General features: G+C 38.4%; 1 protein-coding gene across 3 annotated transcripts; it reads left to right on the top strand.

Annotated features, from left to right (window-relative positions):
- Positions 1 to 5,730: 5,730 nt before the first annotated feature.
- Positions 5,731 to 46,159, top strand: TRIM36 (tripartite motif containing 36). Of its 3 annotated transcripts, none has more exons than XM_045565760.1 (10): positions 5,731 to 6,034; positions 17,771 to 18,005; positions 27,195 to 27,520; positions 30,036 to 30,182; positions 33,650 to 33,745; positions 36,626 to 36,879; positions 37,119 to 37,243; positions 39,849 to 40,139; positions 42,686 to 42,983; positions 45,652 to 46,159. In XM_045565760.1, exons 1-10 carry the CDS (start codon positions 5,972 to 5,974, stop codon positions 46,004 to 46,006), a joined length of 2,190 nt encoding a protein of 729 aa, XP_045421716.1. In that variant the 5' UTR covers positions 5,731 to 5,971; the 3' UTR covers positions 46,007 to 46,159. The 3 variants fall into 3 exon arrangements, with proteins under 3 accessions (XP_045421716.1, XP_045421717.1, XP_045421715.1); XM_045565759.1 differs by lacking the exon at positions 5,731 to 6,034 and adding an exon at positions 15,339 to 15,684; XM_045565761.1 differs by lacking the exons at positions 17,771 to 18,005; positions 27,195 to 27,520; positions 30,036 to 30,182; ... (4 more) ...; positions 42,686 to 42,983; positions 45,652 to 46,159 and adding an exon at positions 8,114 to 9,059 and having other exon boundaries at positions 5,731 to 6,035.
- The last annotated feature ends 14,789 nt before the right edge of the window (positions 46,160 to 60,948 follow it).

The following is a 60,948-nucleotide window of genomic DNA, read 5'->3' as shown; positions in this document are numbered from 1 at the left end:
AACCTCAAACTCCTGGGCTCAAGCAGCAATCCTGTTGCCTCAGTCTCCTGAGTAGCTGGGACTACAGGCACCGGCCACCACGCCAGGCTAATTTTTCTATTTTTTGTAGAGACAGGGTCTCTCTTGCTCAGGCTGGTCTTGAACTCCTGGCCTCAGGTGATCCTCCCACCTCAGCCTCCCAAAGTGCTAGGATTACAGGTGTGAGCCACCGTGTACTTGGCCCAGCTGCCTATTTTCTTTAAACAATTTTTAAGCGTACAATTCAGTGGCATTATATTCATGATGTTGCGTAATCATCACCACTATCTGTACTCAAAATTTATTCGTCATCTTCAACATAAACTCTGTACGCATTAAACAATAACTCTCTCTTACTGAGTTTCTCTAGCTCCTCTAATCTGCTTTCTGTCCCTATATAAGTGAAATTATATAATACTTGTCCTTTTGTTTCTGGCTCATTTCACTTAGCATAATGTTTATCTATATTGTAGCATATATCAAAACTTCCTAACATTTTGTGGCTGAAAAATATTCCATGATATGTATATACCATGTTTTGTTTATCCATTCATCTGCTGATGGACACTTGGGTTGTTTCCAGCTTGTGGTTACTGTGGAAAATGTAGCAAGGAACACTAACGTATAAGTATCTGTTTGAGTCCCTGTTTTCAATTCTTTTGGGTGCATACCTAGAAGTGGAATTCCTGAGTTATGCAGTAATTCCATGTTTAACTTTTTGAGGAACGACTGAACTGTTTTACACAATGGCTGCACCAATTTTCATTCCCGTCAGCCATGTAAGAGTTTTCCAGTTTCACCACATTGTCACCAATACTTTTCATTCTCTGTGTTTTGGGTTATAACCATCCTAATAGGTATGAGGGGGTATCTCATTGTTGTTTTGATTTGCATTTCCCTAATGACTAATAATGAGTATCTTTTCATGTGTTTATTCAGCTGCCTATTTTTGTAAATAAATGCTTATTGAAACATGTCCACAACAATTTGTTTACCCATTGTTGATGGCTCCTTTCATCCTCTAACAGCAGAGTTGAGTAGTGACAGAAACATATGGCTAAAAGTCTAAAATGTTCAATTAGGCCAGGTAAGGTGGCTCATGCCTATAATCCTAGCACTCTGGGAGGCCGAGGCAGGACGATTAATTGAGGTCAAAAGTTCAAGACCAGCCTGAGCAAGAAGAACGAGACACTGTCTCTACTAAAAATAGAAAAAATTAGGTGACTAAAAATAGAAAAAATGAGCCAGGCAAGGTGGCCTGTACCTGTAGACCCAGCTACTTGGGATGCTGAGGCAAAAGGATCACTTGAGCCCAGGAATTTGAGGTTGCTGTGAGCTAGGCTGAGGCCACATCACTATAGCCTGGCAACAGAGCAAGTCTGTGTCTCAAAAAAAAAAAAAAAAAAAAAAAAAGTAAAAGGTTCAATTAATATCTCATCCTTTAAGAAAAAGTTTGCTGACTCCCATGCTAGACCATAAAAAAGTCTCAATGTATTTAAAAACATTAAAGTCATTCAAAGGATGTTCTTTTTTCAAAACAGAATTGGATTAGAAATCAATACCACCAAAATGGAAAATCTACAATATTTGGAATCATTTCAAATTAAAGAACACACTTATAAATAACTCAGGGGTGAAAGAAGAAATCACAAGGGGAAATTAAAAAATATTTCTAACTGAATTAACATATCAAAACTTAGAGAATGTAGCTAACCCAATCAGTACTTCATAGTGAGAGAATGAATGCTTTTCCCCAAAATTGGGAATAAGACAAAGATGTCCACCCTTGCTGCATTCACTCAATATTGCATTAGAGGTTCTGACCAAAGCAATAAGGTAAGAAAAATAAATAAAAGGCATATAGATTGGATAAGAAAGAGTAAAATTTTCTTTCATTATAGATGATATAATAAGGAATCTACAAAAAAAATCTATTGGAATTAATAAATTTTGCACTACTGCAAGATACTATGTTATGCAAAAATCAATTATAATTCTATAGCAATGAACAATCCAAAAATGAAATACAGAAATCAATTTCATTAACAATATAGTAAAGAGAATAAAACACTTAGCAATACATTAATAAAAAGTTCAGTATCTCAACATTAAAAGCTATAGAGCATTGTTGAGAGAAATTAAAGAAAGTCTTAAATGGATATTCCATTGTTTTATAACCAGATTATGAGATGGCTGCACAGCTCCACAATTTAATCAAAATCACTAAACTGTATACCTAAATTGGTGAATTTTATAGAATGTAAATTATACCTCAATAAAACTGTTTAAAAAAATAAAGAAGAGGTTTTTAAAATTACATTTCTGGGTACAGATACTGGGATGCATTTTTGTCAGAAAGTCAAATTTTATGTTTACAGTTTTGAAATAAAAACTGTTGAAGAAAATGTAAGTTTATTAAAACTTAGATCTTGGTAGATTCCTTATTTCAGTCTCTAACTTTTAAAAAGCTAAACATTTGTCATAGATTTTAACTTCTAAACCTTCACAAATACAATTATTTGTGTGTACACCATTTTAAAAGATTGGATTGTGTATTTTGTTACTGTTATTTGTTAAAACTATTATGTATTAACATGTTGGTTACCATCAGAAGGAGAAAATAGAGTGTTATCTGTATATTCAATGATTTCACTAGTTGGCATGGCAATAGAGCAATTATATCGAAGATTTCTCTCCATTTGATGGAAGTTGGCAATTAGCATATTTTCCACAGCAAGGGACCCTTTAATATTGCTGGTCTTCTCAGTGTGAAAAATTCACACATCACATAATCCCTCTACTAAATATTTTCTTCTTGGGTGGGGAAGTTCCCTGGGAAGCAGCATCTGTCATGTTAATTCCATTCATTATTTTTAGAGAAATATTAACATTTTTCTTAACTTTGATTCCTTTGGGGGAGTGAAATTTGATATTAATCTATATGATTTTAATTTTATTTTTTTCTTAGAGAAGAAATAATGAAACAACTTTTATTTGGTACCTAATGATGGTCTGACCCTGTCTGTGTCTTTGAAGTCCATACAAAGGATATCAGGAGAAATTCTAATGTGCTCTTCATTTTGTATGCTTGTCATCTTTGAAAGGTCTGTAACGCTCCAGAGTGTTCTTCACACAATGATGACAATAAAGGGTGGTAAATACCACCCCCATTTGAGTCAATGCTCAGGACCCAACTCATGTTCTAACGTCTGGACGCTGACATGGGTGCACTCATGGGCAGTCCTCTGACACGGCAGCAGCTGACGCCAAAACCTTTGCCCCATCACTGCCTTGGTCCTAGGTAGGAATCCAGGCAACTGATAAGGACATTTTGCCGGGAGCAAGTGATCACGTGGACAGCCCTTTTGTAATAGCAACTTTTTCAGGGAGAAGAGTGGCAGCTAGTGCTGCCAGATGACAAAGGGATCCTCAGATCAGAGATCTTAGCATTAAGAACAGGAAGCATTTAGAGACCATTTAGTCACAACTAATCATTTTACAGAAGAGAAAACTGAAGCTCAGAAGCTGTACCCAAGGTACAGCAGAAAATAATAATTTCCTATCCAATCTCTCTCTCCGCTTCTCACTAACAAATCCTTGATTTTATTTAGAGTGGCAATGTTCCCAGAATAAAATAATCACCTTCCCGGCCTTCCTTGCAGCTAGGAGTGTATATAACCCATTTTTTCTCACAAAGGAGATATAAGTGGAGGTCATTGGATACGGTTTTGGGGAAAGTTTAAGGGGAAATAATTGGCTTGTATGCCTCTTTGTCTCTACCTTTCTCCCTGCTGCTTGTAATACACACATAAGATTAGTTGTCAGCTCTGACACTTTTTTTATCATGTGCCAGCATCCATTCTGAGTATTAAAAACTTTCACTTTGAGAGCAATATCTCTTTCTGGTAGTCCCTAATATCACTCATATTAGGGAGGAATCCATTCATGGATACTATATTTGAATTCTAGTTTTCCTTATGGAAGCAAAGAGCATATATGAGGTTCTACAGAACTTGAGAAGGACAAGAAGCTTCTAAGCTCCACATCCAAGAGCATTGTGATTGTGTCTTACTTTCTACGGAGCTCTAACTGTAAACATCTAGCATATTAGCTTTTGCTGTTTGTTCCGAGAGGTTATTAGCACCAGCTCACAGAGAAAAGTAACACAATGAAGATGCAAAGTTCTGGCAGACAGTTAAGGAGCAACGTTACTGCAGCATTAAGGAGAGGTGTGCAGAAAAAGGAAATGTGTACACACTTTTGGATTTCTGGGCCAGAAAGGAGAAATTAGAAAGTGACAAAAAGAGGCAAACAAAAGGCTGGGTGTGATGGCTCACGCCTGTAATCCCAGCACCTTGGGTGGCTGAGGTGGGAGGATCACTTGAAGTCAGGAGTTCGAGACCAGCCTGAGCAGGAGGGAGACCCCATCTCTACAGAAAATAGAAGAATTAGCCTGGCATGGTGGCCAGCGCCTGTAGTCCCAGCTACTTGGGAGGCTGAAGGAGGAGGATGGCTTAAGCCCAGGCGTTTCAGGTCGCAGTGAGCTATGATGATGCCACTGCTCCCTAGCCCCGGCGACAGAGAGCGACCCAGTCTCAAAAAATAAAAAGTAAAAATAAAAAGGGGCAAATGAGAAAAACCCTGTCTCCATTAAGCCTGCAAAACTCTTATGTGCCTTTAAAATAGGCCGTTTCCACACGCCATCCAACCACTGATGCTGAGCCAAGCGCAAACTCTGCCAACTTGCCTAAGGAAAGTGGTTTCACTTGCAGTAAATCTTATTCATCCCTAATCTAATTATTGCTGAAAGATTTTTTTCTTTTTTTGAGAAAAAGTCAAATCCTTATCGCTCTTCTCCTTTTCAAGAAAGATAAAAGACTGCCTGGAACATAGCAATAAGACTAGGACTGACTTTGTTCAGCCAAGTTTTCTTTTCAACAGAAGCAAAGGTTGTCAGGTATGGGCTAAGAGGCCATTTCAGCTGCGGGCTCCTCCGGAAGCTGCTGTTATGAAAAGAAGTATAAAGTATGAGGAGCATGCACTGCATGTTTAATCCAATCAATAAAACAAATAATTAGAAGAGTGGGCTTGTGGTAACTAAGGATGAGAGTGTCCAAGAACCTGGTTAGCATGAATGCTTTCTGCGTTTTATTTTTTACTTTATTTTTATTTTTTAACGGAAAGTTGAGTATCAAGAGGATATGTAGATACGATCGACCTTACACACTTGGAGTGTTTAAAACACAATCCTGGTATTTGTTCTCATCTCAGAAGCGCTGGGCTTGGTCTTTGTTACCTATTGGATTTCAGGAAGGCTGACTTGAGAAGCGGCGTTGCCATTTCCTGGGCCTTCACTTATTTTTTTTCCGGCGCCGGCAGCCAGATCCTTTGTTGTGCGTCCTCTGCATTCATCTCTCTCTGCCCTCGCACCTCCAGGCCGTGTGACGGGGATTGTTTGCAGGTCTTCGCGCGGAGAGCCCGGGACCGCCGTCCGCCCCGGCGGCCGATAAAGGGCCGCTGCCGCCGGCCAGGGGACGTCGGGCCGGGGCCGCCCACCCCGGGCGCAGGCAGCTTTGTGTGCGCGCCTGCCCGTCTCCGCAGCGCCCGACCCCCGGCGGCGGCGCGGCCGCGACCCCCGAGGAGGCGGGGCCTCCGCGCCGGCTCCGCCCGGCGAGGGTCGCACGGCCGCCGCCGCCGCCCGGGCCGGTTCCGTCACAGCGCGCAGCCCCGACCGCTTCGCCGCGGGCGCCGGACCGGGCTGCCGGGAGCGCCCCGCGGCCTTCGTCCCTCCCGAACCCGCGTCCTGCTTTCTGCCCCGCTGCCTCACTTTTCCTCGTTAACGGCACATTGGCGGGGAGCCTGGCGAAACTCAGACTGACAACAGAAGAAGAAAAGAAAGGACACATTCGATGCACCCGTCTCGGCACTCCGGAGTTTGTGAAGCGTCGTAAGGATGTCGGAGTCGGGGGAAATAAGTGAATTTGGCTACATTATGGAATTGCTAGCTAAAGGCAAGGTAGGAGATCGGGCGCGCGGCCCGCGGCCGGGGCCCCCTCCTCCGGGCGCTACCCGGCCTGGAGCTGTGGGCGTCCCGTCCCTTCCCGCGCCCCGGCGGGGCGGGGGGTAGAACCCCGGGGTGCCTGCTCTCAGCCCGGGCGTCCCACCAGCTGCAGAATGCAAAGTGGCCACCTTTTCTTTACTGCATGGCATCTCTTTAATGACCCACGGGGGCTTTCGGGCGCGTTGGAGCCGGCTGAGCCGCGGCGGGGGTTCCCAGGACGCAGGGGGTCAGGCCAGCGTGCAGAGATGGAGAGGAGGGCTGGGCGGTGGCCGGGGGGCGCTCTCCCGCGCACCCAGGGGTGGTCAAGCGTGGTGACTTCGAGTGGGTGACCTCGCCTGTCTGGGCGCGGAGCGTGGAGGGGGAGTCGGGCCGGCGGGTGGGAAGGCTTGGAGGGCGGGAGCGTGCTCAGCGCGCAGCCAGACCCGGTGGCCGGTAAAGAAGGGCAGCACTCGGTTCGCCCTGCCTTGCCGATTGCAGCCCTCCCTCCAGGTCCTTAGCCGCCGCTCCAGGCCAGGGATATTTCAAGCAGCCTTTTCTCCGTGGGGAGGGGAAGATGCTGGAGGGAGCCGTATTTCAGCCCCGCACCTGTCCCGGAGCCTCTAGGAACCCGGGATGGCGCCGTCGACGGGTCCTCGCGACCACGCCCTCAGCGGGGCAGGGTGGCGCCAGGCCTGGGCAGAGGGCCTTGCGGGCGGCTGCGCTCCGCGCTGCGTCCGCCAAACTGCTCTGAGAGGCTCCTGAGTGGTTTGCAGCCGGGACGTGTCGGCAAATACCGAGGCCGCACCGGGACTCACGGGCGGCGAGAAGGCGGGAGAGGGCGTGTGCGTTCGCCCTCTGCGCATGGAGCTTCGAGAAGAGGTGATGGCACAGAGGAGAACCCGACTCCCTGCGTGCGGTCATCTGAAAGGAGAAGGGATGGTTTTGCAGCTCCGGAGTGAGCATCTGAAACTTCAGTCGCACACCGCCTAACTCCAGCTCCGCCGCGGTACGGCATGGAGCAGTTTTAGCTGCAGGCCACACGGTCCTGCGGCTCCCAGAGCTGGGGAGCCGGTTTAAGGCACTGCCAGCCTAAAGGGTCCCAGGCAAACCATACGCCTCCCTGAATTCTCCTGTTCTGCAACCGTAGCACACGTTCATCCGAAATAAAATGTTCATTAACATTTCAAAGGTGGGGGCTATTCCTAGGCCACCCTCCCATTTAAAGCCCAGGCCAGAAGTACAAATGGAGAACCTTTGTTCTGTTCTTGCAACTGGAGCTCCATCCTGCACCTGAGGGGCCTCCCGCTCGCACGCCGGCCAGTACATCCAAGGCCCTCGTCGTCCCCAACAGCGGCCTCTTTACCAGCCCTTTGGCCTAGGGTGCATACTGCAGCCCGCTCTGCCCTCTGAAGAATGGACCCTGGGGAGAGGAGAAGTCCAGAAGAAAAGCCTGGCTCCGAGCGAAGAGGCGCACAGCCAGAGGAGGGCCAGAGCCCGGCCCTCTACAGAGCAGGACGCCCTGCAGGACCCCGGCTGCCAGGGCTAAGGGCGATGTCTAACAGGTGTACCTATTTGGGAAGTGTGAGGGCTGGGGCTGGGGGGCAGGCAGGAAAAAGAATGCCTTTTTGTTGATTACAAAACAAATGATTACTCCATGGGATGATTGCTAAGTGAGTTTTGTTCTGTGGTGCTAGGACATTCTTCAAAGTAAGCCAGAATTGTATTCATTGGCTTTTCTTTCCTTCAAAGGGAGGCAAGCCCTGGAATTCTGAGAGAATAGTTTTGGGGCAGGACCCAGGGATCAGCATTTTAACACCCCAGGTGGCTATGAGGCAGACAGGTGAGCCTCCCAGAAGCACTAAATAGGAGGTAGGGCAGAGCCATTGGTGAATCCTTAAAACTCCTTGTAATCAAGTCAGATAAACAAAACCCAAAACAACCCTCTCAGAATAGCAATATGTGCATCATAATATGCTCGCTGTGATGAAAGAACAAAAACAAAATAACTTTTTGGCTTCGTTCTGTGGATTCTCTGCCTCTCTTTACTAGTCAGACCCTCTTCATCAGGCTTCAGCAATGGACCTGAGCATGCTCAGGGGACTTCCAAAATTGGAGAGGCCAAGTGTCCCTTTGAAATCTCTGGGGTTGGAAAGCAGGCTCTCCCAGGAAGAACTTAGGACAGTTCCTCCCTCTGTCCTTTTTTGGGGGTGAAGGGGGTTGGGTTGGTCAGTAGTAGCCTCCTGACTGTTTCAGCACAAGCCTATCTGCTATCCACTCTCCTCAAGCTCCCCCCATCCCAGCTCCATTTGAAACCCCTGTTCTGTGTGTGATTATACAGGATTTGAAGACTGGATAGCAGCCATGGAATAGCAGCCCTTTGAGGTTGATTTGCTTTATTTTCCTCTGAGAAGTTAAGTTCCGCTTCATAGTTCAGGTTAGTAATGTAATGAATAATGTGAAACTGGTCTGATCCTGAGAGTTACAGCAGTGCAGAGGCCTGTAGTGGGCCTGCCCCCTCCCACTCTTTCCCTCGGAGTTGGGAACAGTGAGTTGGCCATCCTCATGATTTCTTTCGCTTTTCCCCCAGACATTGTCTTATCCTTGTGCTGGACTTCTCAAACTCCTTATGTAAGTTGATTTAAGATACATGGCTCTAGAATTTTATAAAATTAATACCCGAATATTATGCTTGTTGCAAAATATTCAAACTTCACACAAGGTTTTACAGAGTAAAAAGTGAAAGTTCGTGCCCACCTCCAATCCACTACCCTTCCCAGTGGCAGCAGTTTATGTGCCTACTTCAAATTAAATGAGCTTACTCTGTGTTCTCTGAATGTGGGAGGTGAGCCTTTCATCTTAGGGTAACCTAAAACCCACAGGACAAACTTGATCACCTTATTTTACTCTATTGTTATGGTTACTTTAATATTTAAAGTACACAGTGATCCCTGCCATCGTGATCTTTCTGCTCATCAAGTAACACCCTAGAAGTACAGTTATAATTCTCAAGAGGTTTAAAAATCAATGTAAATGTATTTCCTCATATTTTACTAATTGTGAAAATTTACCAGTTCTGAAAGCTGTCTTTTTGTTTCTTTTGCAACTCATCTCTCTGGACTAAAGTACAGTTTTCCAAATCTGTGGTCAATATATAGGACTGCTCATAGCAGTATTTTCAAACTGTTTTGGTCTCTTGAAAGATTTGCATCAATGATTTTTATTGCCATCATATACTTTTCTGAAATCATATAATGAAGATTTAATGACAAGGAACATAGAATTTAGATTTAGTATACCCCTTTATATTTTGAGTATTTAATAAATTTATTTATATATAAATAGCCAGAAAATACATCCTGTTTCCCATAATTCAATAATTACTGTTCAGGCACAACCAACGAATACAATAAATAGTTTGAGCAAATGAAAAGAGGCTTTGGAAAACTTACATTTAATTTTAATAGAGAAATAGGCGATGATACCATTACTTGGTGAATTATTATTTTAACTTCTAACATCTTTGAGGCACAAAAAATTCAAGAAGTTTTACAAACACAAAATTTACTTCAAAACAAGAATACACTTATCCTCTGAAGAATTAGGTTTAGAAAAATCCTGAAATCTAGACTAATGTAAGGTTTTAAACATCTCCTGGGACCAAAACAAAAATACCACCAAATGATCTGTTTCAGAAGGATGAATAGATAGTTGCTCACACAGCTAAACTCTAAACTGGAGTGCTAATGGTAAGGTTGTGTCCACTGGAAAGTGTTTTTAAATTTTTTTTTTTTTATATCTTGGGACTGGGTGAAATGTGTGTGCTGTAGGGGGTAGGGAAGGCAAACAGAAGATTTAGACTTTTGTAATGCCATTCTGAAAATAGCTAATTTCATAAATATAATTTTCCCCTGATTTATTTTACTACATTGTCCTAAAGATAATTTGGAAAAAAAGTATACCCAAAACTACTTTGAAAAAGAATATTTAAATCATATTTTTTATGAAATTATAAATTATATGTTTTACACTTACCTGGCAGTGCAAGAGGGATGCTGGAATGAGACGCAGCATTGAATCCTGTTTCTTTCGTGTCTAGTGGTGTGATCCTGAGCATATTTATTACTTAATCTCTGGGTAGAGGTGGGGAGGAGTTGTGGTTGTTACCTGTATCCTCTGAAGAGAATTAAACCTATTCCAGTGGCTGGGTGTGGTGGCTCATGCCTTAATCCCAGCACCTTGGGAGGCCAAGGCAGGAGGATTCATTGAAGCAAGGAGTTTGAGAGCAGCCTGGGCAACATAGTGAAGACCCTATCTCTACAAAAAATTAAAAAATTAGCCAGGAGCAGTGGCATGCACTTGTAGTCCCAGCTACTTGGGAGGCTGAGGCAAGAGGATTGCTTGAGCCCAGGAGTTCTAGGCTGCAGTAAGCTGTGATTGTGCCACTGCACTCCAGCCTGAGAGACAGTGAGACTGTCTCTAAAATAAATAAATAAATTTAATTAAAAAAAATACCTATTTCATAGGGTTATTGCAAGGATCAAATGAATATTTTATGCAAGATTCCTAATGCCGTTATTGGCACATAATAGGTCCTCAATAAATGAAAGATATTACCTCTGGCTATTAGGACAACAGGGTTGGGTCTTGAGACACCTTAAATCCAAACTGTGATCACTGTGATATAGAGGTAGGGTTGCCAGATAAAATATAGAATATAGAGTTAAATTTGAACTTCAGATAAACAACTCTTTTTAGTACAAGTATGTCCCATGCAATGTTTGAGACATGCGTATACTACAAAAATTTCATTATTTATCTGAAATTCAAATTTAACTGGGTGTGTTTGTTTTTATTTGCTAAATCTAGCAACCCTAAGAGGAGGAATAATAAGATGTGGCCAAAAAGGACCTGCTAGACAACCTCAAAATATTGGCAATTTTGTTCACCTCCGGTTGGCCAAAAAACCTATTTGCCTACAAGTTATGCAGCCACTACACTCCTGTCATTAATGGAAAAATGTCGGTCAGAGCAGCACTATGTTCCTCTCATTTCCCCAGTTTCAAACTGTTGGTGTGGTACTACTGTTTAGTAGGTAAATGCCTACTGAATCTTCTCTTTAACAAGTAAAAGCTTAAATGGTTGGGAAGATAAGACTTGCAAAGCATCAAACATTAGTGTACAAATTGAGAATATGTAGTTGTGTTAAACTGAGCGGTAAGACTAAGTGCTAAAGGAGTTGAGAGTAAGGGGAGACAATCAATGAAAACTAGACTAATGAAGGAGGTTCTAGAACTGCATCTTGAAAGATGAGCAGGATTTGGCCAGGCAGTAGAAATCTGAACTTCCTGGCTTTCTGCACTCCTCTCCCCTCCCTTTGTTCCCATAGAAACACTTTATGACTGGTAACCTTAGCATATCAGAGGCTTGGTCAATAATTGATAGACAGTGCCATTTATCGTCCCATCACCTATAACCCCCCGATAACCGGAAGTACAGACAATCTGTGTGCCAATCTACTGTAAAACCCTGTGATTTACTTTCTATCTTCCTTATTTTCCATAAGTCCAGGGGCTTTCTTGATTTTGTACCCATAGTTAGTTGCTCAATGACTAGGGGTTCCCAACAGGGGGCAAGGCTTAGGGGTATGTGGCCATATCACTTTGTTTCTACTTCTTGTTTAGGACATACTAAAAGAATCTGATCAGAACCCTATCTGATCTCAGACCAAACTGATTAAGAGCCAGTGGTGCCTCATAGCACTGACTGAAACATACACCATGATCACTGGGACCTGACCCAGCCAGGAATTTAATCTCCTGGTGGGTAATAGGAGTCAATATGGGAAGGCACCAGGTCAGCTTAGTGAGTAGTGTATGGTTTACAAAGTAACAGGTTTGTATTTTAAATAGCAAGTAACAAACATTTATTGAGCCTGTTTTACCAGAACCTGAATTTTGTCTATGTTTGGGGAAAGGGTGTTATTGACCTTTTGGGCTTCATGCAGTAGATGAATGTGAGACCTAGAAGATGGAAGAGCCCTTGTGATAGAAGAGCAATTAAATAATACCAACAAGTGCAAGATATTACGATGAAGGCAAGAGTGCTGAGTGAAGGTCCACAGACTGGGAGGGGTGTAATAGAAATGGAATAAGTTTCCTTGTGTTGAATTTTGACTCAGATTTTAAAAGAAATTATGGGAAAAGGAGGTGCTAGGATACTCCAAACTGGGGAGGGATAGGCACCAAGAAATAGCATATGCCATGCAAAACGGGGGAATAAAAAATAATTTTTTTTTGAAAACCCAGATATTTCATGTTTTTCCTGCTGAAAAGCCTTCAAAAAAGTTTCCCAGCATCTGCAGAAAAGCATAGTATTTCAGGCCTTCCATCCTTTACCAGACTTATTTTGTTATGGCAAGTTTACCAACCCTCTTATAATCCCTGCCCGCAACACACACACACGTTCAAATACACTCCCATACACATACACCCCTTCCCCTTACATTCCCACACCAAGCTGCTTGTGGTCCCAGACTATGGCTTATTCTGCCCCTTGCACGTAGAGGCACAAGGACAGGGCTACACATATGGAAAGTCATCTGTAAATGCCTAATTGATAGGCTGTTGTTGTAATCTAGGCATGCAAAGTGGAGGCTTCGGGTGGACAGGGGAATCAGCTGTGAGAATGAGAAAGAACAAAACCTGAGGAAGAAGAAACAGTATGATTTGAGGCTGACCAATGGTGGAGAGGGAAGAAGAAAGGATAAAAAACAAACAAAACCCACACAGGATTTTAACTTGAGGAACTGGGAAGCTGGGACGTATGGGTGTTGGAAGAGAGAAGTTGATGAGATGACCCACAGCATGGCAGCCAAGCCCAGAAATGACCAGAGAACTGGGAAAGTGATGCTTTAAAATGGTGGTTTTCAGATTTCCAACATATCCCTCCCCTTTTGCTTTAAAAAGTTTATGGAGTAAATAGAAAGGAATTTTTTTATATTAAAATGTTTTAGAAGTTTTAAAACATGCACATACAAAATGCAAGCAAAACAATACAATGTGAGTGAAGAGTAAGTCTTGTACACCTGACTCCACCCATTGCTTCTCCACGATAGTTATCACTTTTGTGCTCTATTCCAGAGACTTATTTTTATTTATTTGACAATATTAGCATAAATGTGAATGGCAGCCTACAGAATTCATATGGTTTTGTATTTTTTGAATACTATATTTTAGAAATCCTTTCTCATCACTACATTCATTTTAACGGCTGCATAGTATTCCATGGTATGGATATACATTATAGATGATAGATATTTAGTTACTATAAAGTCCCAATAAGATCTTTGTACACATGTTTTTGTGTACACATGGACGTATCACAGTAGGGACATTGTGAGATGTGGAATTCCTTAGTCAAAGGTATAAGTATCTAAAATTTATGATAAGATTTGCAAAATTTCCCTTCAAATAAGCTGTACCAATCTACACTGTCACAAAAAAGTTTGAAAATGCTTAGTTCCCCCACATTTTTGCCAAGTGCATTAACATAATTTTTGAACTTTGTGAATCAGGTGGAAAATGGTATCTCAGTGAAGTTTGATGTGCATAATGGAAGGCCTTTAAAATTTATTTTCATCCAAACATTGTTTATACAGGTTTTACCTTTAATTCATGTTAATGAAGCCTTCTAATCGCCTTTACTCTGTCAACTAGCATGTTTTGGACCAAAGCACTATCCTGGTGTGTGGATGTGAAATTACAGCTGGAGGGAATTATTAACCCAAAGGCCAGTGTTAAAAACAGAAATAGATGCTTTTTAATGGTTGAGAGGCTTTAGAAATCTGTATATGCACATGGAATAGGACCTGATTTAGGTACCTAAATCACGCAGGCATTTGTTATTTTCCTCATTTCCCTCCTGATTAGCACTCTTCAGAACCTGTGGGAAGGAAGCCTTCTCAGGTCTAGCTAGTGCGGCCACGGAACGGGCATATTAATCCGGATCAGAACAGCCGAGTCATTCCCTGGCAAGGCGTTCATCCTTTCTGCATCTCGTCTGTAAATTGAGGGTATTCCATTAAAGACAATTGACAGCATAGCCCCTTGCTGTTCTTTCTTCTGCACTGCTACCCTTATCTAGCTGCGGGCTTGGAGAAGAGGTTACCGCTTCTGACAGAGCTGTGGGGAAGACGGCGGAACTTGCCACAGCCGGAGACTTCTCCCAAAACAGGAAATAAAAGTTGGATGCATTTCAAACCCTAAATGGGAAGCCTCGCTAAAGGGACCCAGCAGTTTAGGGCACCTGTTCTTAAAGTCTAATCTATAAGGCTGAATTATTTAGCCAGACGGGAAGTCAGTGGCGTGATTTAACACAATCTCAGGGTAATTTGTTCTCCGTGTGCCCCAAACAGAAGACTCGCACTCGATCCTCGGTATGCGGAGTTTACGCTGCCAGTGCCCGAGGCGGCGCGCGCCCCAACTCTCGGCGCGCGGGTGCCGGAGCGGCTGGGGCCTCGGCCGGAGGTCTGCGCCGGGAAACCGCGGAGCGGCCGCGGGACCCCCGGCCAGCACCCGGGAGTGGAAGTTCTGCCCTGTGGGCTGTCCCCGCGCCACTTGGCAAGAAGGTGTCGTGTGTGAGGCACCGCGCCCCGGTGTGGAGCAGCAGGAGGCAGAATAGGAGCGCTTGGTGACCGATGAGGGAATGTGAAGTTCGTCCGGCGAATCGAGCCGGGAGGGAAGGGGGAAGAGCCGGCGGGGAGAACGTCCAACCCGGGGAAGCCCCCAGGCCCAGCCTGGTTGGGGGCGGTGGCAGGGGCGGGCGGGGTCTCGCTCTGGTCGCCTTGGAGGGCGCAGCTCTGCGGTGCTCGCTGCGACTGCACAGGGAAGGTGGCCCCGACGCGCCCTCGCCGCCACCACCGAGTTCAGAGTCAGGAAGTGAGGCTTTTCTGTGAAGCTTCGCACCAAGCACTGCAAAGGCACACGGGCCGCGCGGCGCCGGGGCCAAGGCTTCCGCGGGCTGCAGGCGGCCGCTGCGGAGCCGCCCCGCCCCGGCGCCGCCCTCGGCCTCACTTCCGCCCCTCGCAAGCTGCCAGCCCCGGCAGGGGGCCCGGATGGGAGTGAGGGGCCAGCTGCGTGGTGGAGAGGTGGCGGCGGGGGGTGCCAGGACCCAACCGCGCGCCACGCCCCGCCCGCACTGCCCCGGCGCCCGGCCGCCCCGGCGCGCCGCTACCGCCAGCCCCGCCTCCATTGTGCGGCTGCCGCTGTTGCCCGGGAGACGGCCCCGCCCCGGCCCCGCCCCCGCCGGGTCCTGGCGCGGCCGCCGGCCCCTCCGCAGTCAGCAGGAGCCGCCGCCGCAGCTGGCCGCGGGGCGGGATTCCCGGGGCCGTCGCAGGGGCAGAGCTCGAGTCTCCCGCGCCTGTGCTTTCGCCCACCGCGGCCCGCTCCTCACCGCGTCGGTCCGCTGGCCGGAGCCGGCTGACCAGCTCGCCCTCCGGCTTCGAACCGAGGCTCTACGGCCGCCGCAGGGACCCGCCCACCAGACCCCGTCCGGGGTGCCTGTCTGGACCCTGCCGTGGATGACACCTGGCAGAAGGCACCATGGAGGGGGACGGTTCAGACTCGCTGGTGAGTGCGGGGAGAGGGGCGGCCGCCTCCCACCTCGCTGGCGGCGCGCCGGGGCCCCCGGCTCTCACTCTTTCCTCCGCCCTGAACCCAGGGGAGCCTCCCCTCCCGGAGGAGGGAGGGCTTGCGGCGGCCACGCTTCCTCTTCGCCGCCTCCGCCCGGGCCGGGTTCCGCACCCGGGGGCGCCCCTGTCTGCCCGCGGCGGGTCTCCCGGGCCCGGAGGAGAGCGCGGCTCCGGGGACTGCCCACCTGAGCAACTCGGGGAATCCCGGCCGGGCTTGCTAATAGAGCTCAGGCTGTAGGACGACTTCTCTTTAGGGAGTCGGGTGCCGGCAGAGGGCCGGGGCGCGTGGGTCGCGCGTGTTGGGTCGCCCTTTGTCTGGGGACGCCGTGGGGCTGGACTCGAGTCCGGCTTGGACCCCCGCGGGCCGGCGCCTGCCGCCGCCGCCCCGGCCGGCAAAGGCTCCCCCGGCTTTGCCTGCTCGCGGGGGTGGGGAGCGCGCCAGGGCCTGGCAGCTGTCGGGGTACAAGTGTTTTTGTTTGAAGGGGTCGCATATGCAATTCTTCGAAGTTTCCCAACGAACCCCTTTGAAACCGTTTAACTGAGGGAGCCACCACATCACATTTCTCTTAATCAGATCGTTTCCCCCTCAATGAATATAAAATGAACACTAATTTTTAGGAGAATTACTTTATATCCATTGTGATTAAAAAGCCAGATTCAGGACATTGCTTTATGTACAAGAAAAATGGTAATGATTTTTAGATCTTCCCCCAGTGAGAGGTAAACCTTAAGGGAACGTATGGTTTTATGCGTAAAATGGGGTGTCAAACCTATTTTGGACATTCAGGACAGTATTTTCCTTTGAATTAGATGTCAAGCCCTTTGTGAAATGAGATAGGACGTGAATATTCTAAATTCTTGGATGTGAATTGTGAGATGTGTTTATCTTTCCAAATTTATTAACATTGTGACATGATGTGGGCCTTTATTAAATATTTGAGTGATGCAGCATGAGATGCTGCATTGAAAGACCCACTCACAATGATAAAGCCAGTTGGCTCTAATGCTGTTAAATTGTTAGGGATTATTACTAAAGCACTTTGTGTTCTTGTAGGGGGAATAAGTTAGTATACATTTTTATTTCATTACAATGATTGAATTAACTAAATTTTAATTTTCTGTGTATCTTCAGTAGTTGAAATGATTGCACAATGTTATGGGTGCTTTAAAGTTAGACTGTCATTAAAATTGCAAAGATGCTGACTATAGGATTCGTAGATTTGAAGTTTGGAATACATGAAAAAAACTACATAGGGAAAGGATGGGAAAAGTGGTATGAGGTCATCAAACTTTTTTAATTGTAATGAGTCTAAAATGTTTCTCACTTAAAATAATGAAAGCCTGCTGTATTGAGAGCACTTATAGTGGTGCCTGTGTACCCTTTTAAAAGGATCCTTTACATCCTTTTAGTATTTATAAAGTGCTTTTAAGATAACTGCTTTGATATGCAACAGGAGAACCTCAAGCATTTTAGCTGTATTACAGTTGCAGCATAAGAAAAATGGTGTAGACAATTGCTGATAATTCAGCTTGTAAGTAGATTTCAAGTAGGGTTCCATGAACACACTGGCTAACCTAGTGTTTACCAGCTCTTGTTATTTACCAGTCACAAAGTTAATTCACCAGGTAGGAATACAGTCTTATTCTTAGTGCTGTATTCAAAATTTTTATTGAAGAAATCTACTTTTAAGATTTCATGAAGTCCTAAATCAATGGATTATTCACGGTGATTTGCATCTTTATAATTTTTGATAGAATATTGTGGTCTCGTAATATTGTATGCTAATTTTTTCTCTTTACTTTTTTTTCATTATCTTGTGTCCCTTCAGTTCTGTGCTGTGAATATTGGGGGGGGGGTTATGGTGTCAAATTTCGTGGTCGAAAAGAAACTTCAGAATTAAAAAAAATCTGTTTCTTAATTCTTTTTGGAAAGGTAAACACTTGCACTTATGCAAGAGGTGTAAAAATGTTAATGTATTTACCCACTAAGAGCCTTTAACTCTGATTTTTTCCCTCAATTTAAGGTTACCATTAAGAATATCGAAAGAGAGCTCATTTGCCCAGCATGCAAGGAGCTGTTTACCCACCCATTGATTCTCCCTTGTCAACATAGTATCTGTCATAAATGTGTAAAAGAACTCTTACTGACTCTTGATGATTCATTCAATGATGTGGGATCAGACAACTCCAATCAGAGCAGTCCTCGCCTTCGGCTCCCTTCCCCTAGCATGGATAAAATTGATAGAATTAACAGACCAGGTATGTGTGGAACCTTGGTGGGAGGAGGGAGGGCTTATAGATATGTATGTGTTCAGTGGTAACTGTGTAAGGAAAATTATTTTTGTCATTTTGAGGGCTAATTTCTCCAGGTGAATAAATAGAATTTGTAATTATAAAGGGTCCTCCGCTCAAAATGTCAGAAGGAACTCTTGTTATCTTTTGATATGCTCTTAAAGTGGATATTAAATTTTTTTAGCATAACAAACTGTCAAGCAAAGATATTAAATATTTGACACCAACTTCGTGTTAAGCTTCTTATTAACTGTGTCTGTATTTTAGGGGATGTTCTGACCTTGATAAGATAAAATAATGGACTACTGAAGTACTAACTAAGAAAATATCCATATATGATAATATATAAATAAATACTGCAGAATTATGGGATGAGACTACATAGTGGCTAGTCCTAAAGAATTTGTTAGAGAAATTATTTTGTGTCATTTTATCCCACCTGAGGATTTTATGATCTTCATTCAGTTTTAATGTATAATATTTTTTGAAATAAGGATTTTGAATATCATAAATATCAGTAGAATTCTGTAGTTATGTATAGAAGATCTAATTTGATGTATAGCACATATACTATATGTTTATCCCATGGCCAATTGTTTCCTGTTGGGAATAGTGTTACCTTTTTTTCTAGACAGCCATTGCAGGATTAATGTAGATCAAAATTAATTTGAATCACTGGGGATGCTGAAATTCAGGGCCAGATCCTAGTACAGAAATTAGTGGTGAGGACCAAGGTGGGTGGAAATACCATAGTCTCATCATGTTAGGTGTATCCTTGGTATGGAGGAGAGTACGTGGGTACCAGACTTGAGAGCTTCGACTCTGCCCAATTTGGGGTTTGAGGTTTTAAGTATAATCCTCTTGACCAGTTTTTCAGTTTCTCCCTCTTAAATTGTAGGAGTGGCTTTTTAATATTGCAAAAAAACTTTTTGGAAAAGAATCTCTCAAGTTGCGTTTTAGAGAATGTTGTCTTTTAATTTACCCTGTGATATTGAATCTGCTTGGGTGATGTTTATGTCTGTGTGCTCTATCAGAGAGTGGATAAGAGTAGATTTGTTTTAAGGGTGATATGCTATTTTAAAAATATGGGTATTTTAATGTCAATCACTAATTACTTAGAAGATAATTGCACATATAGAAATGTATACAAAAAAGGAATGTCAGGCAAGCTGTGAGAGTTCAGGGAATATGAGGACAGAGAGGGTCATGCTCATTGTGAAGTCATCACTTTTATTTCTCTCTTTGCTACCAGTCTGGTACATTGAGGAAGGGGAGAAAGATACCATTGCTTGAAATGATCCTACTAGATGAAACTTGATATTCTGTTGGTAGACCTTCATTGACTAATTGGGGACCCCTGGTTGACTGACGAAGGAAAATTTACTTTTTGTGTATTAATATTTAGCATAAACAACTAAATGGAATTTTAGTGATGCACTGTATTTCTACTTATAATTTGTGCTAACATATGTATTTCATGAAATCATATTTTAGAAAAAACTAGTTATTAACTAATTAAATAAAATAGAGACAGAGTCTCACTATGTTGCCCAGGCTGGTCTCTGACTCTTGGCCTCAAGTGATCCTCCTGCCATGGCCTCCCAAAGTGCTGGGATGACAGGCATAAATGCCTGGGCTATTTACTTATTTATTTTTTGAGAGGAGGTCTCACTACATTGGCCACGGTAGTCTCAATCTCCTAAGCTTAAATGATCCTCAAGCTACTCAGCCTTCCAGGTAGCTGGAACTGTAGGCACGTGCCACCATGCCCTGCTTGAAATTCTATAATTTATTTAGGCTTTTAATCTTAAGATTTGGTTTTTATATGGTTCATAAATGAGGTACTAGATGAAATATAGTTAACTGTTTCTGTTGTCAGGAATTAACCTAGCATGATCCTGTATAGTTGCTTAATAAATGTTTGTTGAATGGATGTTGAATGACAAACCTCTGCTACCAAGAGCATGCCACAATAGCTTATATTCAGTAGTAGTGGCATTTTTTTTTTTTAAATAAGAGCTCTGTTCCACCATACATTCCACTGTCTAGATCAGAAATAGAATGACTGAGGTATTCCTCCCTCTTCTTTAGGAAGAACCCATGAAGTCAGATTATGTCCTGGGGTGTGGGGAATTTGGAGTGCTGAAGAGTTTGAAAACCTTTCTGTGAAGAACAATTAGGAGAGCAGAAGGGAAGACTGCACAATATGATGGCTGTCTTGTAGATGGAAGGAGTACACTGGGTATCTTTAGCAAAGGTTCCAGATAAATAAGTAGATGTACTAGGAAGGCAGATTTAACTTAGCATGAAAGAAAACAACACCTGCTCCCACCCCACAAGCTGTCCAAAAATGAAATGGGCTGCCTAATTCTATCAGATCTCTGCCAGAAGTGTTTAAATAGGTGTTAAATTTAGATGCTGCAGGGACCAAACAGGTGCATTAACGAAGCAGACCTCTGTTTCATTTTACTTCTTTGCTCTAGAGACAATATTTTATTTTCCCATTAACTCAACAACTATAAAACCAGCAGCCCAGGTGGCAGCAGCCAGCTGACTCTAGGCCTCCCTGTTGGAGAGGTGGGCGGGGTTGGGACTGTGGGGACTAAAATGGATGCCTTGGTAAAGGGGCAGTACCCACTGGGCACCAGTGAATTATCATGTGGGCTTGGGGATGCCAATTTGTCAGATTTATTAATTTTATACAAAAACTTGATAATGGGTTTTTATGTGAAATATGTTTTTTTACATATTGGCAATTTATTTAAAAATGTCATGTCACCTTAACATAGGGCAGGACAGTCAAAACACATCTTTGACTCTGATCCATCCAGCTTTTGGGACATCGGTGTTTGCAGTCTTTGTTTTAAACAATGGATGGGTGACCATGCCTGCGAATATTGCAGAGGGTATTTCTGCTTTGGGTGGTACATTGGGCTAGTTGTTCTGTCACCTGCCAGATCTTTTCCAGCATTGAAGTTCCATGTCTTATTGCATACCAGTTGCATTCATTCATTCAACAAGTATTTGAGTGCCCTGTGGTTACCAGATATGGCTGAATGCTGAAGGATGATAAATAAGTAGACCTGCCTTCTTTTTTTTGAGACATAGATGGCCAGGCATTATACAAAGCTTTGTAAGAGATGTAGTAATGACAGCACAGTTTTTTACCAAGACCCTATACAGTGCAAGTTAATAGAGCACCCAGAGGATGAGAATGCTCCAAGTATGGTAATCATTTCTGGAGGTTTTTATCTAGTTAGTGCAAACTTTAGGATTGTTCTCTGCATGATCACCAGTTTTAAACCAAGAGAAATATATTTTAAGCTGGTGCAAATATAATATTACTTATTCTGTGTTATTGGGCATTTGCCTATAATTTTTCTTTGGATAGATTCATGGGTAAGTAATGTTCTTTTTTTTTTAATGACAGATTTCTTTTTTTCTTTTTTTTAATAATTTAAACATACTTGAAAAGGAAACCAGAAACCCTGTTCGGAGTGATTGGTATGGGAGGAATAGAGTTCTAAATATTAGTTTTGCCACTGGCTTAATAAAGGGATTAATTAGACCTGGACTGTGCAGTGCGGTAGCCACTTAGCCACGTGTGCTCATTGAGTGCTTAAAACGTGGCTAGTCTGAACTGAGATGTGCTGTGAGTGTAAATAAAATACTCACTGGATTTCGAAGATGTAGAATACAAAAAGACTGTGAAATAGCCTTTAATAATTATTATATTGATTACATTTTGAAATGATAGTATTTTGGGTATAGTCAGTTAAATGTTATTAAAATTAATTTCACTTGTTTGTTGCTGAGTGCTGTAATCATAGCTCACCGAAGCCTTAAACTCTTGGCCTCTAGTGATCCTGCCTCAGCCTCCCAAAGGGCTGGGATTACAGGTGTGAGCCAGGGTACCCAGCCTCACTTGTTTCTTTTTTAATGTGGCTACTGGAAAATTTAAAATTACATGTATTATACTTTTAGCTCATATATTTCTTTTGGGTAATATTGCATTAGACATTTGACAGATTTTTTTTAAAAATAAAGAGAGTCCCTTGAAAGGAGAATAAGGTTTGTATGTATAACACAATAGCATATTAAATTATACAAAAATAAAATCTATATTACTGTATCCTTTGGGTCATGTATATGTAAGCTTCTTCACTATTTTGTATTCTCCTGTTGAATATAGACAATTTTAGGGATATTTATTTACAGTTTTTAGGTCAGTAAAAAGTCAAAAGGTGCTTGATTTTACTTTGTATTTCCAACAGTTACCAGAAATATGATTGTTAGAAATACAAATCTGTAGTTTTACAGATTTGGTCTCTTAAGTATAGGTCTCTTAAGTGCTGCACCAACAATGATATAGTTCTGAATTCTAATAAGATAGTTTGAATGTTTTACATTGCTGGCTTCATAAATAACATGTGTACCAGGAAAAACACATTTTTACTGTTAATTCAATAATAGTATTATGTACAGGACACAGTGACTCCTTTATCTTTTGTTACAAGTTGTGAATCTTCTCTTTGAAATTAAATTCTAAATCCAGCTTTCTGTTCATTGTTCACAGCATCACAACGGAGATCTTTGGGGTGGAGAGGTAGAAAATGTTTTATTGCTTTTGTGGCCGCAGGCAGTATAGTGTTAGATTTAAATAATATTGTGTGTATATAAGGTTCTCAAACATCAGTGGTCAAGTCTTCAAAATTGTGTAGAAAGTGAATAAATTGGGCTAAAATGACTTAAAGGTCAACAGGACTAAATTTCCAAGCAAGTTCTGATGTTTTAAAGGGGGAACACTGATTTTTAGTGCTTGCATTTTGTCAGTATACATTGCAAGATATTTTTGAAGGAAATGACATATATCCCTTTTGTTTTATTATATATGTTGTCTTAAAAATCCTTTACATTTACTTAGTGGAACAAAGTTTAATATCGCTACATTTAAGAGGTTTAAATAAGCTTGTACTTTCTTATGTATTGAAAAATTTGATTAAAGATGTTGATAATTTTTGAAGTTAATAACATAATCTTTGCTTGTTTTATGCATATGGATTCTTTTCTTTGTTAATGCTTTAAAGTATTTGGCAAAAGAGTTTTAATATTGAAGTCTTACCCACCTGTGGGTAAATAACGTGCACTTCCTTTTTAAGCTTTCTGAAGCATTTGATTCTGTATGAAATATGGGCCAAACCACGCTGGGTAGGGGGGCTCATGCCTATAATCCCAGCAGCTTGGGAAATTGAGGCAGGAGGATCGCTTGAGCCCAGGAGTCCCAGGCTGTAGTAACCTATGATGGCGTCACTGCACTCTACCATGGGTGACAGAGTGAGACCTCGTCTCTAAAAAAGAAAAAAAAGAAGAAAGATGGGCCAACCTATCTTATTAAAAATAATTTTTTTACTCCAGTTGACCTTTAAAATAACATTGACTACTTTTTTTATGGGTTGCTGGTGATACCCTCTGTTTCCTTGGAAAATAATAAACACCTGAAATTTATCCCTTTTCTGTTTTCCTCTCCTCTTCCTCCTGAGTTTCTTGATTTAAAAATCTTAAAGCCACTTTTAGAAGCCACATGTGATCCTTTCTCTTACAGGCTTTAGTAAGTCTCTGTGAATTTTAAGTGTTGAAATCTAGTAACTAGGAGGAGAGACAGGAATAGTTTGCTTTTTAAAAAGTTAATTTCTTACTAATTTTTTATGCAGAGGGTAGCTGAGAAAAATAATTTTTATAATTTGGAGAATGCTAATTTAATACTCAAAGGGTAGCTGTAAGTCATAGACATCAGGTTATGCCAAAAGAAACACTAAGGTGGTGGCGTAAGGTGTCAGCCCACTGCCAAACACCAAGAAGCCCCACACGAATGTCCAGTGTGGGGAGAGGTGGTCCGCTAACTGGTCGAGGGGCAGCGGTGGGGAAGATGCATACAGAATATGGGAGGGAGGCCGGGCGTGGTAGCTCACGCCTGTAATCCTAGCACTCTGGGAGGCCAAGGCGGGTGGATTGCTCGAGGTCAAGAGTTCGAGACCAGCCTGAGCAAGAGTGAGACCCCGTTTCTACTAAAAATAGAAAGGAATTATCTGGCCAACTAAAAAATATATATAGAAAAAAAAAATTAGCTGGGCATGATGGCGCATGCCTATAGTCCCAGCTACTCGGGAGGCTGAGGCAGTAGGATCGCTTGAGCCCAGGAGTTTGAGGTTGCTGTGAGCTGGGCTGACGCCACGGCACTCACTCTAGCCGGGCAACAAAGTGAGACTCTGTCTCAAAAAAAAACAAAACAAAACAGAATATGGGAGGGGATGCAAGTAGCAGAGGTTTGGAACCTGTTAGTTATGAATTGACACTCTCCCCTTTGTTTTGAAATATTTTATTTTCTCTTTGATATTTAAATTGTTAAACAAATGACTGAAGGTTGGCTTTTTGGGGGTTTTGCTACAAACCAATTTGAAAATTTTTTAGGAGTCTTTATTTTGAAATTGTGTCATTATTTATGCTTACTATTTAATCTATTGTTGAAGTAAAGATACGTAGGGAAAAGAATTGATTCCACAAGGTGGTAGTATTCACATAATTTGCAAATATTATTGGCCCCACAAATTCAGTTTGATGTATAAAATTGCATTGCTTGGTCTACATTACTTCCTTACCTTTCCAAGCTATCATTACTTTTCTTTTTCATTATATCATGCTATAGAGCCATACTATTCAATAGAACTTGCTAAGATAATGAAATGTTCAACCCTGCACCATACAACGTGGTAGTCACTAGTCACCAGTGGCTCTTGAGAATTTGAAATGTGGTTATTGCAACCACAGAACTGAATTTTTAGTTTTACTTAATTTTAATTAAATTTAAATGGCCACATTGGGCTAATGGCTACTGTATTAGCACAACTATAGAAAGTAGAAAGTTAAATTTAAATTTTTATTCTTAATTCTACTGTCTTGATTTTTTTTCATTAGGTTTACTTCCCAGAATACCTTTAGATTTGTCCTGCTTTCTTTATTGCCTTGAACATATATTCTATTTTTTTAATGAAAAACAATGGTAGAAGTATAAGGTAGATGAAATAAAAGTTATTTAGCATTCATAAGAAATACTCAAGAGCTTTCAAAATCTGTTTAGAAAAGTAGTCAAGATACCTATTTGAATAAATTTTATGAAAAATTACTCATCTTGATTTAATATTTGATTTATGAGGGTCAGCGTGATGTTTTACACCTTATTTTTTACTGTAAAGTAACAGAGGTCTACAGAAAAGGGATGACACACTTTTTTTTCAAATTTCTGAAGACCAAAATCTGGGTGTCACCAGTGTACATGGTAGAGCATGATTTTGTTATCATGATTTAATTTAATTTTATTCCATTACTTTATCACAACCTTCATAAAAAACAATAATAACCCATTTTTAAAACATTGAGATTAGTTATCTGTTTATTTAAATTTCCATCACCTGGTTCATGTGTGGAAGACTGCAATTAAGTGTGAATTTCCATTTGTTTAAACTTGACCACTGCACTGTATCACTTCCAGAATTGTTTGGCTTGTTTTTTTCCCCTAAATGAAACTTTCATTGGCATGTATTTTAAAAGTAGCCTTGCCGCTTATTTCATTATATGCCTGCTGTGGTGTGAAAGATGTTGGACTGTATTGCATGTTTCTAGAGTTATTATAAGAATTTATTTTAGGTAGGATTTTCAAATTTTTATGCGGCAGCTTTTTTGTATGCATTAATATTTCAAAATGTAAAGGTTAAAAATATCTTTAAATGAAGATATTGAAAATATTTTGCATGTTTGTTGCATAAATAGCTTTTGGGGCTCAATGTCATTTAGCATGCTATAAAGTCACTTCAAATAAGTAATATTGTGGGCTGATTGCTAAATTTTACCTGTAGTAGTATTATGGCAGATATCTTTTAAGATACTCTTTTGAGTGATGGTAGTCATGTGTAAATATTAATGTAGCTATTTAAAAACCTTTTCTAAATGTGATATACTATAATAAGTTTTGCCATTTATTTTTGGTATTGGATACATGGTAGTACGAAATAAGGCTGTAGGTTAAGAAGTTTGTGTTTATGTTAAAGGAGTTATTTTGTGGATAACTAAGACTGCATATTCCTGAGAATAGATTTATAAACGGGAGTAGGGAATATGATATACATACACATGTGGCAAATAGACACTCTGGATTCCTGTGAACAGCAGGTAAGGACTGTCATGCCTTGGTTTCTTGATTTGTTAAAATAAGGATAATAATACTAAACAAAAATGTGATGTATAAGGTCATTTATTGTGTGTGTGTGTGTATAGTGAAATTATATGTAGTACTTTTTGAGTAACTTTTGGCTTACTGAATTAAGTAATCTTAATGATTCTTTGTTTCAGGTCATAAGAAGATATTAAATGGTTGGTCCCTCTTAAAGTCACTAAATTCTAGGTCTATGAATGAGTTTTTCACTCTTCTGTAGATTGCACTCAGTTAACTAATGATCTTGCCTACTGAATTTTTCCACATAAAACAATACTACAGTGGGAAACCCTTTGTTTTGGTTATTAAAAATTTTGTGGTCACGTATTCCTTTGAGAATCTGATAAAAGTTATGGATTTTTAACCAGAAAATATGCATATGTATATATATAGATGGAAAATTTTGCACACGATTTCAAATGGTTCATGCATCTCCCTGGAGCATATTCATGGGCTCTAGGTTAAGGACCCTTGCTCTTTCATGTATCAACTCATTTCTTGTCAGCTAAGGCTGTTTTCGTTTAAATGTCTTTGGATATGGCATATAAAAGTAACTATAAATGTTAATTATATAATTTTAAAAGATCCTGACCACATGTAGTATTGTATTATATGTTTTACCTTTATATCTATGTTTGATTTTATATGGAATTTACTATAGAACATTTTCCTTTTCTCTTTGATAACTATTCAATAACTTGGGCTTACCTTTTGTGTACTGAAGTTTTTAAAACATTTACGGAATATAAATTGATTCAAATGGAGCCACTTTGGGTATTACATTTTTGTAATATATTTGTAGATACATATATTTCTAAAACATGACTCTTTAATTCATTCTAGTCATTTTTCTACTGATGTAACTAAACAAAGACTTACCAATTACACAGGCTGGAAGCGCAATTCATTGACCCCTAGGACAACTATTTTTCCTTGCCCTGGCTGTGAGCATGATGTGGATCTTGGAGAACGAGGAATCAGTGGCCTGTTTCGAAATTTCACTTTGGAAACTATTGTCGAAAGATACCGCCAGGCAGCTAGGGCAGCCACAGCCATCATGTGTGACCTCTGTAAACCACCGCCTCAAGAATCCACAAAAAGTTGCATGGATTGTAGTGCAAGCTACTGCAATGAATGCTTCAAAATTTATCACCCTTGGGGTACTGTAAAAGCTCAGCATGAGTATGTGGGCCCAACTACCAATTTTAGACCCAAGGTAAGTGAAGTTTACCTAAAAAATTTAGAGTATTAAGATTATGACAGAAATTATTAGGAGTTTAGAACTTAACAGAAAGAAAATAACTTTAAAAGCAGATAAAAGAATTGAAGGTCTAGTCATTGGAATTATTTAGTGGTGGGGTTCAACATCCCAAACAGTTTAGAGGGTAATATTGTGGTTCATTCTATTACAGTCTAGGTGATATAATACAATGAATGAATGTTCATAATGTTAATTCCAAGTAATAGAGGAAAGGTTGAGTTATCTCAGATATAATCTCTAAGATCGAAATGGTTAAAGTTAAAAAGCTTTTTTACTTTAGTGTGATAAATCCGTAATTGCCTAACAAATTTGACTGGGAAAAATATTTTTCTGATGTTTTTAGTTAGCTAAAATTGTATTAAGAATAAATAAGAGTAATTTTAGCCTAATAGTTTGAAGCTTGTGATCTAATGGTTATATATATTACATATATATATATAATTTGCATTTCTTAAACATTCTGTGTAATTTCTTTAATAATGCTCAAAAGAACTTTATGCATTGTTTGTCTGCTATGTGACTGAAAAGAAGAATTATTTTTGGATATCTTCACTTCTTTATGTTTTATAGAGACTAAAAACAACTATAGTTGATACTTTAAAAGTTCTTATTTCTTACAACTTAGTTAACTTGCATGGGTATTAAAAGTTATTTGCATTCTTAATCATAAAACATTTAATTTGTAATAGAAAAGTGGGAAAAAAATCTGAAAAGTTTTCTTGAAACTTTGAGCTGTTTCTTACATCATATTAAATACTGAAGGACTAGTAGATTAAAACAAAAACAATCTGTGCTTCCATGTTTTGAATAATACTTTTCTCAAGCTCTATCAGTCTGCCAATAGATTTATCAAATATCTTTTAATGCTTTATTTTTCTCATGTCATTTTAAATGCTCAAGGTCATAGATTTTAAAAATTTATGACTTTAATCTGGTGTTTTAATATTTCTTTTAAATGAGTAATTAATACTATTAATATTTTATCATGAAAGAACCTATGATTATTAAATGAATTATATTAGGCTTATGTTTTTGTGAGTTAAGGATTTCATGATTGAGTGTAAATTATAGTCTTATATTTTTATTAATATAATGAAAGATTGATAAGAGAACCAAAGAATATGAATAAGTTTTACTGAGAAAAATGTATTTTTTCTTTCAAGTAGTTAGTGTTATTCAATATAGTAAAATTCTAAAAGGATGTTCCTTATCCTATTGAATATTTGCCAATAACTTTGATTTTTTTTCATCATTTCTTGCAGAAAGCCAAACTTTGTATTATTATTATTATTTATTTATTTTTTTTTTTGAGACAGAGTCTCACTTTGTTGCCCAGGCTAGAGTGAGTGCCGTGGCGTCAGCCTAGCTCATAGCAACCTCAAACTCCTGGGCTTAAGCGATCCTACTGCCTCAGCCTCCCGAGTAGCTGGGACTACAGGCATGCGCCACCATGCCCAGCTAATTTTTTCTATATATATTTTAGTTGGCCAGATAATTTTTTTCTATTTTTAGTAGAGACGGGGTCTTGCTCTTGCTCAGGCTGGTCTTGAACTCCTGACCTCGAGCGATCCACCCGCCTCGGCCTCCCAGAGTGCTAGGATTACAGGTGTGAGCCCCTGCGCCCGGCCCCAAAACTTTGTATTATTTTAAATGTAATGGCTTTGAGATGTAGCAACTTGGAGATGCTTCAAGTCTTTTTCAGTTGTTTTTCTCCTGAACCTATATATTGGTATTAGGATTTTTTTATATTGACCTTTTTTTTTTTTTTTTGTAAATGTCTTTAAGTTATCAGATCAGTTATGGTTGCCTAAAATCTAATCTACTGGAATCATTAACAGCGTTTTGATTTTATTAACATACTAAAGAAATCCCCCCGTTCTTCTGAATGAAAGCAGTTATTTTATGTAAAATTTCAAATCTTCCTATGATATCAGTTTACTGAATAAATAAAAAGATAAATGCTTAATCAATTAGAAAAACAGTTCTAAGTTTGGTCATTGTGTTTGTAAGTAATTTGAAGAAGCAAACACATCTGGAGGCTTATATCATAAAGTATTCCAACATACTGTTAGTAACAGATTTCTTGTAAGGATGGTGAAGCCATAGCTTCTCATAAATTGTTATGGTACTTCATAAAAATATTGATCATGATCATTAGGAATTGCCTACTCAGCGTGGTCAGAGGGCCTTTCTAACTTGGTTAAACATTCATTCCACTTAAATCTGATAGGAATGAAATTTTCATTTTCGGGGAAATAACAAGTACTTATTCAATTAACAATTTCAACCCTCAAATTGAAGAAAACTAATTCTAATATAGAGAATTTTCTTGCGATGTATCAATCGTGTTTATTTCATTTTGTGTTTTATTCATTTAGTGATTTTACAAAGCAAATCTTTGTATTTGAGGACTTTATCAGATTACTTGAAACCTAGATCCTTAATCATGCTTTTATTCTTTACACAACAGATTTTAATGTGCCCAGAACATGAAACAGAGAGAATAAACATGTACTGTGAATTATGTAGGAGGCCAGTTTGCCATCTCTGTAAGTTGGGGGGTAACCATTCCAATCACCGTGTAACCACTATGAGCAGTGCCTACAAAACCTTAAAGGTAGGACTTGTTTATTTTTGCAATTGAATTTTCATTCTTTATAACTTTATTGCCTTTAAGTTTTCATTTATAAAATCATCATGTGTTATGTGGTCTCTTTTACTAAAATGAGTTACAATGTAAAGTGTTACTTAACAATCTACTAGTATTAGGTTGTTAGTATTTCTAAACGACAATTCTTTTTGGTGCTAATATGATAATGTGCAGTATATATTAACACTTACACTGTTAGTTCTGAACACTGAACTTTATCATGATCCCCAAATGAACCCAATACCTGCGATAATGCATGTGTACATAGGAATGATACACTTTGAAGGGACCATGGCTATTTTAAGACACTTGATTCTTGTTCCTTGTCTATAGAATTAGTGTTTTGCTTATCTGGTGAGACCCTTACCAGCTAAAACTGAATTACTTCCTGTCTGTTAACTTTATTCTTGACACTTTTAAGAACTTTTAAATTTGGTAATCAACATCAAAGTGGAAAGTGGTATAATGCTATTTTTTTGTTCCATTATTTTTTCCTTTAAATAATATTTTAAAAAGGAGTTGATACATCCATGAACCTATCATCCATTTTAATTTGTTTCCTTTCTAACTGTAACATATGTATATGCATATTTTGGTCTATATCTGGTTGCATATATACATACAATTTTATATTTTACATTTTGTATCTGTGTCATGCTTTGTCTTCCTTCTATCTTCTCTGAATTTGTGGAATACAGGTGTTACTGTTTCATTTTTCTTGTCTACTAATTCTCTCATTTGTGTCCTTACTATGTCAGTTTTGTTGGCTTTTTCTTTTCATTATAGTTTGTATTTCCCTGCTACTTTGTATTCCTGGCAATGTTTTGATTGGCTGCCAGGTGTTGTAAATTTTATCTTGTTGGGTGCTGTATGTTTTTGTATTCCTACAGATATTCTTGAGTTTTCTTCGAATGTGTGATTAAGTTACTTGGAAATAGTTTGTTCCTTTGGTTCTTTCTTGCTTTTAAGCTTTGTTAGGACACAGCAACATTTAATTCTAGGGCTAATTTTAGCCAGCTATTGAGATAAAAACCGTTCAATGATTCTTCCTATATGTCCCATGAATTTTGAGTGTTTTGTTTGTTTGTTTGTTTTCTTTTAAAGTCTGGTTGGTGGGTAACAGGCACTATTCCCAGCCTTGTGTGAGCTCCTGGAATTGCTCCCTTTAATCCTTTAGAGTGATTCTTTCCCTGGCCTCCTCACGCACAAGTTTATCAGCATTCTGCTGAATATGTAAGGGAGACCCTTTGTACATCTATGGAGTTAGTTCTCTTTACAGCTGTCTCTTCTTGGGTATGGTATCTTAAAAACTCTGGCCTCCCTGGACTCTTAGCTTCTTCTCCTCTTGGGAGACCCTGGGCTCCCTTTGAACCCTTCTCCAGACAGTAAGCTGGGGCAGGCAGAGGCTCATCTTGTTTCCCATCTTTTAGGGAAGGATCTCTTCCTTGTTTTGTGATGTCCAATGTCTTAAGAGCTGTTTCATATATTTTGCTAGGTTTTGTAGTTGTTTCAGGTGGGAGAGTAAATCCAGTCCTTGTCACTCTATCATGCCCACAATGTGCCTCATGTACCACCATTTGTAATTCAATTTAACACCTTTTTGTTTCAATTTCTTATTGGTTTGATCTTAGGAGCTGTCCAAAAATTTTTTTCTATTACCTGGATTAAATTTTTGACAATAATGTACACTTAAGCTATCTTTTACATGCTGTTAATTTCCCTCATTTGTGTTTCAGACTTTTAAAAATAGACCCCATAATGGAATTTTTATCTAGGTTTGTCATTAGCAAACAGATCTCCTTCCCTTTAACTCGATTTTAGATTTTAAGCTGTGGAAGGCTACGGGGGATATAGCTTATGCTGTTGTTTCATTTATGGTCACTTGAGTATTGCCAGTAGAAAAGAGGTGTCATGGGAGGATAACTTTGATTGCTGCTTGTTGAAACTGCTGAATCAGGGCCCAGGTTTCCCATCTGCCTCTCTGTGTGGTCTGGCTTCCAATACAGGTAAACTGTGTCCTAGTGTCTAGCCAGGTGTTTTGTGGAGGATGTCCTTTGAATTCTGCAAACTGCTTGCACTTTGGGTGAACTTGCCCAAATAGTTAAAAACTAGATTAGAGGAATAATCCCCCTACTGGCAGTCTTTCTGTTAAGTGAAACCCGGAAGTTTTCTTCACTGTGCAGTGAGCAGGTTTCTAGTTCAGCTACTGACTATGTGGTATTTGTACTCTGTGAGCTCTGGTTTCCCCATCTGTGCAATGCTGGGTTAAGGCACAAGATTTTGTGTCCCTTCCTACCATTAACATTTTTTTTTTGTCTCATTCTTCCTTGAATGCTCAGGAATCGTGCTCCTCTACCTAACAGGTCCTTCTTTTGTCTCTCCAGTGAGTCATCAAGGAGACTGACTGTGTCTGATTGCTGGGTGTCCTTCTGAAATAAAATGGTCCTGCCAGACACCTGTCACTTTTGTTTTTGTATATGTTCTCTTACCCTATTACATGGTCTACTTAACAAAGAGGAAGATAATATAGGAGGATACTCACTTAAGCTCCTAGAAGCTGGGTCTCTGCCCCTCTTCTTTTCTTGTATATCACTTTCATTTCAGACCATCAGCGGTGACTGAGCGCCTGAAATGCTCAGATCCTCCTGTCTGGGCTACAGCTTGGGAAATGTTTTCTTTATGTTATTCTAATTTAGACTCTGAAGATGTTTGTTAAATAACTTCTTACCCTATGGTGCTTCAGGGCTTTTGTTTTGGTAAACATACTTCAGGTATATTACAGAATATGTTTTCTGGGCAAGACTAGGGATCTCACCAAAGCCTATGATGTTATTTCTATGGAAAACTATGCTATTTCAAAATGACTGTCTTATAAATAAGTTATTCAGTAAGCTCTGGAAAATGCTTATACTTATAAATCTTTGTTTTCATTATCGTGTAATTATATTTAACGAATAGGCTGGGGTGGATCATGATGATTATTTTGGAAGGCTCTTGTTGCTGTTCCTATTGTATATGTATGTATGTGTGTGTGTGGGTGTTTGTGAGAGTAAATTATAAAATCTGATGGAAGGCAATACTATTTGAATTGTTGCCCTTCCATTTACTTAGAAGCCTTAGGAGGAAGAGTTCTGGCAATGATAGTGAAAACAACAAAAATACACTGTTTGTGTATTCAGAATTTTGACTAATCTAAGCATCATTGCCTTGTTCCTTTTTCCAGCCTGTTTCTAATCTTCTGTGTATCTTTGACCCTGTGTGCTTAAGGCCAGTAACTACCCTGGGTTAACAATGATAATCACCATAGCTGATTTTACTATCTGTGTATCATAGGCTGTAGAAGAGAATGAGTACTGTGTAATTAAAAAATTCTGCAAGGTCTTTTTTTAAACTTCTGTTTCTGTCCATTTGTGTTAATGAATATGTTTTAACAGGAAAAGCTTTCAAAGGATATTGATTACCTTATTGGTAAGGAAAGCCAGGTGAAGAGTCAGATTTCAGAACTAAACTTGTTAATGAAAGAAACAGAGGTAAGCGATAAACTGATTTTTATATTTTTTATTTATTCCATTTAGACATTCATTTATTTATTCGTAAAATCCTGAGGGTATTATATGAGCTGGAGATACAAAGTTGTATTAGATCTCACCCCTGCTTTTCTGGGACTAGGCAAACAAATGTGAAAAATAAATTATAATGGTATGTGATCGGTGCTGTGATAGGAGTGGTGATTAGATGATATTGGAATACAGAGGAAAGAATGACTAACTCTTTATGTGGTACTTAACAAGGTCTCAAAAGTAGTAATATAAGGGAAATAATAGCTTTTACAATTGTATTTTAAAAAGTTAAGAAATTGCAATATGTGGATAGGACCAGGTTTATTTAAAATTTCAGGTATTCCTGAGTATATACCCTACATATGTTCGCCAAAGAAAACATGTATTAGAAGGTTCATGACTGCATTGTTGTTTGTAATAGCCACAATGTGGAAACTATACAAATGTCCATTAACAGTGGAATATAAATAGCAATAAGAATGAATGATCTACAACTACACATGACAGTGTAGGTTAATCTTGCAATGTTGAAAGGAAAATGCCAGTTACAAAGGAGTTCATACTATGTGATGACATTTATAAAAAGTACCCCAAAACATGAAACTAGGTTATGTTGTTAGAATTGAGGAGGGGTGGGTGGATTAGCGCCTGGAAAGGTTGTAAGGGTGGCTTCTGGGAATGCTGGTAATGTTCTTTTATCTAATTTGGATTTTCTACTGGATGCTGGTCATGTGGATGTGTTTGTAAAGATTCATCGATCTTTACACTTCCATGTGCATTTTTCTGTGTGTATATTATATTTCAGTAAAAATCAGAAAAAGTAATTTAAAAATACAGCAAAAGAGGTTAGGACTGGGTTATTTTAAAATTCCAAATATTCTTCACTTTGACCCAGTTCTTTTCTCCATTTGAAACAAAGTTAAGAGCCGTTACTCCTGATCACTTTAAAAGTGGTAATTCAGTATAAAAATATCCTGGCTAATACGAGACTGTTACTTCTTGAAGAAAATTTTTTTCCAAATATGAAGTAAAATTATTGAGAAATTACATGAATTAGCACCATTACCAGTATTGCTTTTGTTTTTAATATTATTTTCCTGATCTTCACTTATCGCATTCACCATTTTAAGTCAGTCATTTTTCCATGTAACTTAAAGTGGGATTTTCTTTTTCATAGTTTTGTCTGATTAAGTGACAGACTGTCCTAGCACAAAGCAGATCATCGCCTTGATGGTAGGTTGTTTCAGGGCTTGCATTTTTGGTCATTTTAGGTTTGTCTTGACTCTGTTGGCTTTCTCTGTCCTGTTGTCCTTTACTTCTGAAATAAAGGAAGACCCAGTTCCTTGTTTTGGGGTTTGTCATCCAGTAGGTTAAAAATTGAGGAACTCAGGTATCAAGTATTCTTGTATACACTGATTCCCTGGAATCCCGGGGACATTATTGAGTTTTTGTACCTTTGGCCTAAGCTGCATTTGTAGCTTTATCAGTAAGAATCTTCTACATGAGAGAATTTGCCTCCATTCTAGACTTTTACTCAGTGATGATGGTAACACTGTCTTTTTATCTGTAATTATACTTAGCTGGAAAAGAATCTTTATGGATATGATATTTCTGAATTTAATATTACAATTTGTCATTGAAATACTATGAAAATGTCATTATCCTCTGCCCTGTCCCTTTTTTAAAAATGTGGCTGTTGGGGTTAGGAAACAGAAAGGGAATCTGGAAAAAATTTTCTTTCATTATAAATGTTGGCCTGAAGCCCTTGGAAAATGTACAGTGCATTTCTGCCATATATTGTCAACTTTTAAGAATGTTCTTGAAGACTTTTCTTTTGGCTGCTGCCTATTCTATTATGAAAAGTGCTTATGAGTGCTCTGCTGGTATCGTTTTAAAGATCAAGTTGAGCTCTGATTTTATAGGAATTCAGAATGTTTAATAAACACTACAGATAGGGTCGTTTCATAACATAGTAGAGGAATAGCTATGTGTACAGTGATAAGAATGTTTCTCTAGTACAATGAACACTGTCTGGGGCATGGACACACTTATTTATAACTTTGACTCAAATGGTACAACAGCAATTTATGTAACCAAAATGTTTGTACCCCTGTAATATTCTGAAATTTAAAAAAAAGAATGTTTCTCTAGAGCATGTGACATGTTGGTATGTACTTTCTGAAAATAATCTTTTAATTTTCATAAAAGCCTAAATGGGTTCTCTTATCCCCAGTTTTCAAAAGAGAAAAGCTAGACATAGAGAAGTTAAATAATTTGTATAAGGTCACATAGCTGAGTCAGGATTTAGTTATAATCAAATTATAACAATTTGAAGAGAAGATTTACATTTTATGTCTTAGTAAAGAATGTGATTTTTTTGAGCTTCGTGATTATTATTAAACTTATAAAAAAACTGGAATAGCATAGAAAGGGTTAAAAATTCCTAAATTTTAAATGAATTCAAAACTCTACAATTGTGCTTTTCTGTTTTTTTGTTAAATCACTTCATTTCTGCTTCAAATTCCTTCATATACAACAAACAAAAATTGTTTTCTTATTTAATTGAATGAATTGTCTATTGCCAGACTTCGGAGATGAAAAGCTTGAGGAAATAAAATATATATAAAATTACAAAGTAAGTCTAAATAGATGTTGTCAGTTGTTCTTTGCTGAATGTATGTGATGCCAAGCTATTGTTGTGAAATTTCAGTGTCAGACAAAATCATTTTTCTTTACAATATCCAGGTTTGTTTTTATTGAATTTCGATAGTTTTGTCATCACATAGGTGTAGAATTTGTGAAAATACTTTTGAATTTAGCAGATGTGATGCTTTGTTTGTTTTATAATAGTGTAATGGAGAGAGGGCTAAAGAAGACGCAATTACACATTTTGAAAAGCTCTTTGAAATTCTAGAAGAGAGAAAATCATCTGTTTTGAAAGCAATTGATGCCTCTAAGAAACTAAGAATAGACAAATTTCAGACTCAAATGGAGGAGTATCAGGGACTTTTGGAGAACAACGGGCTTGTGGGATATGCTCAAGAAGTGCTTAAGGAGACGGATCAGTCTTGCTTTGTACAGACAGCAAAACAGCTCCACCTCAGGTATTCTCTTAGACTTTTCACTTCAGAATGCCTTTAGCAATGCCCTTACATGCCTCTGTGTATTTCAACTTTAGCTCTGAGTGGTTCATAATGCTGTATTAATGTGAATATGTCTTGCTTCATTCTTAACTTAAATGTTGAGTAGAGTGTAGGTTTTCTTTTGTTAATCATATTGCAGATATTTAGTCTGATTTTCCTTTTTAAAGAATGATTTTTATGTAAAATATATATGTTTGCAGAATACAGAAAGCTACTGAATCTTTGAAGAGCTTTAGACCTGCAGCTCAGACTTCTTTTGAAGACTATGTTGTTAATACATCTAAACAAACTGAGCTCCTTGGAGAATTGTCCTTTTTCTCTAATGGTAAGTCTTACTAAAGGCAAAACCTCATTCTTTTAGTCTGAATTCGCATTGTGTAAAAGAAACACAGATTCCCTTCAGTTTGACATTATAAAGCAGCATTTTAGTGGCCCAGGACCATCACAGCATCCTGAAATCGTATCCCATTTATGATGCTGTAACTATGTTTTTGTGCACAAAAACTATTTTCTATTGGTTTGTGTGTTTTGAAACATTGCATAAATGACATCATGTTGTATGTTTCCTTTTTGTAAACTGCTTTTTAAAAAAATTAAGATAAATATTTGTTAATACATGAAATTCTGGTTTAAAGCTATATGTTAACTGTTTGTAGTATTTCATAAGTAAATAAGTCGTTTCCCTACTGAGAGGCCTTTTTTCTATTTTTTCCCTGTTTAAGCAATGCTATGTCGAACATCTTTGTCAGTGTTTTTTTGTGCATGTGTATGTGAGTTTCTCTAGGGCAGAATCCTAGAAATGGAATCTGCAGGCTGAAACTGACTCTAGGATGTTCAGGTGTTTATGTTGCTCTATTAGTGGCTGCCGTGATAAAGTACCACGGACTGGGTGGCTCAAGCAATAGAGTCTAATTTATTTTCTCACAATACTGGAGACCAGAGGTCCGAGATCAAGGTGTGATAGGGTTGGTTTCTTCTGAGGCCTCTCTCGTTGGGTGGTGGATGGCCCTCTTCTCTCTGTCTTCACAGTCTTCCCTCTGTGTGTGTATGTGTCTTAATCTCCTCTTATAATGACACCAGTCATATTGGATTAGGGTCCATTCTAATGACCTCATTTTAATTTAATTACCTCTTTAAAGACCCTGTCTTTAAATACAGTCACATTCTGAAGTACTTGGGGTTAGGACTTCAACATATGAATTTTGAGGGGATACAATTAGGCCCAAACACTTGCTTATATTGTGTCTTGCTACTTCTCAAGAAAGAGGTCTTCCTTTCCTTTTTTCCTTCTCACCTCATTCATCTCCTTAAGGTTTCTCTTCTAGTAATAGTAATGGTAAGCAATCACAATCCTTACAAAAGATATACTTGTAGTCTAATGCAATATAGGTACAGATTTATGAATTTGCAAATTCAATTAGAGGAGATTTGTCTTGTTAAAGGTAAAAACTCTGAAGGTTTACTGTGAACTCCTTTGTTTCCAAATACATACCTACATCTGATATATACTTATTTAATATGACTGTCATGTTCATTTAGATAGATATTCGTTACTGTTTAAAATGGTGATTCTATTTCATACACTGTACTCTGTTTCCAAAATTTATAGTTGAGTTGTTTTCATATACGTGTTAACATATTTATGAGTCCAAGGTCTTCCCTCCCCTGTGGATCCCAAAAGGGCCTCTGGAAAAGGTGAGGTTGAGGGTGGGTAATCTTGGGTTACAACAATGTCTAGTAGAGACCCACTGGAATGGATAGTGCAAGTAGAATAGTGGTCATTCAGCTTCCACCTGGTGGATATTCCCCCCGTTTTTTCCTACATGTACATTATTTTAGTAACCTGTTTTCAAAGAAAGAACAGAAAAGGATGTGGGGTAGAGCATATTATTCATGTTATTCTGTAACTTGTTCCTTATTTTCAAAAAAATTTGAAAATGTATTTTGTATGACCTTCCAAATCTCATTGTGGCTGCATAACATTCAGTTGTGTAACGCACCCTACCGGCTGCTCGTACATTGCTTATGTTGTAGCTGGGGATGAGGAGGAGGGGGAGACTTCTACTTTACATTTCATGTCCTCCTCTGTGATTTGGCATAAATGTGTGTGTGTGGGGTGTGTGTGTGTAACTTTTATAACTTATTGTTCTTACCATATGATCCGAGCTGTTAAGCCTAGGAATCTGTTCTATGGAAAGAATTATGCATATGCACAAAGATTTAGCTGTGGTATTTTAATAATTGTATTTTTAGTGAAAAATTAGAAACCTATTCCCCAAAATAGGCAGTTAAATGTTGATATACCTATATAGTAGCATACCATTTAGCAGAAAACACTGGTGGGATTATACAAAACGGTTATAGTGGTTATCTTTAGGTTACTTAAATTTTTTATGTGTGTTCTGTTGTGTCTGATTTTCTTACTAAAATATGTATCATGTTTATGCTAAGAAAAATTAACTTGATTTGCAACTCTACAGAGTTGTAATATGAAAGCAAATTATATAATATTCATTGAGAGTTTGTTTGATATACTCACCAAAGTTAGATTTAAAAATATTAAAATAATTGTTTATGGGAGGACATAGATAAAAAATTTCAAGTCCAGGGCTGTTACTCAGTCAGTAGGTGGAAGGCATATGGTTAAAAAATTTGACTTATGGTGTTTCCGAATTAATAATTATAATATCTAAAGCTGTAATCGAGTCAATTTTTGCATCTTATTTTTCATTCTTTTCTCCTTTCAGTTATAAATATATCTTATTTTATACTTATTCTTTTTTCTTATACATAGTATTACAAATTTAGAAAATTGTTGGACAGTATAGAAGTCATTAAGTATTATCAATACATCATTTTCATTGAGGAGAAATACAGGTTTTAAAATATCAATATTTTAACACTGTTTTCTATTTTATAATTTTTTTCAGGCATAGATGTGCCAGAGATCAATGAGGAACAGAGCAAAGTTTATAACAATGCCTTGATAAATTGGTACCATCCAGAAAAGGATAAAGCTGATAGCTATGTTCTTGAATATCGGAAGATTAGTAGAGATGATGAAATGGTGTCATGGAATGAGATAGAAGTGTATGGCACAAGTAAAGTTGTTTCAGAACTTGAAAGCAATTGCAATTATGCTTTCAGAGTGAGAGCCTACAAGGGTTCAATCTGTAGTCCTTGCAGCAGAGAATTGATTCTTCATACTCCTCCGGCTCCAGGTATTGTCAATATTGGAAATTAAAAAAGCGTAGCGTTGGAAGAGACGGTGATAAAGTAAACTAATCAGTGTCTCCATGTAGACCTACATTAAACCAGCTCTTGTTTTAAAAAGATTACAGAAAAGTAGTCCATACCCAGCTAGGATTTAGAAACGAACTAAATACTTGAATTTCACCTTGTAGGCTGAGAACAGGTTTAGATTCTAACTGACATCAGAGAAAAACATGAAAGGAAGACATTTGAGTGAGCAGGGCTGTTATGTTGGGATTAAAATAGTATAAATGCTAACTTTAAAGTTTTGAGCTGGGCATGGTGGCTCAGGCCTGTAATCCTAGCACTCTGGGAGGCTGAGGTGGGATGGCATGCACCTGTAGTCCCAGCTACTTGAGAGGAAGATCACTTGAGCCAAGCAGTTTGAGGTTGCAGTGAGCTATGATGACACCACTATACTCTAGCCCAGGTGACAGAGCGAGACTCTATCTCAAAAAAAAAAAAAAAAGGTTTTGAATAGTATAATTCTATATTTTTTGGTCAGTTATGGAAGTCTCTAAAACATGGGAGGTAGGTTGATACTTTTAAAATTTATTGGTATAATATCCTAAAATATAATTTTGATTTAACCTAGTTCTGATTTGCCTGGATTTTCTATCTAACTTGGTGATTCTCAGCACATGGGGGCGGGAGGCATGCATTAGAACCACATGGATATCTTCCTCTCCCCACACTCAGAGCTCCTCATGCCCAGCCACCCTCCCTCCCCTTCCAAGTTAGAAACCACTGATACTGCATACAGAGTGCCTAAAGATTTTTACAGAATGAGAATGACAAACTACTGACAGGTCAGTATTGATGTTCACTACATCTCCACAAGTAAGGGACATTTAGAAGCAAACTTGTGCTCAGTCTGCTTAGCAGGAAAACATTCTCCCTGTCAGTCACTGCCTCAGAGACACCTTCAATTGGTTTGTAGATCATATTGCTCCCTCCTTATTTTTAATGGCTTATGTACCCATATTTTCTGCACTCTGCCCTTCTTTCCCTTTTTGTTCAGAATAGAACTATCTGTTTTTCGTGCACATTGTGGCCTAAAAACATAATATAAATATGTGATTGGCTAAATTTTTTTTTTAATTTTAATAAAATCCAATAGAGAGCTTTAGGATGAATTTGCAAGTATTAAATAAATATTTTATGCTTAATGCTATTTCCTCTTTCTTTTCTAGTCTCTCTGACTGAAAGTAGACGAAAAAGGAACCTAGATGTGGCTGCTGTTTTCAGTAACATAGTGGAAGGGGAGGGAGAAAAGGAAATGTGAAGGGTTTTCCTTTTTTGTGAGGAGCAATATGAATAGGGTGGCCCTTTAAATTTTTTGTGCAAACTGGGAGACTTGAGATTGAAAAGAAGCACAATAATTATGCCAGAACAGTAGGCATTACCAAGAAGAGTGGTCAATTTATATGTGGGGAATAACTTTAGTTTGTTAGCAGCCATTTTTTTAAATTGTGATGTAATATAGATAAAATTTACCATTTTAACCATTTTTAAGCATGGCATTAAGCTCATTCACAGTATTATTCAATATCTCCACTCTCATCTCCGGAACTTTTTCACCATCCCAAACTGAAACTCTATCTGTATTCTATAAACAATAACTCCCATCTCCCTCCTCTGAGAACTTGGTAACTTCTACTTTCTGTTTCTATGAATTTGCCTATTTTAGGTACTTCATATAGTGGAATAATGCAATATTTGTTCTTTTGTATCTGGCTTATTTCAAGGTTCATCCATGTTATAGCATGTATCAGAATGCCTTTCTTTTTAAATGCTGAATAATATTCCATTGTATGTATATATCACATTTTCTTTATCTATTCATGTTTGGATTGTTTCCCCGTTGGCTAGTAGCCCATGTTATGCACAATGATTTCAGTTGATAGAGATTTATGAGGAGTGACGTTAACTCCATTCTGTAGATGACAAAATTAAAGTTTAGGTCAAACTCTAGTTAAGTGGTTAAAGCAAAGATTCAAACCCAGGTCTCTCTGAACCCAAAGGCTGTGCTTTTCTCTCTTTTCTTTTAACGTTGTACCATGTTTCTGATGTCTGTTGTTTACTATGTTGGTTGATAAGGAAAAGGCCTTATTAAAACAGCTAAAATTTTCCATATTTACAAAATTTGGGATAAATATTTAAGAAAAAATATATTTATGAAAATGTATGACCCCTTATTTTTAAGGATAAAAGATCAGATCTAATAGTATAAAATATCTATGATAGATTTGCTATCTCTATTCTAATTAATTTTCACATACATTTAAAATATTTTCTTCTGCTTTTGAGAGCTCTGAAGATTTTCAGGTATAGAGAATATGCTGGAAATTATTGCTGAGTTTCGGTTTGTCATAGTTGTCTGGTAGTACAATACCTCACTCATCCCATCTCTTTCCAGTAATTTCTGTTTGAAAAATCTATCAGATTTAACCTTAGATTATAGAAATGGTAATAAATAATGTTCAGACTGATTTTAATTTTAAGCTCTATTTAGTTTTCAGTTTCCTCTTTGATGAAAAATGTGGCTATAATAATGAACATCTCTTGCTGAACTTGAAGAGAGACCGGGTAGAGAGTAGAGCTGGATTTAATCTCCTCCTTGCTGCAGAACGTATCCAAGTGGGTTACTATACAAGCTTAGACTACATCATTGGAGATGTTGGAATTACAAAAGGGAAACACTTTTGGGCCTTCCGTGTGGAACCATATTCATACCTGGTAAAAGCAGGCGTTGCTTCTAGCGATAAACTACAAGAATGGCTCCGTTCTCCCCGGGATGCAGTTAGTCCAAGGTAGATTCTTTTCTTGATCTTGATAATTCTTTTAAAAGTAAATATAGTTGTTTAGCAAGGTAAGCCTGAAAATAGACATGGGTTTATTTATTACACTTGGATTATACACTTCTTAGATTCAGGTGTTTTGGCTATGTTTATGTGGTTGATTAAGAAAAGGAGTCAGAGCCAGGCACAGGGTTGCTCGCCTGTGGTCCCAGGTACTCAGGAGGCTGAGGCAGGAGGATCACCCGAGCCTAGGAGTTTGAGGCCCAGCCTATGCAACATAGCAAGACCCTCATCTCTAAAAGAGAAAAGAAAGAGGAAAAAAAAAAAAAGGAAAAGGAGTCAGGTTGTCTTGTAGTCACATACTGAATAATGAGATTTAGCAGTTAATTTTTAATGCCATAAAAATAAGTCTGTTTTGGATACCTCTTGATTGTGATATAGCTTCGCAGTTTAAAAATTTTAAAGTCTTTTACATGTTACCTAATCTATGTGATAAAAATTACCCACATATCTAATACAGTGCCTCTAGTTGCCATACTTCACAATTGATACTAAGTTGTTCTTTTGTATGGGACACAGTTTCTTTAAACTTTCCCATAAGTTCTTTACAAAAGTGGGTCACGGTAGACATGTTTCCACAGCAAAGAATTCCAGTTTCTTAAGAGATTAACTGAGGGAGATTGTACAGGTTAGTTCTTTTAGATGGAGTAAATTGAACTAGCCTAGACAAATAATTCTTGACCTCTTATGTGAACAGATGAGAAATTTACATAACATTGAAAATTTTAATAGAGAAATGGTTAACTAAACATAGCGGCATGTCCACTTGATAGAATATTGGTGTTAATGTTTAAAAAGTTTATAACAGAAATACTGTAATGAAGAAACCTGATTAAAATTGTTGAGGCAGTATGAGCCCAAATATATAAAAAGCAAGCTATACATACTGAAAAAAATGGAACAGGCATCAAAATTTTCTGTGTTTACTGTTTTATAACAGAAGGGTGAAAAAACTTTATAATTGTTTACATCATAGACCTATGTAGAAATCCTAACCAGGAAATAGAATTCTTAGGAGGGTAATGAAACATACTCTTTTCTTTTGCATTATTTTGCATTGCTCATTAATTTTACTTAGACTGGTAAATTCCTTAGATTAGTGCACATAATCTTGTCTTTGTATTTTCCTATACAGTCAACTGTCACTTAGCGACAGGGGTACATTCTGAGAAATGTGTTGTTAGGCGATTTCATTGTGTAAACATCATAGAGTGTACTGACACAAACCCATATGATATAGTCTACTACACACCTAGGCTATATGGTATAGCTTATTGCTCCTGGCTACAAAACTGTGCAGCATATTACTGTACTGAATTCTGTAGGCAGTTGTCACACAATGGTAAGTATTTGTGTATCTAGATGTAGGAAACATACAGTATAAAGGATAAAAAACGGTATATCTGTATAGGGCACTTAGCATGAATCAAGCTTGTAGGACTGGATGTTGCTCTGGGTGAGTCAGTGAGCGTGTGGTGATTGAATGTGAACATTGGACGTTACTGTACATGTACACTAGCGTAGACTCTATAAACACTGTATATTTAGGCTATACTAAATTTATGCAAAAATATTTTTTCTTCAGTAAATCAACCTTAGCTTATCATAACTTTAAAAATTTTTTTTTAAACATTTGACTCTTCTGTAATAACACTTAGCTTAAAACTCATATTGCACAGCTGTTCAAAAATATTTTCTTTACAGCCTTAATTGTAAGCTTTTTTCTATTTTTAAAATTTAAATTTTTTTTTTTTGTTTACTTTTTAAACTTTTTAAAAACCAAGACAAACACACACTGTAGCCTAGGCCTGCATAGGGGCAGGATCATCAGTATCACTGTCTTCCACCTCCATGTCTTGTCCCACTGGGAGGTCTTCATGGGGCAGTAAACACAAGGAGCTGTCGTCTCCTATGGTAAAATGTCTTTTTCTGGAATAACTCTTGAAGGACCTGCCTGAGACTGTTTTACAGTTAACTTTTTTTTAATAAGTAGAAGGAGTACACTCTAAAATAATGATAAAAAGCATAGTATAGTAAATACGTAAACCAGTGTCAGTTGTTTATTATCATAATCAAATATTAGGTACTGTACATAATTGTATGTGTAACACAGTAGATTTGTTTATACCAGCATCACCACAAACATGAATAATGCATTGCATTACAGCATAACAATGGCTAGGACATCACCAGGTGATAGGAGTTTTTCGGCTCCATTATAATTCTATGGTAACACTGTTGCATATGTGGCCTGCCATTGACTGGAATGTCATTAAGGGGCCCATGACTGTATATAATTTTGTGCTGTAAATGTCTAATCTTTGACCAGTTACTTCCCTCTCTTTTTGGTAGGCCAAAGTTATTAATAATGACTTTTAGATTCTAACTTTTATTTAGGTAAAAGTGATGTTTTATGACAGAATTTGGGGCTGAGTCTGTGGTATAAATCTAAATGGCAATGTGTTGTCTTTGTTTTTTATTTCATTGTAATAAAAAGCTTTTGATATAACATTTATTTTAACTTTAAATCAATGTATATTATCTTGTGAAAATGTTTTGAAGATACTTGAAGCCCTATAGATAAAGTACAGATACTTTGTTTTTGTGTGTTACGTTTTAGGTACGAGCAAGACAGTGGCCATGACAGCGGAAGTGAGGATACCTGTTTTGATTCTTCACAGCCCTTTACATTAGTTACCATAGGCATGAAGAAATTTTTTATACCCAAGTCACCTACTTCCTCTAATGAACCTGAAAATAGAGTTCTTCCCATGCCCACAAGTATAGGGATTTTCCTTGACTATGATAAAGGCAAAGTGAGTTTCTATGACATGGATCACATGAAATGCCTGTATGAGCGCCAGGTGGACTGCTCACATACGATGTACCCAGCATTCGCATTAATGGGCAGTGGAGGAATTCAACTTGAAGAACCCATCACAGCAAAATATCTGGAATACGAAGAGGACAAATAGTTTAAACAGCTGATGTGACTTAGGATGGAAAATTATGAGCAAAACAATGCCTTAGTGTTAACCTTCATAATTAATTATATGTCACTAAATACTCTGTCACCACGCTCGTCATTGTGTATGATTCTTCTTAAAACACAGAAAACCCAAACAGCCTTGTCTCTTCCACGTCGTCGTTCTGCCTTTTACAAATAAGGGGAGTGAAGACGTTCTTTTCTAGTTAATACTGAAATGATTAACTTTGCAACTGGATTGTCTTTCTCTTTATGCACAGGAAATCTAATTTATTTATGTCAGCTGGTGTTGTTGATAATTACATTCCTTTTTCTTCTGGGCAGGGTTGGGATACGAAGTATTTATTATGCTTCTTTTATGTTTGCTTTTTCATTTTTATATCATGTTTATGTCCTAAGGGAAGATATTTTTTAAATGCCTTATGGCTAGAAATTAGTACTAAGCAGTGTGTCTTGCATTTGTTTTTAATAGGAAAACAAAGTTCTAGATAGGTAAAAAGAAAAAGGCCATAAAAATGGTAGTATATTTAAGTGGAAAATTATGTATTTTAAAATGTAGTTATTAAAAGTATATTGCCTGGGAAATGAATACTGTTTTTTTTTTTTTTTCCAAGACCACAAACTGTATTATTAAGGACATTTTTAGGAGTTCCCTTAGCTGTAACACCATTAACCAGAATGGTTAATGGTTTCTTGCAAGAAACATGGTTTTGTTTGTATGGTTACGGTTTCTTTCAGGAAACACAAGTTTTTGCCTAACATATGAAACTTCAGTATATATAATTTTTTTTTCAGAAAAATTTATCTTCAGTTTTTCTTACTCTATGAAAATATTTGTGCTTATTTTAAAAATTATTTTTAGAAATATTAGTGAAGAGGGACTGATACTGAAATCATATTTGTTCTTTTGCCCTCTTATGTCTTGTGATTTTCATTTTTTGGCACAAATATTACATATCAGATTTTTCTGGTTTATGTTTACATGTTTGAAAAATCCATGATATATTTTTAGTAGCATTAAATATATTATAAAATATTTTATAATATATTTTTAGTTTATTTATTGTTCAGTTGTAGGGCATGTTCTATGGTTCATTGGTAGTAAGCATTTGTAATATAAGCAAGTAAAACTATAAATTATTTAGGAATAATAAAGATAATTATGTACCCTTTTAAAAGTTGAAATTTCTTTTAATTTGAAGAATTTCATTTTATCTAAATTGTATGTTTTATCTTTGAAAGCTGTTCTTTTAGGTAGGTGGTTTTTATTTAAACTGCTTATTTCTTTGAAGTTAAAATGTTCAGAAGCTATACTGTTATGCATTTTAGCAGTAATAATTTATAGAGTGCTTTTGACATGTTTTAACAGAATGAAACTCTTGGCCTGGTGGTTTTTTTTTTTTAATGGAAATCCACTATTCAGGCTGGTAGCAGTAAATTAGCTTCCTCCCCCTAACCCAAGTAGAAAATAACAGGGAGAAGTTCCATGTTTAGTTGTCTTTGTTACTTTCCCATCTACAAGTAGCACTTTATGACAGAGGCTAAACGGTTATGTGGATCGTTGTGCAATAACGCTGCTAAAGGGACATGTGCGGTTAAGTATGATGCTCTCCAGCCTGTGAAAGCACATATCATGTAGACGTTTTTAAATATAAAACTTTAACAGGAATAGGAAAGGTGTTTCAAACATTGTACAGTTGTATATAAATTGTTCAACTGAATTTCTTTCATTTTTAATAAAAATTAAAAAAGAATCTGATGTAATTATTCAAATCTGTATTCCAGGACTTTTTGGTATATGTATATGGAAAATTGAAACAAATTATGAAAAGATGTTTAGCTGCACATATTAGAACTAAAGTTTTATATTAAATTATTTTGGACATTTATTTATTAGCTTTAATTCCTATGAAAGTGATTCTTAGAAAAAGCTTGACATGAAGCTAATTTATTTCAATTGTTTGGTCAGTTTGTCTCAGATGAGTGTGGGCCTTTAGCTCACATTCATACTCTTGGGTTATGGGGCTCTGATAGTTGTCAGTTGTGGATCACAGTGAATTGTTACTAATGCTTCATGGGTCTTAAATTTTTTTTTTAATTAATAAGAGTAGATTCAAGTCTATTCCTGTGATACTGAATAGTAACTTAATTCTCATATTTACAGTTGCTTTCTTGAAGGTAGTAGGAGTCAGAACTATCTCCTTTGGGGAATTGAACACAATCTGGGCCTGTTAAATCTTCCCGTAGCCCATAATCTGAGTAGGCCCTGGAAGTGTGTCCCCTGGTCCACTGTGGGAATAAAATCAATCATATTGCTCAGAAAAGCATTGAGAACTGATACTATAGGCAAGAGTACTTTTAAGAAATTATGTTCTACCAGATAGATTTTTACTCATTTTAAAGGAGTTTTATCTGCTTGTTTACTGGAATATCCTGAGAATTGAAGTTTTTCTTGGGATTCTTTTGCTTTAAAAAATGTGAATTTAGGTTTTTTAATTTTGATTTGGAACTATTTCATTCCAAAAGTTTTTAACTCCTGCTATCTATGAGACATTTTGCTGTGTACTGGGTATAAAGTGAATAAGACAGCCTAGCTAGGTTCCTGCTTTCATGGAGTTTAACTTCTAGCAAGCAGAGATGAGGAGATGATAAAAACAGGGAAGGGGCTAGAGAGTGCTTGAGATGGGAGCTAGCATTAGATTTGGTGGCCAGGGAAGTCCCTCTAAGGAGGGTAATGTGAGTTTGACACCTGGTTGCTGAAGAGCTGGCCATGCAAAGACCTAAGTGAAGGGCATTTCAGGTAGAGGGGATAAGCAATACTTGGGATGGTGAATTGTTCAGCTTTTTAGCAGGAAATAGAATTTACCCCAGATGGTTCAAGTGAAAAGTTCATGAAAAGTATTGCTTAGAAATATGGGCAGCAGTAAAGAAAGCAACAGGCAGTGGTGAGGCACTTGAAAGACTAACAACAATCTGAAGCCATTAATGCCTCTAGAGCAAAAAGGACAAGAGGAGGAAATAGCGTTACTTAGATCTCAGTGAGAGGTAGAACTTCAAGGAAGGAGCTGAGGTTGCCATGGGAAGCAGCTATGTGGGAGATGTGGTGCCATCCTCCATTTGTCTGCGGGTGCTGTTTATTGACCAGACCCGGCGGGAAGCCTGCCAGGTAGGGCTCTCTAGAGATGCAGACAGCAGGGGTCTTCTTCCTGGGGCAGAAAAGGGAAAGAATAGAGCCAAGGGGGTGGTGTAAATGGGAAATAACTGGCACAGGTAGGAAGGAATTTAGTGTATTTGAGGGGAAAAAAGGAGGCTGTTGGTTTATGGTGCTGACTGCTCAAATAAGGATTTTCATAATGTTATGCCATGTTAGAACACATTCACATAAAGGGGTCTGCTTCGAAGACTTAGAAAGCTATGCGGCCGGGCGCGGTGGCTCACGCCTGTAATCCTAGCTCTGGGAGGCCGAGGCGGGTGGATCGCTCGAGGTCAGGAGTTCGAGACCAGCCTGAGCAAGAGTGAGACCCTGTCTCTACTAAAAATAGAAAGAAATTATCTGGCCAACTAAAAATATATATACAAAAAAAATTAGCCGGGCATGGTGGCTCATGCCTGTAGTCCCAGCTACTCCGGAGGCTGAGGCAGTAGGATCGCTTAAGCCCAGGAGTCTGAGGTTGCTGTGAGCTAGGCTGATGCCACGGCACTCACTCTAGCCCGGGCAACAAAGTGAGACTCTGTCTCAAAAAAAAAAAAAAAAAAAGAAAGCTATGCAACCTTTTCATTTCAAGTTTCGGGTATTTCTGTCCCAGTTGGCCGTTCCATGCTGAGATCATCTGTGAGACTATTGTAGTTGCTTCTTCTCTGAGTTTACATCTCTTACCTGAAATCTTTTTGGATTAGAGAAAAATAATTGTGTTATGATTAAAAAAGAGGGTCTTTAAAGTTCTGGCTAGACTTTTGCCTGCATGTATAAGTAAGATTGTAGGATATTGTCAATTTCAATATCAAGTGAAAATAAATTGAAATGTGCCCTACATGAATTACAGATTACAGTCTGGTTGGATAATTTAAAAATATTTTTAAATAAAATTCTTTTTTTCCTATCTTTTTAAAACCGGAACTCAATGGGTAGTTTATTTTTTAAATGCCACCACTGCTTGCTTTTGGAAGACCTTAAAAAGTTTCTTGAAGTTTATGTTGGCATGTGGTTCAAATGCAGTCTGAGTCTATGCTGATTGGCCAGATTATTTGACAGTTTATGCTTTCATTTTCTTCTTAATCTCCGAACTCTTGATCACCTAAGACAAGTCTTCTAAGTGCAAATCTAATATCATTTGGAATAGTATACCTGTCTTGTGATCTTAAGACAATTGGAACAACATGTTTTTTTTTGTTTCTTTCCTATATAGGTTGATAAGCACTATTAGCTGCTATAAAAATATTTTATAATCTTTTCAAAGTAATGTGTACATATCTGTATATCTCCAAAATAATAAGTGCAAGAGTTTTTAAGTCAAATAATGATAAAAGACTCAAAAAGAACCAGACTTCCAATCCTCCACCTCCACCCCCATCCAGCTCCTCAGAGTCAGGGACATTAACTCTTGTTTCTTCTTTATTTCTATATTAATGTTATTCATTTTCTACTAGGTGTTATTTATCAACATCATGGAATTTTAAATGAGGATTTTAATATCTAAATATTTCATGTCACCCAAGTAGATATATTATGACTACATTTCTTGCACAACCTTTTTTTCCCCCTTGGGGTTAATAATTGACTATTTAGTTTTCTTTGAATCTCTAAGCTGTTTTACACACTCCAAAAGCTCTGGAAAATGTTTCTAATAACGCAATTCCCACAGAGTCAAACATGTTTTTATGAGGGGACCTTAAAAAATTTCATGGAAAGATGGAATTAAAAGATAAAAAACAAACAAAAAATAAACTTTATTTCTCAACCTTAGCCCCATCAAGTTCAAGAAAATTTTGTAAACGATGTTAATTTAGTCCATCCCTAAAGAACTGAGGGTCCTGGAAATTTAACTGTGTCAATTCTGTCTTTTTTATATTATTGACTGAAGAAAAGTGGGTGCTCCTTAAAGATTTTTTAAGATTAAGAAACAAAAAGAAGGCAGAGGAGCCAAATCAGGACTGTAAAATGAATGTGTAATGATTCCCCATTGAAACTCTTGTGAAATTGATCTTATTTGATGGGAGGAATGAGCAGGAGCATTGTGGTGGAGAATGACTCTTTGGTGAAGCTTTCTTGGGCATTTTTCTGCTAAAGCTTTGGCTAACTTTCTCAAAACACTCTCATGATAAGAAGTGTTATCATTCTTTGGCCTCCAGAATGTCAACAAGCAAAGTGCCTTGAACATCTCAAAAAGCTTTTCCAATGACCTTTGCTCTTGACTGGTCCACTTTTACTTTGACTGGACCATTTCCACCTCTTGGTAACTATTGCTTTTATTGTTCTTTGTCTTCAGGACTGTACTGGTAAAATCATGTTTCATCTCCTGTTACAATTCTTTAAAAAAATTCTTCAGGATCTTGACCCAGTTGTTTAAAATTTCCATTGAAAGCTCTTGTGTACAGTTGATTTGGGTGCAATGGTTTTGGCACCCAAGTGGAAAGTTTGCACAACTTCAGTTTTTCAGTCAGGATTGTGTAAGCTGAACCAGTTGAGATGTCTATGGTGTTGGCTATTGTTTCTGCTGTTAATCATCAGTCCTCTCCAATTAGGGCACAAACAAGATGAATTTTTTTCCTCACAAATTGATGTGGATGGTCTTCAGCTGCAGGCTTTATCTTTAACATTGTCTTGTCCCTTCTGAAAACAAGTTATCCATTTGTAAACTGCTGATTTCTTTGAGGCATTGTCCCTGTAAGCTTTTCATAAAGTATCAATGATTTCACTATTCTTCCATCCAGACTTCATGATACACTTGATGTTTGTTCTTGCTGCAGTTTCAGCAGAATTCATGTTGCTCTGATAGGGGCTCTTTTCAAACTGATGCCTTGTCCTTTTTAGTGACTCAAACTAGTTCTTGTTCAGACATGTTATAACAAGTTAGTATATGTTTATCTTGGTGCAAAAATTTTTGAACTCCATTAATAGTTTTTTCATAATATGCATTTTCCATGAACTTTCTGAAGATTTCTCATATTTGTTTTTTCTGGGAAGTCTCTCCTCCTCCTACTTCAGTATGGACTGGTTGGTCCTGGCCCTGCTACATAGCTCTTGGTTCTTCCCTTTGCCTTCATCCTAGGAATAATCTTTCCCTCTCTTCTAAATTTAATCCCATTTCCTGGATTCCATGTCTTTTAGTTGGCTTATATCCTCATTTTAGTAGAGCTTATTTTCTAGTGAATGTCTTGAGAGAAGGTTTAGGGAAGGTAGAGTTTTTGAAATTTTACATGTTCTAAAATTTCTTTGCTCTAACCTCCCATTTAACACTTCAAAATTGTTTTCCTATTTTTCAAGGCATTATTCTATACCTACCAGCAGCCTGTCTTGTTAGTGAAGGCTGATGCCATTTTAATTCTTGATTCTTTGGATGTGACCTGTTTTTCTTTTCTGGAGGCTTTTACATTCTATTTTTATCTCCGGTGTTTTGAGATTTTATAATATTTCTTAGTGTGGGTTATTTTTCCCCATTCCATATTTTGAGCATTTGGTCATTTTCTTCAGTTCTGCAAAGTTTTCTTGTATTATTTCTTTGGTGATTTCTACCCACACTTTGGAACTCTTATACTAGTCAATATTAGACTGCTTCATGGTCTTTTCCATTTTGATAGCATGCTGTTCTTGTTTCATTGATGCAGTATGTTTTTTCTTTTTTGTTGAAAAGGTTAGGAGATTTATTATTTTGAGGGGTGAGGTGAGGGACAAGCATAAGCATTTAAAGAAATCTGATGCAGTATTTTTCCTTTCCACTTTTAGACTTTAAATTATTGTTTCTTTGAAATTTTTTTTTTTTGGCTCCCTGCATTTAAGCATTCCCATATTACTTTAAGTTTTCCTTTGTTTTGTTTCTGCCGTTGATTTTAGGAGATTTTCTCAACTGGTTTGGGCTTTTTATTTTATTCTTTTTATTTCAAAATATTAAGTGGGTACAGATGTTTTGGCGTTTTTTATTTTTCTATTTATTTTATTTTACTTTTTATTATTTTTTTTTATATTCACCACAGAGGATGAACAGACCCCTCTGTGGTAACAAGAGGGCCGATGTTTTTGATACATGGCTTGAGTCAGGGCTGTAAATGTGCCCATCACTTAAATAGTGTTCGTTGTATCTGTTATGGGCTTTTTATTTTAAATACTTTTTTTTTTAAGAGCAGTTTTAAGTTCACAGCAAAATTGAGCAGCAGGTACAGAGATTTCTCATATACCCCCTGGCTAAGCACATGGATAGCTTCCTCCATTATCAACATCCTCCACCAAAGTGGTACATTTGTCACAATTAATGAACCAGTATGGACACATCATTGTCACCCAGAGACCATATTTTACACTAGGGTTCACTCTTGATGTCGTTCATTCTATGGGTTTGGACAAATGCATAATGATATACATCCACAATAGAGTAGTTTCGCTGCTCTAAAAATCCTCTGCGCTTTCTCTATTTATCCTCCCTCTCCCCAACCCCTGGCAGCCACTTATCTTTTTACCATCTCCATATGTTAGGCATATAGTTAGGATCTCCGGCTCTTCTTGGGACAAGGGTTCCCTATCTTGGTGGTATTTTGAGCAATTGCTCCACCTGGGAAGAAGGATAAGGGTGGGCACTCCATTCTGGTGCTGCTCCACCCTGAAGCCTATTCTGAGCAACTACTACAGCTGGGGAAGGAGGGAACACGTTATCAATCTAGGAATTCCCCAGCACAAGCATAATAGATTTAGAAAGTGACCTAGAGCAACCTGAGGGTAATTAATATGCTATTACCCTGAATAGGTGGGCTTTCTTAGAAGGAGTTTGTATACGCAGATGAAATTTTGAGGACACCTGTTGATCATGTGATAACCTCCTACACCTCCCAAGAGCCCTTCTCTTGTCAGTGAGTGAGTGAGTCGGTCTGTTTCTCCACTCACAGAGATAGACCCATTTTATTCTACAATAAAGAGCTGCTCTTGTGAAACTGCTCCCTGCCTGAGATTACTCTGTCCTGTTGGCCCTGCTGATGATTTTTCCAAGAAAGGAGTCAGAGTACTGGGATGATAGTCTGAACTTGAGACTTTGGTGTGTCCGGTCATTCTTCAGCCAACAGTGCACCAAGAACTGAGGGCAGACTGCCACCCTGACATCTTTGGTGCCATAACCCGGGACCCTGACACATACAGTATAGCCTTTTCAGACTGGGTCCTTTCATTTGGTGATATTCATTTAAGGTTGGTTCTTCACTGTCTTTTGTGGCTTGTTAGCTCATTTCTTTTTAGCACTGAACGATATTCCATTGTCTGGGCATACCAGTTTATCCATTCTCCTATTGAAAGACATCTTGGTTACTTTCAAATTTGGACAATTACAAATAAAGCTGCTGTAAACATCCATATGCAAGTTTTTGTGTGGACATAAGTTTTCAAGTCCTATGGGTAACTACAGTAACAAGGAGCTTGATTACTGGATTGTATGGTAAGAGTGTGTTTAGTTTTTGCCAAATTGCCTTCCAAAATGACAGTACCATTTTGCATTCCCCCTTTTATGCTTTTTGTTTGTTTGCCTTCTATTTCTACTAGAGATTGAAGCACTAAGTCTGATCAGTAGCTTTGTGTGTAAGTAGGGCTTATTGACAGTTGGATTTCACTAGGGCATAATCAAGTGATAAAGTGACTTTTGTTGGATCCTCCCCACAAGTCAGTATTGTAGGTCTTTTCTCTGGGGATATTCATTTTCTCTGAAAGAAAATCCTTAGTCTTCTGTCTGGGTAGTGGTCCTCAGGAACTGGACTAGGGACTAGGCTGGGGTTGCTCCATTTGGTAAATAGACTCTCATTTTCCTAACCTCCCCTATGTACTTAGTGTTCCTGAGTGAGGAACTTTTCCCATTTTCTTCAGAAACTCTACCTCCTATCTTCTTTGGAAGTTATGCATGTTGGTAGTAGTGAGTCAAGGGGTGGGAAAAGGTGGGAGAGGGAGTAATCACCCGATAATGTAGGGTGGAGCTGGGAGAGTGGACGAGGGGGTTGACTGCTCTGTATCAGTCTCTGTTGGCTCTACTTTCAGAACATATCCAGAACCTAACTTCTCCCACCTCCACTGTCATCACTAACATTCTATCCTGCTCACTGTAATAGCTTCCTAACAGGTCTCCTTTCTTCAGCCTTGTATTAGTTGGACAGCTAAGTTCTGCTGTTAACAGACCCTGAAACTTCTGGACTTAAACAAAATTTGTTTCTTGCTCTCACAAAATCTATTGGAGAGCAGTGAAGGCTCTCCTCCACTGATGATGCAGGCATCCAGGCTCCCTGCATTTTGTGACAGCACCTCGGCACATGGTTTCTAAAGTTGCTACAGCAGAAAAAAAGCATGGAGGAGTCCCAACGGCTATCAATGCCTCAGCATGTCATTTCTATTCATGCTTTTTTGTCTAGAACTAATCACATGATGCTAACTCACAGGCATGGGAGTGTTACCTTGTGAGGACCCAGGAAGAAGAGAACCAGATATGGCGGAGCAATGACAATTTCTACCTCAAGCTCGCTGTGAATTTGTATTTTCAGGTTAAAAACCAGTGATCTTTCTAAAAATACATAAGTCATTTCATGTCATTCCTGCTACTCCAGATACCCATATAATCCCTCACCACCTTTATCTTTTTTATATGTCACTTCCTCGATGAGAACAGTCTAGCTACTGTATTTAAATTACACCTCCCTGTCCCTATCATACTTCCCATTTCCTACTTTGTTTTTCATAGGACTTCAAATTTCACGTTTGTCTGCATCCTCTAAAACGTAAGCTCCACAAGGGCAAGATTTTAACCCAGCTTTTATCACTCTTGAATCCCAGAATCTTGATTCTCTCTTGGTTTTCAGCCTGTGGCTCACCTCTACCTTTGTGCTACATGGGTTCCCGCAGCTTCTGAGCCTGTCTGAGGATCCATGTGTGTAAATTGGTTTGCTTCTCACAGGTTTCTCCCTCTGCAAGCTTTCAGATGTGCCATTCCCCTGTCTACTCTTTTCTTTATTGTTTACAGTTACACATGTCTCTTGTTTGCATTGTAGTTGAAGTTTACTTTCAGTTTCTTGTTCATTTTTGTTTTGGGGTGCTTTTCGAGAGGAAGAAGGAGGTAGATAGGATTTTGCCATCTTGAAACTGAAAAAAAGTATTTCTGGAATGATTTTAGCTAGAAGTTATGACATCTAATATTTATTGGATCCATAATAATTAGTATTTTTTCTAGATCTTTATTTTATAACACCCTAGGAAATAGCTCCTTGACTCTTAAAAAACAATAACAAGGTTTTGTTGTTTTTAATGATGGAACTATAGTATAAGGTGTAGATGTTCCTTATTTGTGGCAGAGTATTTTCTTGGAAAATCACTTATAAATTGTACTTTTATTGTATTTGAGTGGATTCATCATTTGATAAAATCTGAGAGTTTTAAGGTGCCATATAACAACTTAATTTGTTTTCCTTATTTTGATTCCTTTTTTTTACACAAACTTCAAAGGTGTAATTTACATACAGTAATATGCATTCAGTTAAGTGTAGTTTGAGATTGGGTACATACACCTGTGTCATCACCATCGTATTCAACTCATAGACTATATCCATCACCCCAAAGTGTTCCCTCATGACACCCCTTCCAGTCGACACCTCCCCCCATTTGGATTCTTTTTACCTTAGATGGTCTCTCCATTTTTAAAGCAAAGCACATTTGTACTATACGTAAACATTTGTAGTTCGGAAATTATTTTCCTAGTAAAATTTCTTAGGTTACCAGTTCTGCCCACCCATAGCTTTGATGTGCCAGCGTTTAAATTCTTTCTTGCAGTAAACCTAACATGCCTTAAAGTTGTTGGGTGACAGGGAATTCTAAAAACATTCTTAAGTTGTAAAGGTTAGTACATTGTAGTATGTGTCTGGAAGATTGATCTTAGCAGCTTACTGGTTTTGGGAAAGGGAAAGAACTCCATGAGCAAATAAGTTTGGATGATATTCAACTAAGTAAAGTTAGGTATTTCTTTTATTAATATTTTTAACTGCAGGAATTCTCACAGCATTTATTGCCTATTTGACTTTGACTCTAACAGAATATTCTGTGGAACACACTGTGAAAATAGTAGTAACGGTTAGTAGAGACTTTTGGAAACTAAGTGGTTTGGGTTTATATCTGAGGTTTGTCAATTAATACCTGTGGAATCTTAGACAAGTTATTAACCTGTGAGCTCCATCTTATCTATAAAATGGTTCTAGTGCTATGTACTTTAAATTAGATAAAGCACACAAAATATTTAACACAGCGTCTGGTATATAGTAAGTACTCACTATACGGTGGCTTCATGTATGCATTCTGCTTTTAAATAGCATTTCTGAAAATGGGATTTAACTCTATAAAATAACTTTTACAAATGATGAGAATATATTTGCACAGAAAATTGTACTAAGGAAACCGTAAGTAGTATATTTAATTGCTATTATTTGTTTATCATGCCTCAAACCAAGCTGAAGACTTATATGAATAATAAATTTGAGATATAATTCAGTCTGTCAAGTAAAATCCAGTTTTCTGTGAGATCAAGATAATACGGTCCAGGTGTGTTTCTTCCCGTTTTCTGTGAGATTAAGATAATGCAGTCCAGGTGTGTTTCTTTGCTATTATATAACAATTAACAAAAGCTCATAAAATGCAAAAGAAAAGGATTTGAATAGTCCGTGTCAATATCACTGTCCAAAGTAAACTTAGCTCATGACAGATTTCTCTGGTGGCTCCTGGAACCTGCTGGAAGTCTTGCTAATTAAAAAGCAGTATGTTCTACAGAGCAGTGCCTCTCAAATATTAACATGCATAGACATCAGCTGGGGATCTTGTTAAAATGCTGATTCTGTTTCAGGAGGTCTGAGGTGGGGCTGAGAGTCTGCATCTTTAACAAGCTCCAGGTGAAGCCGAACCTGCTGGTTTACAGATCACACTGAGCTGGGCTTTAGAGGAAAGAGCTATTCCTTTGTGCATGTGTGCATGGGGAGCTGGGATAGGAGGTATGAGAGCACAAATTAGCTTACCAGGAGAATTTAGCAGGTTCAACCGGTTTGGGAACGATCGTCTGAGGTAGCCCTCGAGATATTTACAGGTAAGGTCAAAATTATCTCTTAAAGAAGTTTCGAATCAGCTTGGGCTCTTGGACAAACATTTAACTGACACTCCGAAGATAATGTGTCATACAGTATAAGGGAGAGAGTTTGGCCTCCCCAAATTAAGTGCAGGGGTCATAGGGCACCTCAACTCTGTAAAACAAGCCAGCAATCTCAGAATGGGTCTTCCAGAATGTGTCTGAATAGAATTTGCTTGATCCTGACCCTTTGTCCTTGATGATACTGGAATGAGTTAATTGCAAAATATATCCATGATTAGCTGAATGATTTGGTAGGACAGTTGATTGACAGACTTGGTTGTTTGGTTGATGGGGTCTGGCTATGTTGCCTAGGCTGGAGTGCAGTGGCTATTCATAGGTGCAGTCAGAGCTCACTGCAGCCTCCAACTCCTGGACTCAAGAGATCCTCCTCCCTCAGTCTCTTGAATAACTGGGATTTATGGCGGCATATCATCTGTAAATTATTATTTAATACATCAAAAGTTTACCATTTGTTGAGTGCTGTATTCTGGGAGCTATGCTAATTGCTTTATGGAGATCTTATTTTAATTCCTGTAACAATCTTAAGAGAAGCGTATCATTTGTCAACCTAAAAGGAAGAGGCAAATATAATTGAAAGCATTTACTTGAGCCAAAGTGAGGACAGCTGCCTGGACCACTCAGACCCAAGTAACCTTGGACATGAGCTCTGTTTGGCCTTTGTTACAAGTAGGTTTTTAAAGGCAAAAAAGGGGGACAGGAAGTGGGCTGATACAAAGTTTTTTGTCAGGAATTCTCATTGGTTTACAGATAACATTGATTAGTGATTGGCTGTCCATTGCTAAACTATAGGATGTGGGTTATGGTGTCTGGTGCTAGATTATTAGGTTAATTTATAGCTACTTGTGGCAATAGCAAGCCGTTTCAAGAGGTGAATATATAGCTCAAAGAAGGGAGAAGGACATGATCACTGATTTTGATGTCTCTCTGGGCCTGGTAATTTAAAAGAATTCACATTTCTTAGATAAAATATGTTTTCTTTTCTCACATTTTACCCATTTTACAGGTGAGGAGACTAAGGATCAAAGAGATTTATAACCTGTCTAGGGTCTCAAAGCTTATAAGTGGCAGAGTTGGGAATTGAATCCACAGTTTTTCCCAAAATCTATACTTTGACCCATTATCCAACCTTCCCATTAAAGTCATTTAAATATAGAGGAATATTTGCCAAATATAACAACAATAATTTAAAAAATCATTTCTACCATTAACTCTTAGAAGACAAGTTTTTAGTGACTTGTGGGCATGGAGTTTCATTGTTGGATTGTTAGGTTTTCTAGCCTTTATTTTTATAAATAATGCTTCAAAGAATGTCTTGGGTATGGAGGTTTCAAAGTAACCAATCCAGGAGGAATGTGCCTGTATATGTTTTGCTTCCTCATCTGTAATGGGAAAACCTTATCTTGTGGGGAAAAACAAGCTTGAATTTGAATGCTTTTCTGCTTTCAGCCGAGGCATGCCCTCTTCCACATCAGGTTCAGTTCACACCTTGGTCACTTGCCCTGCCTCAGAAAGCCTTTGAGGTTTCCAAGGCTCACATAGTTTTGAAGGGATGTACAGTAGTCCCCGCTTATCCTTGGGGGATACATTCCAATATCCCCAGTAGATGCCTCAGATAGCACTGAAACTGATTACCCTCAGTCAGAGCACGTTTCTATTCATGTCTTCCACCCACAAATTTAATGCCTCTTCTATCTTTCGTAAGCATGGTGGCCACAACTTTTATAGTTTGAGGCGCAACAGTAAAACTAGCATGAATCCACTCCCCCCACCCCCCCCACCCCCCGCTACAGTTTCACAGACAGCAGATTCATTCTTACTGTAGATCTTGGCAACCTCAGCATACATTTTTTTGTCTTAGTAAGTCTAGAACTCTCACCTTTTCACTTAAGGGAAGCACTTTTTGGCTTCTCTTTGGCATATCTGAATTGCCAGCATCACTACTCTTGGCTTTGGGGCCATTGTTAAGTAATTAAGGGTGACTTGAACACAAGCGCTACCTACCATACCAAACAGTTGATCTGATAACCTGGACTAGGTGATTCAGAGACTACGCTACTAAGTGACTAAGGGGCAGGGAGCATGTACAGCGTGGAGACGCTGGACAAAGGGGTGATTCACATCCCCAGCAGGACACAGTGGGATGGCATGAGATTTCACCACGCCCCTCAGAATGGCGTGCAATTTAAAACTTATGAATTGTTTATTTCTAGAATTTTCCATTTAATATTTTTAGACTGCAATTGACAGCAGGTAACTGACACTGTGGATAAGAGGGGGACTACTATACAGTGAATTGAGAAGACAAAAAATTCCCAATCTTTTCAATATCTTTAGTAGATTCAGTTTATAAGTATTTTCAAAGAAAATCTGTGACATTGGAAATGCAAATTGTTAGAGCCGGTTCCCCTAGGCCCGGGAACAGAAAGACAGAGTCGCTGAGGCTGCAAAGGCAAAGGAGTTTTATTTTGACTAGCTCGAGCTAGGGTCCAAGTCCCAGAGCACCAACGCAGTGATCTCTTTACGAACCAGGACCCCGCCCTGGGGTAAAAACAAAGCTTTTATACTTTTTTTT

This window comes from Lemur catta, chromosome 12 (assembly GCF_020740605.2).
Source record: "Lemur catta isolate mLemCat1 chromosome 12, mLemCat1.pri, whole genome shotgun sequence".
NCBI classification, from domain to species: domain Eukaryota; kingdom Metazoa; phylum Chordata; class Mammalia; order Primates; family Lemuridae; genus Lemur; species Lemur catta.
The sequence above is the reverse complement of the archived record's forward strand: the minus strand, read 5'-3'. Positions and strand labels throughout refer to the sequence as shown.

Excerpts from the sequence above, each read along its gene's own strand:
- TRIM36 (XM_045565760.1), top strand. The coding sequence starts at position 5,972 with ATGTCGGAGTCGGGGGAAATAAGTGAATTTGGCTACATTATGGAATTG. Across the intron at positions 6,035-17,770 it reads AATTGCTAGCTAAAGGCAAG|GTTACCATTAAGAATATCGA; the intron begins GTAGGAGATCGG and ends CCTCAATTTAAG. Across the intron at positions 33,746-36,625 it reads TGTTAATGAAAGAAACAGAG|TGTAATGGAGAGAGGGCTAA; the intron begins GTAAGCGATAAA and ends GTTTTATAATAG.